This window comes from Myxine glutinosa, chromosome 11 (assembly GCF_964187855.1).
Source record: "Myxine glutinosa chromosome 11, kmMyxGlut1.1, whole genome shotgun sequence".
Classification (NCBI taxonomy): domain Eukaryota; kingdom Metazoa; phylum Chordata; class Myxini; order Myxiniformes; family Myxinidae; genus Myxine; species Myxine glutinosa.
In genome coordinates, this window is record NC_136271.1 from 93,788,915 (window position 1) to 93,861,003 (window position 72,089).

At 43.6% G+C, this 72,089-nt stretch overlaps 1 protein-coding gene across 1 annotated transcript; it reads left to right on the top strand.

The window, feature by feature from the left end:
- The first annotated feature begins 1,937 nt into the window (after positions 1-1,937).
- Positions 1,938-49,071, top strand: GPR37 (G protein-coupled receptor 37). Its single transcript, XM_068129911.2, has 3 exons — positions 1,938-2,354; positions 47,000-47,394; positions 48,351-49,071. The coding sequence occupies exons 1-3, from the start codon at positions 1,938-1,940 to the stop codon at positions 48,856-48,858; spliced, it is 1,320 nt and encodes a 439-aa protein (XP_067986012.2). The 3' UTR covers positions 48,859-49,071.
- The last annotated feature ends 23,018 nt before the right edge of the window (positions 49,072-72,089 follow it).

A 72,089-nucleotide genomic window follows, 5' to 3' on the forward strand; every position in this document is an offset into this window, starting at 1 on the left:
ATGTTCTTGATTTGTAGTTTGAGTTAAACCTCCGTACAGAATGATACACAGGTACTTACCTTTGAGGTGTCCGGTCTGGATGCGATTCCCGACCCAATTATAAATTCCCGATCCGGTTAAGCCGGGTGTCCGGTCTGCTGGCATAAGATGGTGGATGTAAATGATCCCACGGTGCCTCTTGCGAAGAGTAAGCAAGTTATCCTCGTCATCCTGAACAAATAACAAACTCCTGTACAAATCAGTCGAACCTGTAACTACAATTCCCACCTTTCAAAGCACTACTCCCTCTGACCAACGAAATTCCCAAGAATTTCGATTCAATAAAAGTTTCTTTGTGAATGAGGCGCGAAAACTCGATGTTGCCGCGACCGTTTTAATACGTAACCGAGCGTGCTTCGCACGTGCTTCTTCGTGCTGCCGGTATGCTTCCAGCGTGCTTCCACTGGCTGTATAAACGTTGCCTTTGTTCTGATATCGAGCGTTATTACCGGGAGCGGGGAGGTTCGGGGAGGGGGTGTTGGGGGCGCAAAGCAAATTAGTTTCACATCTGGACCCCTTCGGACGCTGCGGGTGCGATGTCGGCGGAGCGCACGTGACGTTTGAGTTATGCCATGGAGCACGAGGGTCCCGCCTACGTCACAGCTGCCACTACTAGCTCCGCCTCCATCTCGAAACCCCCCAGGGGGAACCCCATGTCTGCAGAGCCGGGGCACGCTTTGATGCTCATGCACCTGTTTAATGATCATTGCGTGTGTGGGATGGTCACCAGCCTATACCTGTCCACGTTTGTTTTAGCATATTTGAAGGTTCATCTTATGTTCATAAAATAACTAATCAGCAGGTAATCGGTATATTGAGCGATCGGGGAGCTTGCAGTGCCTTCCAGGTGTCGTGAACTCGCAGCCGATGGTGACGCAATCCTGGGTGCACCGGCAAGTGGTGACGCAATCCTGGGTGCACCGGGACGTGGTGACGCAATCCTGGGTGCATCGGGACGTGGTGACGCAATCCTGGGTGCACCGGGACGTGGTGACGCAATCCTGGCTGCACCGGGACGTGGTGACGCAATCCTGGCTGCACCGGGACGTGGTGACGCAATCCTGGGTGCACCGGGACGTGGTGCCGCAATCCTGGGTGCACCGGGACGTGGTGACGCAATCCTGGGTGCACCGGGACGTGGTGCCGCAATCCTGGGTGCACTGGGTGTAAATGGGGTTGAGATGGGCCAGGTCGGTGGGTTGAGATGGGTGCACCGCGCAATCCTGGGTGCACCGGAACGTGGTGATGCAATCCTGGGTGCACCGGGACGTGGTTCCGCACTCCTACGTGCACCGGGACGTGGTGCCGCAATCCTGGGTGCACCGGGACGTGGTGACGCAATCCTGGCTGCACCGGGACGTGGTGACGCAATCCTGGGTGCACCGGGACGTGGTGACGCAATCCTGGGTGCACCGGCACGTGGTGACGCAATCGTGCGTGCAGCGGGACGTGGTGACGCAATCTTGGGTTCACCGGGACGCGGTGATGCGATCCTGTGTGCACCGGGACGCGGTAGCGCAATCCTGGGTGCACCGGGACACTGTGCCGCAATACTGGGTGCCCCGGCACGTGGTGACGCAATCGTGGGTGCAGCGGGACGTGGTGACGCAATCTTGGGTTCACCGGGACGCGGTGCCGCCGCCTATCGGCTGCTCAGGCCGCTCTCCTCCAAACGATGTTCCCACGGAACAAAGCGCCCGCCATGTCCCTGCGATGCGTCCGCGATCCACTTCCTCGGGATGACCCGGACCTTCGGAAACGTCTCCGTGGACATTTACACCGGAGGTTTTAAGCGTACGGACGGCCAGGTAGTCCCTCCTACGTCACGGTCGTGTGTATAGACGTCACATCGAGTGGAGCGCGGGTCCAGAACACGCGAATCGAGCAGTGAGGACGACATGGCCGGTCACGGGGCTCGAGTGTCGGGCTCGACCGTGGGCGCCGAAGACCTCCTCGTGAATGAAGACCCGGTCCAAGGTTTGGCGTTTTTACTGCGCGTGAACAACGTCTCGGTGGGACCACCTGACCGCCTGAGGAACCCTTTCTCTCCGGTAACGCGGGAAACGTACGGAGCGTCGGCTCTTCTTTCCCTCACGCTCATCCTCTTCCTGGTGGGAATGGCGGCCAATCTGACGCTCATTTGCATCGTGTGTAACAACCGCTACCTTCAGAACGTGTCCAACTCGCTACTGGCGAGCATGGCCTTCTGGGACTTCGTCATCATATTCGTGTGTTTGCCGTTAACGGCCATTCACGAGCTCACGGGCACCTGGCTCATGGGCGACTTCACCTGCAAGCTCGTCCCGTACCTGGAGGTGCGCTGCTGGTATCACGTGTTTTGTTTTGTCTCCATCGGCGAAGTCTGCGCGATTAACGTATTCCCGCGCATTCGGGGCTTCCCCTCCACACGTGTGGTTTTGATGGATTACGTTTATCAGTCAATTACGAAATGACGTCATGATGCCTTGGCTGTTGTGTTGAAACATTCACGATCGAAAGTGTAAAACTACCACCGAGAGTGTAAAACTACGACGAAAGTGTAAAACTACCACCGAGAGTGTAAAACTACCACCGAGAGTGTAAAACTACCACCGAGCGTGTAAAACTACCACCGTGAGTGTAAAACTACCACCGTGAGTGTAAAACTACCACCGTGAGTGTAAAACTACCACCGATAGTGTAAAACTACCACCGTGAGTGTAAAACTACCACCGAGAGTGTAAAACTACCACCGTGAGTGTAAAACTACCACCGAGAGTGTAAAACTACCACCGTGAGTGTAAAACGACCACCGTGAGTGTAAAACGACCACCGTGAGTGTAAAACTACCACCGAGAGTGTAAAACTACCACCGAGAGTGTAAAACTACCACCGTGAGTGTAAAACTACCACCGTGAGTGTAAAACTACCACCGAGAGTGTAAAACTACCACCGAGAGTGTAAAACTACCACCGAGAGTGTAAAACTACCACCGTGAGTGTAAAACTACCACCGTGAGTGTAAAACTACCACCGTGAGTGTAAAACTACCACCGAGAGTGTAAAACTACCACCGTAAGTGTAAAACTACCACCAAGAGTGTAAAACTACCACGAAAGTGTAAAACTACCACCAAGAGTTGTAAAACTACCACGAAAGTGTAAAACTACCACCGTAAGTGTAAAACTACCACCATGAGTATAAAACTGCCACCGTAAGTGTAAAACTACCACCATGAGTGTAAAACTACCACAAAAGTGTAAAACTACCACCGTAAGTGTAAAACTGCCACCGTGAGTATAAAACTACCACCGTAAGTGTAAAACTACCACAACGTGTAAAACTACCACCGTAAGTATAAAACTACCACGAAAGTGTAAAACTACCACCATAAGTGTAAGACTACCACCGTGAGTATAAAACTACCACCGTAAGTGTAAAACTCCCACCGTAAGTGTAAAACTACCACTGTGAGTATAAAACTTCCACGAAAGTGTAAAACTACCACCGTGAGTATAAAACTACCACCGTGAGTATAAAACTGCCACCGAGAGTGTAAAACAACCACCGTAAGTGTAAAACTACCATCGTGAGTATAAAACTACCACCGAGAGTATCAAACTACCATGAAAGTGTAAAACTACCACCGAGACTGTAAAACTACCACCGAGAGTGTAAAACTACCACCGAGCGTGTAAAACTACCACAACAGTGTAAAACTACCACCGTGAGTGTAAAACTACCACAACAGTGTAAAACTACTACCGTGAGTGTAAAACTACCACCGTAAGTGTAAAACTACCACCGTGAGTATAAAACTACCACCGTAAGTGTAAAACTACCACCGAGAGTGTAAAACTACCACCGAGAGTGTAAAACTACCACCGTGAGTGTAAAACTACCACCGATAGTGCAAAACTACCACCGTGAGTGTAAAACTACCACCGTGAGTATAAAACTACCACCGTGAGTATAAAACTGCCACCGAGAGTGTAAAACAACCACCGTAAGTGTAAAACTACCATCGTGAGTATAAAACTACCACCGAGAGTATAAAACTGCCACCGAGAGTGTAAAACAACCACCGTAAGTGTAAAACTACCATCGTGAGTATAAAACTACCACCGAGAGTATCAAACTACCATGAAAGTGTAAAACTACCACCGAGACTGTAAAACTACCACCGAGAGTGTAAAACTACCACCGAGAGTGTAAAACTACCACCGATAGTGTAAAACTACCACCGTGAGTGTAAAACTACCACCGTGAGTATAAAACTGCCACCGAGAGTGTAAAACAACCACCGTAAGTGTAAAACTTCCACGAAAGTGTAAAACTACCACCGTGAGTATAAAACTACCACCGTGAGTATAAAACTGCCACCGAGAGTGTAAAACAACCACCGTAAGTGTAAAACTACCATCGTGAGTATAAAACTACCACCGAGAGTGTAAAACTACCACCGAGAGTGTAAAACTACCACCGTGAGTGTAAAACTACCACCGATAGTGTAAAACTACCACCGTGAGTGTAAAACTACCACCGTGAGTATAAAACTACCACCGAGAGTGTAAAACTACCACCGTGAGTGTAAAACTACCACCGAGAGTGTAAAACTACCACCGAGAGTGTAAAACTACCACCGTGAGTATAAAACTTCCACGAAAGTGTAAAACTACCACCGTGAGTATAAAACTACCACCGTGAGTATAAAACTGCCACCGAGAGTGTAAAACAACCACCGTAAGTGTAAAACTACCATCGTGAGTATAAAACTACCACCGAGAGTATCAAACTACCATGAAAGTGTAAAACCAGCACCGAGAGTGTAAAACTACCACCGAGAGTGTAAAACTACCACCGAGAGTGTAAAACTACCACCGAGCGTGTAAAACTACCACAACAGTGTAAAACTACCACCGTGAGTGTAAAACTACCACAACAGTGTAAAACTACTACCGAGAGTGTAAAACTACCACCGAGAGTGTAAAACTACCACCGTGAGTGTAAAACTACCACCGAGTGTAAAACTAACACCGAGTGTAAAACTAACACCGTGAGTGTAAAACTACCACCGTGAGTGTAAAACTACCACCGATAGTGTAAAACTACCACCGTGAGTGTAAAACTACCACCGAGTGTAAAACTAACACCGAGTGTAAAACTAACACCGTGAGTGTAAAACTACCACAAAAGTGTAAAACTACTACCGAGAGTGTAAAACTACCACCGAGAGTGTAAAACTACCACCGTGAGTGTAAAACTACCACCGAGTGTAAAACTAACACCGAGTGTAAAACTAACACCGTGAGTGTAAAACTACCACCGTGAGTGTAAAACTACCACCGATAGTGTAAAACTACCACCGTGAGTGTAAAACTACCACCGAGTGTAAAACTAACACCGAGTGTAAAACTAACACCGTGAGTGTAAAACTACCACAAAAGTGTAAAACTTCCACTGAGAGGCCGTTTGTTTGCATCTTGGAAGCCCAACATTACTCAAACGTGGTGGCAAGTTGGTGTGGGCTGTTTCATGTTGTTCTTCCTTGGGAATTGTTGTTCTTTTTTTTCCAACAAATGTTATCACTCCTATTTCTTGGAGATGCTGCAATGTTTGATGAACTTGAAACTTCAGTCCAAGATTATTTTTTTCCAAGTCATCGGATCACAAGTGCGAATCATCTGATGAACCTGAAACTTCAGTCCAGGAATAATACAAATAATCAGATCATGTTCTTTTCCTTGAGTGGACTTGAAACTTCACTCCAAGATTTTTCCGAATCATCAGATCAATCAAACAAACCTGCTGGATCCAAAGGCCCGGTGGTGGCCATCTTGGATTTATGATTTTTTTCCAAAATTCATTTACAAGTTATTTTTCTCGTATAACCGCTTAACCGAGAGATAGGAGACATCATGTGCGTTGTCCATGGAGCAAAGAAAAGTGTGCACTTAAAATTTGCAAAAGAGAAATGTCATCATGTGACCGTCTACGACGTGGTATGGCCAGTACAGCCCGGCAGGGGCCATAAAATGGTCATCACGGGCCAAAAGTGACCTTTTTCAACATGTGGTTGTTGGTGGGTTTTGGTGGACATAACTGGTGTATATAAATTATAGGGTATAGCGATTGTGATTTGAACACCATATCCCATGAATTTTCCCTTAGCAACCAAGATTGCATCCATAGCAACTGATACACTAATGTCTATTTTAACAAGAACACAGCTTTTTATAGGTTTTGTAGTTCTGTACGTTTAAAAAATGCCATATTTGAAGGAGTCTCAAGGTTTCTTCTTTCAACTCTTGGTGTTACTGATGGGAAGACTTTATAGTTGATCATAACTGGAGTTTTACTTGTCATTAGCGTAAAACTATATTGAAGGAGGCGAAACCCACCCTCTCTTCTCTAAGAGAGTTCTCTCCATTGAGGGCACTTCCCTTCTCAAAAAGGCTTCAAAGATGAAAACTGGTTGTAACAGACCAGAGCGACTCTGCCCTTGGGGGAGGGAGGGGGTTCCAAAGGTGGGGCTGACCCACATTCTCTATGTAAATGCGTACAGTGTAGCGCTGCAGCCGGTGGTGGTGGGAGATGGTATTACGAGTGATGCTTCGGAGGCTTTAATTGGATCATGAGTAATAGGCCTTTGCCTCATTTCCGCACTCACTTAACATTATGTTGCTTTCGACTTGACTCCAAAAAAATCGAGAAAAACTCCCATGTTTCAATGCCTTTTCCCCATGTTTTGGGGCGTTTTTCCAAGGCCTCTTCCAATAACAAAAGGAACAAAAAAGAGCAATTAGAGATTGCAAACCCTCGCCCGTACATGTTTTTAGTGGTTTTAATGCTTTTGTGTTAAAACAAATATGGCGGCCGAACCACGTGACCGATGACGTCATCGTTTTTTTCCCCCCACCAATTCATGCAGAGATGATGCTCAAGAAATTTCATCTTGATCGGATGAAGTTTTGTACTTTTCAAATTATGACGTCATAATGGAAGCACCTATGACGTCATCATTAACATATTACTCCCCATGGAGAGTTCTTTACAATGAGCCATGTCTCAGTTTTTTCTATGCAGCGCTTTCGGAGATATAGAGGTGCAAATTTTTTCGGTTTTTCCAAGATGGCGCCCGTACCACGTGACGTATGACGTCATAATTATTATTTAAAAATTATACAGGTGGAGATGCACCTTTGGTGAAAATTTATTGCCAATCGGACCAACGGTTGCGGAGAAAATCATATTTATTCTGTGCGGACAAACAGCAGACAGACAAACAAACGGACTCAAATGCAATACCCTCTCCTCTGGCGAGGGTAACGAGAGAGTTCATAGAACATGATACCCGCAGTGTTCAGGTTTATACAGAGTGGTCCATTTATCTATCCACAATTTTGAACCCCAATAATTATATTGCTAAGGAACAAAATCAAACAAAAGTTTTACAGAATATTGATACAATTTCAAGTTTTTAAAAAGCAAATCACCAGGTTTATGCGACTCAACCAACGAACATTCAGGACATGAAAGAGCGGATTCAAGCAGCTTTTGGAGAAATGACGGAATGCAACAGAATATTGCTTTAAAATGATGGAAATCATGTTGAAATTCACAACTAATTTTCTATACATCTGATGTCAATATATATAATTTGTATCATAAAACCTTGAAATATCTATTAATATCATGTAAAGATGTTGTTTGATTTTGTTTTTAGCAATAGAATTATCGGGATTCAAAATTATACAAAATTATATTATATTATATTATAGGGATTCAAAACTATATATAATTATATTATATTATATTATAGGGATTCAAAATTATATAAAATTATATTATATTATATTATAGGGATTCAAAATTACATTATATTATTGGCGTTCAAAATTCTATGATATTATAGGGTTCAAAATTATATAAAATTGTATTATGTGGGTTTAAAATTAAATTATATTATATTATAGGCATTCATAATTATATAAAATTATATTATATTATATTATAGGGATTCAAAATTATATAAAATTATATTATATTATATTATAGGGGTTCAAAATTATATAAAATTGTATTATATTGTTGCGGATCTCGAGCCCGTCGACGTACTGAGCGGGGATTAAGCCCTTCTCCTCCTCGAGCTTCGCGTCCACGAGGCCGCCTCCACGCTATACTCATGGAGGACGGATTGCTGAGCAATTCCAGCCGCCAAACCCGCAGCGAGCGCGTGGAAGGGTTTCCGGTCACGACCGAGTACCTTCGATACACACGCCGCCGCGAGGACGGGGGCTGAACCTCATACGAGTCACGCTGGTCTGATACGCCTGAGCGGTTTGCGTGTCACGTAACACATGCCGTTAATTACTATGAACCCGATCGAGCGGTTTTATCTCGTGCAATGCGAGGCCAATGGCGAAGAGACGAAAACGGCCAAGTTGGAAACAAGCACAGGTTTATTAACAAATGTACAACGATGAGAGAAAAAGGGACACAGAAGAGAAACTTAACAATCCTTACTTACGTTTCCCCAGACAAGGGCCCTCTGACTCGCTCGGGGAAGGGGAGGAAGAAGAAGACGCGCACCAAGCGTGGCCGCTTAGTACAGCTCGCCCCGGACAGCTCGTTGGGCGTTCCCCTCGAGGATGTTCGTAGCAGGGACGTCGGCCTCAGTCGTGCACGAAGGGGAATCCACGCAGCGCGTCCCGAAGCCCGCGAGGCGAAGCGCACGTGCAGGGAGTCCAGGCAGGGAGATCGTCAGAGTACAGGGCCAATGACGGAGATCGTCCTGCGAGAGCCTGAATCCCAAGAGAGCGAGGGCAAAAGAGAGACCAGAGCCAGGGAGAACGGGGGCAGCAGCGAGCGGGGGCAGAGCGCTAACTCGGGGGTCCGGGGCGAGTCTTATATCCCCCCGGAGCCCCACTAGAATGTTCCACGGGCCTCCACTGGCCGCCTGGGGTCACGTGTCGTGATAGCCCCTCATCAGTTACTCCCCTTAGTCCTCATTGGCCGCCGTTTCTGGCCACTCCCCTTTAGCTCCCATTGGCCACCGCTGTTGGCCACTCCACTTTAGCTCCCATTGGCTGTTTGCTGCTTACCAGCCACACCCCCCGACTCCTCCCTCGGGCCTCTTCGACTTGTCCTAGGCCCATCACATGGCATTCCAGGCCCAATGAGGCCTACCCTTACTTACCTGCCTCAACGCATACTAACACTGGGAAGGAGACTATACTTCACATTTAATAAGAAATAACTGGCTAATCGAGGCTACATGTTGTGGTGCAACTAACTAAAAGGGGGGTTGCCTTTATTTCGAAAACCACAATAATATTATATTATATTATTGTGGTTCAAAATTATATAAAATTATATAAAATTGTATTATATTATATTATGGGTTCAAAATGATATTTTACTAGCAATAGGCTTCAAACCCTATGCCTACGGGCGGGGCTTCAATTGGGAGGCCCAAATGAAAAGGTAAAATATCAGTAAGAATAATCCGTAAGAATAAGAATATATGATAGCGTAAGAATAATGTTTAATGATCATTAAATGAATGAATGAATGTTATGAATAATGCCATGGCGTCGCGTTGGCAGCAGTGACAATGTAAAAATGTTTGCCAAGAACTTCAAAGAGAGAAAAGAAACTTTTATCAGCAATGTCGTCTATCCTGAAGTTCTAAGCTGAAGAAGAGGTACAAAATCATTCCATTTTTTTTCCTAAAGCAACGCGTACAGTTGATATCATGATTAGAATGACGATGGAATAATATTTACCGATATGAACAGTGATGTGTTTTTTTTTTATTGACATTCTAAAAATACTGTTTAGATTTTTATAATTTGGGTGTGATATTTAACGGATGTTTATATAAATTGCGCCTCCAAATTGGAGCCCCGCCCATAGGGCGGGTACCGTTGCTCGTCATATATAATGGCGATACAACAATTTTTACCGCTTTGCTTTGAAGAACGGGAATGAAGAGGGAGGAGCGTGTTAATATGTCTGGTTGAGGGCTTTGGATGGTGAGGGGGCTTGAAGCCAGATTTTAATCTTACAGCCGCCATATTGGTGCTCACCGTCACTGCGATGCGAAGCGAAAGACACCTCAGAGCTGTCACATTCACAATCGCTATGTCGTATGTACTCCCGATACGTGTTTCCTTCATTGTAAAAACTACCAAATCAACAGTTGAAAGGATTTTGAGCCGATAGGTGTTACGGCCTTAGCAAGATCGATGGAGACAGCGATCTGCTAGTGTATACACCGCCCAAATAGCTATGTGGAATTCTCTCATCTAGGTATTAAACGTCGTTTGAACTTTGGCCGAGGTCAATATTTACTTTTAATGATGTTTATATACGAATGATGTTTAATGATGTTTATATTCGTTTTGGGTCGTCTTTTCCGTATATCTCGTGGGATTGTGAGTTGGAGAGACGGCCGTGATGGCGGGGAGAGGGGTTGGAATTCTCTCAAGCAGGGATTCAACCCGTGTCCTTACAAAAGGTCTTTGTCCGAGATCACCGGGTCCGATCGGTGCAGCCGTGCAGCGATCGGTGCAGTCGTTTGTGCGGCACCTGGGAAAACAACATCGTCACAATGAAAACATCGTCACAATGAACGTTATGCGAACGCAAATGTTATGCGGGAGTCCAAACCTGAAAATGCTGGAGACCAAAGCTGAAATTGGAAAAACTAAATAGCCTATTTTACTACTGGGGATCCCAGGATTACCCACCAAAATATCGTTGCGATCGGTTCAGCAGTTTTTATGGTACCTTCGAACGGACAGACAGACGGACGGACATTTGGTGAATTATAGTAAGATTATACGGGTTCGAAATTATATAAAATTGTATTATATTGTTACGGACCGCGGATAGGATGTTGTTTTGCCGAGCGGATGGCGCCGCGGCCCTAACAGTTACCCCGACTAACCCGATTCCTGGACGTTGGCCAAAATCGCGCCACAGATATTCAATATGGAAACCTCTAAAGCGACCGAATGTAAAGAGGAAGAAGAAGACGTACAGAAGAATAATAGGATTTATTATTTACACACACTAAAGCAAAAGGAGCAGTCAAGGTTATATACAGGGAAAATGGAAAAAGCAGGTGACACAGTGAAAATACTAGCTTAACTATACAAGCTTAACTTATTCCAGGGACAAGACAAACAAAACAAACTCACGTACACAAGAAGGATGGAATGGCAGGAATGAATGCTGGAAGGAGGAATGGGAAGGTTCAGCTGGGGCAGATGGTTCGGGCTTGATCCCGCACGGGACGTCGGGCTGGACCTCGACGGCCACCGATGCCACCGCAATCTGGTTCCCGCGGGGTAATGGGTCGAAGCTGCCTGGTGGAGTCAACGCTGCTTGTGGAGCCAAAGCTGCTGGTGGAGCCAAAACTGCTGGTGGAGCCAAAGCTGCTTCTCTGGCTCACCTCAAGACACATCTCCCTTCTTTCTCCGAGGGCTCGTCCCGACTCGTCTGCCGTCTCTGGCGCAACTCTTTCTTGGAACTTCTCTGGCGCAACTCTTTCTTGGAACGTTTGGCGCAACTCTTGTAATTCACCTCTCCCTCTCTTGCTTAGTCCAACAACAACTTCTCGGCTTTCGCGCGCGTGCTTTATAGCGCCTCAGGCGATAAAGCCGCTTGTGTCCAGGACACGCCCATCGGTCAGCTCGCCTCGGCCCTGATTGGTCGGCATGGCCCTCTGGCTCCGCCCTTGATGACGATGAGCGGGCACGCCCTTCTTCCCCGAGTTGACCACGCCGTAATGGCGGCAAATGCAGTTGGCAGTAGAGGTTTTGGGAATGGGAATGAAAGGGGATCTATCTATTTGAATTCGGTGCAATGGAGTATTAATTAATGGAAGACAAAGCCTTAACCTAATACACAGAATAAGGAAATAAACTACTGAACAGGGATATATGGTGTCCTTCGTGTATGCTTTATGGAATTAACTACGGGAACGCCCTTTGACCTTTATACAACACTGGAGTAAGGAGGGCGATATTTTACAACAATTTACACAACAACAACAACAAAAAAAAAAATTCTCATATCCACAACAATATTATATTATATTATATTATAGGGGTTCAAAATTATATTATATTATAGGGGTTCAAAATTATATTATACTAGCAGAAGTACCCGGAATTGCCGGGCGGGGGAGGGGAGGGGAGGGGGAAGAGGAGGGGAGGGGAATGGGGGGGAGGGGAGGAGAGGGGAGGAGAGGGGGGGAGGGGAGGAGAGGGGGGGGGAGGGGAGAAGGGGGGGGAGGGGAGAAGAGGGGGGGGAAGTACCCGGCATTCAGTGTATAAACGTGAGGGAGAAGAGGGGGGAGGGGGAGGGGGAGGGGGCAAGGGGAGGAGGGGGGAGGGGAGGAGAGGGGGGGAGGGGAGGAGAGGGGGGGGAGGGGGAGGGATGGGAGAGGAGAGGGGTGGGGAGGGGGGAGGGGGAGGGGCAGGGGGAGGGGGGGAGGGGAGGGGGAGAGGGGTGGGGGAGGGGAGGGGAGGGGAGGGGGAGGGGAAGGGGTAGGAGGGGGAAAAGGGAGGGGTAGGGGGGAGGGGGAGGGGAGGACGGAGGGGGAAGGGGTAGGGAAGGGGAGGGCCAGTCAACAATGACGTTGCAGTTCTCATGGTCGGAGAGCAGCACAACAATCGCGACATCGTCCTGAATCTTCGCAACAGCACGAAGCGGCTTTTGGAGACTCACCGATCCTGTGTCGCCCTCCAGTACCGGCGTTGCCGGGTGGGGGAAGGGAGACCCGTACATTCCCAACCCGTACATTCGCCCTCTCGACTCAAGCTCACTCGGACAAAAGCCTCGCACAAATTACACCGTGAAGGCCCAATGGCCATGTCTATGCCACAAATCAAGTACGTGAGCGAGTCGGGCGCACTGAATTGAAAATATATAGAACGCTCATACTCCGTGAAAAGTGAAGCCAACTGGCGGCGGAGATGGAACATCACGTGATCGCTCTGAGCGAATCAGCGCACTGCTCTGCCACTGGTCAGAATCCATGTATAATATTCCTCGCTGAAAAAAAATCTATGTGAAACATGCTACTATCTATGCTAAATCATACTAAATCATGCTAAATGCTAATCATGATAAAATCTATGCTACTTGCTGTGAGTTTATGGCGGCAAGGAACATCACGTGATCGCGTCACGAACATCATTCGTGATCACGTCATCACGTGATCGTGATCATCATCAATGAGCGCGATGAGCGAATCAGCACGCTGGAATTTTCCTTCCTTACTCATGGCGTAAATAAATATACTGCCGTAAATATGGTACATTATTTAAAAAATTAATGTACTACAATATTTTTGAAAAATTTCATTGGTTGCGAGGAGACGGCAGCATGTAAAAACCGTTTGAATATTTGAAAAACAGTTTGATCCAGAGGTAAGTGGTATGGTCTTGCTGGTTGGTGGACACGATATGTGTAAGGGAAATTATTTTCTGTCATTCTTCTGAGTGGTTGCTTCTCCTTCCCGTATTTTTGTTCATTTATTGTTTTTGTCCACTCTCTTGAGTTGTGGGCCTTCCTTGGAGTGGTATTACATTTATCATCATCATCATTGGAATGTCTGTTGTAAAGATACGGACATCAAGTCCGTATCTTGACGCAGAGAGCATCAAGCACCATCTTTTTATACCAGGCAACGGCAACGGCAACGCACGAACGCAGACCTCGCTCGGCCCCGCCCACAGCGACCTCTCTCGGCCCCGCCCATAGCTGCCTCGCTCGGTCCCGCCCACAGCGACCTCGGCCGGCCCCAGCCCCGCCCACAGCGACCTCGCTCGGTCCCGCCCACAGCGACCTTGCTCGGTCCCTCCCACAGCGGCATCACTCCGCCCTACACGGCACTATCTATATATTATTCGTACAATGCCGGGTACTTTTGCTCGCTGAAAAAACATATATGTGAAACATGCCACTATCTATGCTAAATCATGCTAAATCATGCTAAATGCTAATCATGCAGAAGTACCCGGCAAAAACGCAATTGCTTTTCGCTCTGAAATACGTGCGAACATGTAACTGAGTTAATGGCGGCATCGAACATCACGTGATCGCTCTGAGCGAATCAGCCTGCTGCTCTGCTACCGGTCAGATTTCGGTCATAATATTTCGCACTGAGGTAAAAATATGGTAAAAAAATATTATGAAATCAATTTTTAGGTCGGCCATGTTCGTCCCAGGCTCAATGGCCATGTCTGTGCAAAATATCAAGTACGTGAGCCTCTCCGTTTAGGAGTCTACCGGTAACATTACACACACACACACACACACACACAAACTGTGTTTTATATACTAGGGCATGCCCGTACTATATATATATCTAAAATTATATCCCCCCCCTCTATTTACATGAAATGGTTTGGTCCAAAGCGAACGGCTTGCGAGTACGGTGACAATCCCCCCCCCTCTATTTACATGAAATGGTTTGGTCCAAAGCGAACGGCTTGCGAGTACGGTGACAATCCCCCCCCTCTATTTACATGAAATGGTTTGGTCCAAAGCGAACGGCTTGCGAGTACGGTGACAACCCCCCCCCCCCTCTATTTACATGAAATGGTTTGGTCCAAAGCGAACGGCTTGCGGAGTTTGGTAAAGAAATCGCCATAGCGTGCACAAACGCGCAGGAAAGCGAAAGAATCGCAAATTAGTTTTAATTAGTTTTAAAACATAGTTTAACGGCAACATAGTTTGCCAACGTGAAATAAATGAATACGCTCTCAAATGTGCCGTCCGAGGCAGAGTCTGTTCGCCACGTTCGGCACACGTGATAGCTCGCTGCTCTCTGATTGGTTGAATCGTTTTTTGGACATAGCTCGGTAACTACTTCTCCGATTAATATGAAACCTTGAAAAGGCACATCCTCGGGTCCCCAGCAATATACCTGGCAAGTTTAAAGTATATCGGACCCGTGGTTGTCGAGAAACAGCGGTCACAGACATACAGAGATTACTGGAATTATAGATAGACTAGAACGGGCACTCGGTAGAGCGCATACCTTCGCCGCAGCTACTGTTCTGTACTTGGCATGGGAGTGTAGGGAACAGAACAGTGAACAGTTTGGTGCTGATTTCATGCAAATCGGATAAGAATTGACCGAGTTATGACAAATAAAAATACGATTTTGACCTTTTCGTGACCTTGACCTTGACCTTTGACCCGATTGCTCCCAAAATCTAATCAAATGTGTCCCGTATAATAACCAATCATCCCACCAAATTTCATGCAATTCGGTTGAATACTTTTTGAGTTATGCGAATAACATACACACACACACACACACAGACATACAAATAAATACACAGCGATCAAAACATAACCTTCCGCTTTTGCGAAGGTAACTAGGACGTGCCCGTACGTGGGTGCCCGTTCCTTGCCAAAAAAAAAAAAAAAAAAAAATTTGTGTAGGGGTGTGTGTGTGTAAACATCCTAGGGCGTGCCCGTACGTGGGTGCAAAAAAACATGCGTGCAAACAACAACAACAAAAAAAAACTTTGAAACCACGTGGCAGTAACGACCACAGAACCCCCCCCCCCCCCTCTATTTACATGAATGGTTTGGTCCATTCGCAACGACCACAGAACCCCCCCCCCTCTATTTACATGAAATGGTTTGGTCCAAAGCGAACGGCTTGCGGAGTTTGGTAAAGAAATCGCCATAGCTCGGTAAGTACTTGTCCGATTAATATGAAACCTTGAAAAGGCACATCCTCAGGTCCCCAGCAATATACCTGGCAAGTTTCAAGTATATCGGACCCGTGGTCGTCGAGAAACAGCGGTCACAGACAAACACACAGACATACACACATACACACACACACACACACACACACACACACACACACACACACACACACCACACACACACACACACACATTACTGGAATTATAGATAGATATAGATTATGGGGGTTCAAAATTATATTATATTATAGGGGTTCAAAATTATATTATATTTTAGAGGTTCAAAATTATATAAAATTGTATTATATTATAGGGGTTCAAAATTACACGGGATAGATAAATGGGCCACCCTGTACTTCAATTTTAATAAAATAATGATTTCAAACATCGTTTATAGAAATCCGGAAATTTAACGCTGTTGAAGCAGTCTTATGCACCATCCTATAGAACATGTCGAAGTACTGCCAATTTAGAGGTTATTGGAAGTATCAAGAGAGTGACTTGCTTGAGCTCTACAGTGTTCAAGTATTTAACTCAATTTAAATAAAATAAAGATTTTAAAGGTAATATAAATGAATTAATTCCAGAATTTACGGCCATTACCCCCGTGTCTATTACATCACTCTAAAAAAAATGAATGAATGAATAATCGTTTTAAGGCCATTTTCCCCGCTAGAGCGGGGGTTAGCCTTGCGGGCCCCATGACAATCATGGTTCCCTGTTTGAGGCAATGTTTTATGGCCGGATGCCCTTCCTGACGCCAACCCTTGGTCGCCTCTTACGATGCGCAGGGATACGGTGTACCTATTCTAAACCGGGGTACACACCGGGACTATTATTATATTATTACTATTACATCACTCTATCAACACGTATTACATCACTCTATCAAACACATTCCATTAGTTCTTCGTGCATGTTGTTTGTGTCCATTATAACGTCCTTAAAAGCAGGAAGTTTCCTGTTTAGAATGATTTACAACTTTGTTTAACTGCCAGACAGAGTAAAAAAAATAGGACCACTGGACTTATTTAAATAGGGCCACATCTTATCTGTCGCTGATTGTGAGACATTTTCCAGGTTCAGTAATGTGCAAAGAGGCTTTCTTTGTAGGACACGTCATTGCATTGCACTTCATTAAAAATGCAGGAAGATTGTTCCCCCAAGACAGGACTGACTGCCTGGGGTCAGGATCAGCCCAACTATGGGAATATGAATAAAAACAATTGATAGGAAGTGGCTTATTAATCTGACCTCCCACCATTACATATGCATACTGTACGTTAAACTTTACATTCCATCGACCCCAAATAACCCATCCGTTTACTATTTCAAAGATGGCAGCTTTAAACATTCGGGAATGTTCTGGGTCACCAAAAACGAACTTTTCCTGCCACACCACAGAAAAGTTATTGTTCTTCATGGCAACTCTCTTCAATGAGCTTTTTTATGAAAACAAAATCAAAACGAGAGAAGAGAGAAAGAGAAAGAGAGGGGGAGAGACAGAGAGAGACAGAGAGAGACAGTGAGAGACAGAGAGAGAAAGACAGACAGACAGAAAGAGAGAGACAGAAAAGAGAGGGAGAGACAGAGAGAGAGAGAGAGAGAGAGAGAGAGAGAGAGAGCGAGAGAATTTTGAATTTGCAACACCATTTATTTCACAAAAAAAATACACCAGGTCAAGTTCCATTTTTACAGGAGAGAAAATAAAAATAAAAACAACAGTTCTTAATGTTAAAAAGAAAAAAAAAAAAGAAAAAAGTACAAATCCGATTCATTTACAACACATAATGCTTCATTATTACACCATTTGCACTCAATGAGTTTGACATTTTCATTCGGAGAGAGAGAGAGAGAGAGAGAGAATGAGAATGGATACCATTTATTTCCACAAAAATGCACTAGGATGTCAACCTATACCGCAAGGGTATTTACAAGCAGGGGCAGAGAAAAAAAAGGTACAACAACACCAAAGCATCACACTCTTGATGCAATTCTTAAAACATCATGACGAGTTTCGAGTCCTGAACCACACACAAGGCCTCGTGAGTGCACCATTTCCATTCAAAAAATTCAATATTCCCGTTACTCATGTGGTGATCAAATTCCAGCCTTAATCTTGCTGACACCAGCCCTTTAAATATTGGAATGACGTCATCACCATAACATTTATCAATTTTAATTTTCCTTGACTTATAAATTGCATATTTTGCAATGGCAATCAGGAAATTCATCAAGGCACCAGCATTTTTACAAGAGGAGGTAAAGGGTACACCAAAAATAAACATATGCAAGGTAAAAGTGAAGGATAATTTATAAGAAAGGTGTGCAATCACAGAAAGTAGAGGTGCTAACCTCCTGCACTGGACATATGCATGAAAAAGATCCTCCTCCTGTTCGCAGAAGGGACAATTTACAGGCACCGAGGCATTAAGATGGTGGATAAAAGTGTTTGAGGGGAGAGCCCAATGTGTTAGCCTCCATTGGATATCCGCTAAGAACCCATAGATGGGTGGAACAAACATATTATGCCACAGTGGAGTAGAGGGAAACCCCGGCCCTAACCGTTCTGACCACAAGGCCACACGCATCGCTCCAGACAGGGATGAGACTTCTTTCCCCCTCACGAGTTTAAGGACACCAGCCTTAGTTACTAAGTGAAAGGGGGAGGGAAACCCATCATCATTGGACTGGACAGAGGGCAGCACCTTGATTTCGGGGAAAGATAGTCGAAGATCTTCGACAATTCCGGCACCTTCCCAGCCAATGTTTAGCTGCCTGAATTTTTTTACGACTACCTGTTTGATTTGTTGAACAACTCGAACAGATGCTACACAAACACCTGTCGCCACCACCCCAGCAGACCTCCACTTGGTTCCAGATGCATCCCTTAGATCACTCACTTTGCTTACGCCTCCTTTAATGAATTTTTGAATTAAAGCATGGCTACGAGGAATACATGGGAAAAAGCTGTTATAGAACAGAGGCTCTTGGAGGAAATTACGACAATTATATGCCTCAAGACAACGTTTAACCTCAAGGCCTTTCCATGCATCCAGCAAACTCCGATAAAAAGCGGGAAGTGAAGCACTGCTGACACAATCAAGGTCCACCAAGAGAAGGTGCCGATCATAGTTCATTCCACCAGCCTGTTGTAATAGAAAATGTGCAAATGGGCGCCAGGGCAGCTCCTCCGCATACAGTAGTCTCTGCACAGACTGCAGGCGAAAAGCCATAAGCCGCCCAGAGACGTCAATGACTCCTTGGCCCCCCTCCTTCCGAGGGTGGTACAGTATACTGGGCCGCAGCCAGTGGTAGCCGCTCCAAAAAAAGTCTATCAACTTCCTCTGGATGGCAGGGATCAGCTCCTTGGGTGGCTGCAGGGTAATGACTTTATGCCACAATCTCGCTGCAATCAGGTTATTGATAACAAGAGCGCGGCCTCTGTATGAAAGAGACCGCAGTAGTCCTTTCCATGATTTTAAACGATATGTGATTTGTTCCACACCTCCTTCCCAATTCCTCATTTCCATTTCATGGTTTCCAAGATAAACTCCAAGATATTTGACCCCGTCTGTTTTCCATACCAGATTTTGTGGGAGTGATGGTGGTGATATGACTGAGGGGTTACCTGAACTACACCACAAGGCTACACTTTTACTCCAGTTTACTTCACCAGAAGAGGCTGCAGAGACGTCTTTTAAGCACTGCTGTACTGCAGCTACACTGCCCGGGCCTTTAAGTAAAACACAAACATCATCAGCATAAGCTGTTACGACAAATTTTAACCCCTCTACCCCCATATCCTGAGGCAATCGTTTCCTGAAGGATGCCAAAAGTGGTTCAAGGGCAATTGTGTACAACAGTCCCGAGAGAGGACAGCCTTGGCGGATACCCCGTCGAAAGGAAAAGGGGGAGCATAAGTTATTATTTACTTTCAACATACAGAAAGTGTTTGTATATAACAGTTTAACATATGCTGTGAAGGTTTCACCAAAGCCCATCCCCTTAAGAACCGAAAACAAGTATGCATGATCAACACGATCAAAAGCCTTTGTTTGATCCAGAAACAATAACCCAAAACTGGCAGGCACATACTTTTTACAGGAAATAATATCTCTTACCAGAAACAGGTTATCATGCATGGACCGTCCAGGAACACAGTAGGTTTGATCCGGCTGTATGACAGAGCTGATCACCTCTTTCAGCCGATTCGCTAATACTTTAGACAAGATTTTGTAGTCAGTACACAGTAAGGAAACAGGTCGCCAGTTCTCAATGAGTTGAATGTTCCCAGGCTTCGGCAAAAGGCATACGACCGCCCTTCTACAGGACAGAGGAAGTTCTCCAGCACGAAGGCTTTCGTCAAGGACTTCAAGCAGATCCGGTCCCACAAGATTCCAAAATGTCTTATAAAACTCTCCAGGCAGCCCGTCAATCCCCGAGGCTTTACCATCTTTCAAGCCTCGCATGGCTGCTTCAAGTTCATCAGGTGAAATTGACGATTCCAGTGTGTGCTGCTTGTCCTCCTCGACTTCTGGGAGCCCAGCAATCAGCTCCTGTATCGCCTCACTGTTGATACTCTGGGCAGAATACAGGTCAGAGTAAAATGCTTTCAAGGCCGCTTTAATCTCCAGTTGGGAGGTAACCGTTGACCCATTAGCAGTACAGAGCTTATGAATTTGCTGCGAGTTTTTCACCGAATTCTCCAAGCTAAAGAAGTCCTTATTTGGCATATCCAAAGTCAAGTAACTCATCCTCATACGCACCAAGGTACCCATTGCCCGCTGCCTCACCATTTCGGTCAGTAATGACCTTTTTGTCCATAGCAACTGATCATATCCAAAATCTTTCCCAGCCCCATTACGATTCTGTTCCAATTCTGCAATTTCGGCCTTTAATGAGTCAATTGAGAGACTTTGCATTTTAGTAGTAAACAGACTATACTGTTGACAAAACGTTTTAACTTGACACTTTGCAAGGTCCCACCATATGCGAAGGTTGGCATGCTCAAGCTTAGATGACCGGATTTTCCCCCACACGGTTCGGAAGGCATCTTTAAATTTCTTATCACTTAACAACCGAGTATTGAGTGACCAGTATGCGCTACCTCCTGATGTCAGGGGTAATTTAAAGGACATTGCCACTAAATTATGATCTGAAAACCCTGTTGGGAGTATTTGGGTAGTGGACACCACATTCAGCATTGGCTTATTGATATAGATCCTGTCCAGCCTTGCCCATGATATGACGCCATCATGACATCTGCACCATGTGTAGGCCTGTGAAGTTGGATGCTGCAACCTCCACACATCCTCAAAGCAATAGTTCTTGATGAGGCTCGCTAACACCTTTGCAGAAGCGCCGTGGGGTTCATGTCCATTCCTGTCAACTGAAGGATCAATTGTACAGTTAAAGTCCCCTGCGATACAGGTGAGAGCAGCTGGATCCAGTCCCTCTACAAAGTCCCGCAGTGTGGAAAAGAATGTTCTTCTTTCTATAGGTTCACTTGGTGCATACACATTTACTATAATAAGCTTTTGTGTATTGCAGTAGAACTCCACCGCTATCAAATGTGCCTTATAGACCTCCCTATAAATAACACTCTGAGTGGGAAGCCTGGGACTTAAGGCGATGGCAACACCAGCCTTGGGTGTGGAAACCCCACTCAGCCACCATTGCCCTTTAAAAAGTTTACACCATTCAGCTGCCAAATTGTTTGTGGCATGGGTCTCTTGCAATAGAATGACATCTGCTTTTACCCTCTCCATTGCCTGGATTGCTTGAATTTTCCGTAAGGGGGCACATCCCCCATTGATGTTCAGGGAGGCAATATGTATTTCTCGCGTTGTCATTCTAAGGTGGTAGCTCACCGTCTGCCTGCAATTCTTTGTTCGCCTTTGTTACTGCTTTACGAAGACGTTGAAATTGAGGCTCTGAGAGCATGGGGTCATTTTTCTGTAAAAGAGGTTTCAAAACCTTAATGAAAGCTTGGACATCAGGGAAGTGATCTCTAATTACAACGTGACGTTGTCTAAACGTTACGTTTAAGAAATCAATGACCTTCCCTTTTGTCACCTCTGCTTGCCTCACCTGCTCCTTCTGAGACTCACTCAGGGCAGCAAGACTGCATCCTTCCTCATCAGCCTCGACCCCACTCTCACCCAGTGGTGTGTCAGGTACTGGCACCTCATCTGTGTCATTGTCACCATGGTATTTTTGTTGCGTCTGCATGGCACCAACTACCCCATCGTTGTTGTCTGCCACCGACTTATCGATCTCTTTCTCATCATCTTCCGTTGAGATGGGGGTCCTTGACTGCTCGTCGCATGGTGCAGGGTGTCCACCATCACACACGGTGACACGCTCGGTAATGCTTAGATTCTCTTCATCCTGTGAAATGGGCAGATTCGCATCTCTACCTATTGCATTACCATTTTGCTCATGGTCATCAGGTTGGTCTGTATTACCATCTTCCTGCACGAGAACCATTTTGTTTCCTTTTCCTCCATTCTCATCGCTCGCAAGAGAGCGTTTCAAGTTTCTCCTCGACTCGGTCTCCATCAGCTTCACCTCCTCGAAGTCCCTTTGTTCTTGAGGTTGCAGCCTCTCCTCCACATATGGTTGCTCCACTACCATATGGGCTTCTCCACCAGCACCACTGTCACCCGCACCCTCGTATTCCGGTGTTGACCTTTTTTCGACACCTGGCTCATCTACAGGGTCGTTCAAGTCATTTACAGGTGGGGGGGGGGGGGGGGGCTGCCCCAGCTGCTGTGGCATAACTCTTCCTCACATCAGGACAATACTGCCGAGTGTGTCCGTATGCCCCACATGTATAGCAAATCAAGGTCTCAGTAGCTGCAAAGATCCGGTAGTCATGATCTCCTATTTTAAAATTTATAGATATGTTCAGCTGTTTTGCCTCATCCTTTAGTACGACGAAACAAAAACGTCTAAACGACTCTACATGCTTCAGCCTTCCGTTCCTGGTTCGCAGGGGGACCGTGATAATTCGTGAGACGACAGTCCCATGCTCCCCTAATTTTCGTAGGATTTCTTCATTCCTCAGAAAGGGCGGAACGTTACTTAAAATAACTTTAACCGCCGGCGTGTCCATGGACGATACCGGAACAAATTGGTCGTTCCCCAACGTTAACCCGTTTTGCACCACGATGTCTGCAAGGCTAACTTGTGACACGAAAACCACCACTTTGTGGTTCATTCGAGACGCAGCACGAATGTTATTTACCCCGATCAAATCCCCGATTGCAAGTAGAACATCGTCCATTTGCACGTCTTCCGGCGGAACAAGGCACAGCCCGTGCTTACGCGATAACACCTCATCACTAACACGATCAGCAGTCCTTTGACTATTCCTATTAGCCATTTATCGGCAATCAACTAAACAAACTGAACAGTAACAATGCAATAAACTAACCAAACAAATCAAAATTAGTTAAATAAGTAAATAAATAAATAAATAATCGGCACGATATAACCAACCCACGTTATAAATTAATACAGGTGGCTAACCGTTACCGTGCTGTCTCTCTCTCCCTCTCTTGTCTCAAGAGCAGAAGGGAAACACGGAGAAACTTCACAAACTCGTACAAGGACACAAATGGAGTGAAAGGAGGATAGGAAAGACCACCAACACAGCACCGTACTCACAGCTCAACACCCACAGCCGCCATGATTACCACACCCACGCACGACTCACAACCATCCAGAAGGGGGCGTGCGAGAGAGCGAGAGAAAGAGAGAGAGAGACTTTGACTTTTGAAGCTCTTTTATTATAAAGGTAAGAAACCCATACAAGTCATGCAAATAATAAAGTCACCACAATTCAAAACATGTGCAGCCAAACAACAACAATAAAAACACCAAACACTAAAATAAAAAACTTAACAAACCATGATCAAGTTTACAAAACCCACCCTTTGCACACCATTTTTCCACAAAGGTTTGTAAATCATCTTTCATTTGGAAAAAAGAAAATTCCATGCGTAACCTTGCCATGACTAGAGCCTTAAACACAATTACCACATCACATAAAATATCAGCATTTGCCAGGAGCTTTGCTTTTCTTGTTTTGTAGATTGCTAATTTTCCAATAGAAATTAAGAAATTAGCAAGAGCAGTCTCAGAGCGTTTTTTATAACTAAGTGGTGTTCCAAAGATAAAAACACGTGTAGAAAAAGAAAAGTTCATACGATTAAAAAAAGTTGATAAAAAACCAAAGAAGGGAAAGAGTCTTGCACAATCTACGTAAGCATGGAAAAGGTCTTCAGAAATCATACAAAAGGGGCATTCCACTGAATTATCCTCATTAAAACGATGTAATAAAACATTGGAGGGCAACACCATATGGGCGAGTCTCCAAGCAATATCACCAGTCCTTTTAACAATCGGTGAAACATACATTGCAGACCATTGCGGATGGGAGGGAGACCCAGAAGGCAGTTTCTCTTTCCATCGAGCCCCAAAAGAAAGAGGCTGTAACGAGGGAAACCGAACTGAGATACACAAACGATACAGTCTCTTTTTATCCTTGCTGGAAAGTGGCGATGAGGATAGCAAGATAGATGTTGTGGTGCTATCAGCTGGCAGGCTAGAGCTAGCACAGATCTGTGGTGGTGTACGGTGGTCACCATTGTTGGCGGTTGAGCTCAGGCCCAGGTGCCTAAAAACACACAGGATTTCCTGTAGGACCTTGGCTACGCTCCTCAAAGATCTGATGCCAGTTCTTACTTGAAGATGTCCTGCGGAGAACCAACTGTTCCTGTTACAGTCACGAAGGTCCCGAGTCGTTTTCATGCCAGCACTCACAAAACGTTGCACAAAGGCACGTGAGCGAGGAATAGCAGGAAAGAGGGCATTGTAGAAAAGGGGTTCCCGGAGGAACCTTTCACTGTTGTATGTCTCCATTTGGCGAGTTATTGAAATGGACCGCCAGACGTTCAAGACATCTTGGTAAAAGTCAGGGAGCAGCGAAGCATCGACATGTTGCAGCTCCATGAAGAAGAGTTCACAATTGTACCCAAGCATGCCGGCTTGTTTTAGTATACAGTTTGCAGTCGATTTCCAGGGCAAGGCCTCCAGAAATATAAACGACGAGCTGTGGAGACTCGGAAGGCCATCACCCGACAAAGAATGTCCACAAGCCCATGACCACCTTCTGCCAGTGGGAGGCAAATAGTCTCTGGCTTTAGCCAGTGTTTGCCATCCCAAAAGAAGTCAAGTAAACATTTTTGGATTGACGACACCAACGTTGCAGGTGGCTGCAAGGCAATCATTTTATGCCATAAGAGAGGGGCCACCAGGTTGTTAATGACCAGTGCACGACCTCGGAAAGACAAGGTCGACAAAATTCCTCTCCATCTGTTTAATTTGTTGCTGATTTTGTGGAGCAAACCATCCCAATTCCTTTTGACAAAGCCTGGGGTTCCAAGGTAAACACCGAGGTATTTCACACCTTCTTTTTCCCATGTCAAATTCATAGGGAGAATTGGAAGGGCAGAAGGTGGCGTACCGCCGACCCAAACTGCTTTGCATTTCGACCAATTAATTTGCGTTGTACATGCTTGAGAGTAAACCCGTAGGCACTCAAATAGCAGAGCAATGTCATTACTGCTGCGAACAGCAACACATACATCATCAGCATAGGCCGAAATGATAACGGGATTTTCTGAGGGAGTCACTGAAAATCCCATAAGAGAAGATCGTAAACGAATCAAAAGGGGCTCAATGCAAAGAGAGTACAATATTCCAGATAAGGGACAGCCTTGCCGAATTCCCCTCCCAATCCGCAAAGGTGAACAGAGACCATCATTGATTTTGATCAAGCTAAAAATGTGATTATACAATAAGGATACATATGAAATAAAGGATGCCCCAAAACCAAATTGCTTTAAAATGTGAAACAAATACTCATGATTAACAGAGTCAAAAGCCTTTTCTTGGTCAATAAAAAAGAGACCGGTATGTTGTTGTTGAAATGCACACACATCCCACAGGTCTCGTACCAAAAAAATGTTATCGTGCATAGATCTGTGCATAACACAGTACGATTGATCCTGATGTATAACTGTGCTTAGAACAGTCTTTACACGGTTAGCTAGCGTTTTGGCAAAAATCTTGTAATCTGTGCAGAGAAGAGAGATTGGACGCCAGTTCTGTATCAATTGCAGGTCGTTTTTCTTAGGGATAAGGCAAACAACTGCACGCCGACAACTAAGGGGTAACAATCCCTCACGCAGACTGTATAAAAACACTGAGTGCAAAGCAGGACCAAGCATGTCCCAAAAGGTTTTATAAAATTCAGCTGGTAGCCCATCAAAACCAGGAGCCTTATGATCAGCAAGGCCATCGAGCGCAGTTTTAAGTTCACCGAGAGTAATGTTCTCATCCAAGACATGCCGTTGATGCTCATCTATCTGCGGTAAATTGGTCGTAATATTCTGCATTGCAGGCACATCATTGGGCTTAAAGGAAAACACATTCTCAAAATAAGACCGAACAAAGTGAACAATCTCCGTATTATCACTAAGAATATGCCCATCACTAGCCCGAAGACTAAGCATTTGCTGGCTCGCCTTCATCGTCTTCTCAAACTTAAAGAAATCTTTACAACATGTGTCTGACGACAGTAAACTATTAACTCTCAGCCTGACTAAGGCACCAATACCATTTTCTTGAATTAATTCCTTAAGCAGAGTTTGTTTTTCAAAGAGGAGTTGACACCGTCTTTCATCACTGAGGACCTCAGCACCTTCCTGCAATCGTAGAATTTCTTGTTTCAAGGCATCAATACATAATTGTTTACTTTGAGAGCAATTGGTTTTGTATTGCTGACAGAAAACACGGATCTGCGCTTTAGCATAGTCCCACCACTGACAGAGATTTAGGAAACGATGTTGGAAATCCACAACCTTGTCCCAAAAAACCACAAAGGATGATTTAAAGAAAGGATCGCTCAGAAGTGAGGTGTTAAGAGACCAATACAGAGTGCGGCGTTTGAAGCGAGGAAAGGAAAAGCACAGTTTTACCAAAGAATGATCAGAGAAGCCTGAAGGGACAATAGCCGTATATGTCACAAGGTTGACAGCAGAGTTAGGAATATAAAATTTATCAAGACGAGCAAGTGAAAGATGATTTAGTAAAACCCGACACCAGCTAAATTGCTGCAGGTTTGGGTGTTGTTGCCGCCATACATCGTTGAGGTCATGCCGCGAAGTTATACTGGAAAGAGGCCTACTTGAAGCTGGATGTGGCTCTGCACTGTTCCTATCTAAAGTTGGGTTTAAAGTACAGTTAAAATCACCCCCTAAGCACAACAACGTATCAGAAGAGAGGTGTCTCAGGAAATTAAAGGACTGATTAAAAAAAGTTCCTCTATCTGTGCTATCACTTGGAGCATAGACGTTAACAAACATAAATCGTTGCTGATTGTATTCAAGCTCTACAGAGGCTAGATAGCCTGGTACGATTTCCTTAAAGATGGGGGGGGAGACAGACAAACGTGAACTGACAAAAAAAGCAATACCCGCACTCACAGAATCTGTATTACTAAAAAACCAAGTGCCAATCAGCTGTTGCTGCCAATCAGCCATGCAGTCTGCAGTGGCACGGGTTTCTTGCAATAAAAGTACATCAATCTTTTCCCTCCTGGCTAATTGCACAGTTTGGGACCGACGCAGCTGACTGCGCCCACCATTAATGTTCAAGCTTGCTATGTTCATAGAAACATAGGCAGCAACACAGCCATTACAGGTTTAATTCTTTCCTTGCTGTGACAAGGTACCTCTTCAGTCTTTTCAGTGATTGATCAGAAATATGAAGGGCCGCAGATTGTTGTACAACTTCCTGAGCCCCACTAATGAAGGCGTGAGTATCAACGAAGAAATCGCAGATTTTCACGCGCTTTTTACGGTAAGTTTTTTGTAGGAAATCCACGATTTCAGCAGGAGGGACGGAGCCTCCAGAGACATGCTCCGATGAGAAGTCGGCCTCACCATCACTCAGTGAGGCAACGGAAGAACCCCCATCAGAGTCACAATCATTGCATTGAGAGTCCATTGCTGAGGCAACAGGCTCATCGACGTGAAAATCTGAGACTTCAGCACTATCGCCCTGCTGACCATGAGCTTGACAAGGCTCAGCTGCCTCAATGGAGGATTCCACAGACAGATCACTAGTTCCAACACACTCACCACTCCCCACAGAGGGAGGGGTGGCACAATCAACACAAGCTTCATCAGGGGACACACATGGAGGCTCAACCTCACATGGAGGTTTACCCTCAGAACACTGGAGAGACTCAGGTGCTGTCTGGCCAACACATACATTTTCAGCATTTATCACATTACCCTCAGAGTATTCTGAAGGCGGGGGAGGTTGAGCAATTTCCTCAACTGGAGGAAACTGCTGAGGAGGAGGTCGCGCTCCACCATAACCTTCACTAACCACTTGAGCGAAGGTTGGAGGACAGGCCAAGACCTTAGTATCAGGCTCGTTGAGGTCGCTAGAAGGTGGGAGGGTTCTTTTCCTGGTTCTCTGTTTGTCTACAATGGGGTTTGCATCAGCACCACCCATACTGTTTACCTCATCGACAACGATCTCAGTAGAGCCCTGCTGTTCATCACCATTCAGGCTAGTGGCTCTATCTGCGGACTTTTTCGGGCACGAGTCTTTTAAATGACCATATTGACCACACTCAAAACAAACTAGAGACTCTGTGGAGACAAAGACCCGATAAGTGTGACCTTCGACCTTGAAGGGAAATACCGCATTTAAAGAGGTTACACCACGCGGTAAAATCATATAAACAAAACGACGAAAGGACATGACGTGTTTTAAACGGTTATTTTTCCCTCGTACAGGAACCAAAGTAACTGAAGAGACAACAGAACCAAGTTTGTTTAGTTCAGTAACCAGGTCTTTGTTCTTAAGGAACGGAGGAGCGTTAGAGAGAGAAATCCGAACTGGCGGTGGGTCGAGTGGACATACCTGAACAAACACGTCGGGAGCAAAGAATAGCCCGTGCTCGACTATTTGAGCAACCATGGGCACTGTGGAAACAAAGATTACCACGCGTTTATTCATGCGAGAAGCCGCTTTTACATTATCCAAACCGATTATCTCTCCGACGGCAAGGATAATGGCCTCCACATCGATTCCCGATGGAGGTGAGCAAACTAACCCATGCTTCCGGGTTAGCGCTTCAAGAGACGTGTAACGAGAGCTATCCGCCATCGTTTACACGTTTAAACAAAGGATAAATGTATAAAGGGTTAATGAAGCCAAAAAGCTCCAGTAAACAAACGAAAAATAAAAATATTTACGAAAAAAGAAACGGAAAAAGGATTATGATTTGTAACACGAGGCGAAAAAACCCCGAAGAGGGAACCGCCCTAAGGGGGAACCTTTACCGGTCTCACCACGTGTGCTCTCTCACTTTCTCACTCTCAAGAGGGGGGGGGGGGGGGGGGGTATGATAACGTGGAAGGGTGACACACAAAAGACGGAACAAAGGTGAGAAAAGGTAAGGGGAGGGTAAAGATACAAACCACGAGCACGGAGCTACAATGCCAAGACACGAACAGACGCCATGACACCGCACCCAACACACGAACGGCCAGCAGGGGGCGCGAGAGAGAGAGAGAGAGAGAGAGAGAGAGAGAGAGAGAGAGAGAGAGAGAGAGAGAGAGACAGAAAAAGAGAGAGAGACAGAAAAAGAGAGAGAGACAGAAAAAGGGAGAGAGACAGAAAAAGAGAGAGAGAGACAGAAAAAGGGAGAGAGACAGAAAAAGAGAGAGACAAAAAAAGAGAGAGACAAAAAGAGAGAGAGGGAGAGAGAGAAAAAAAGAGAGAGAGAGAAAGAGACAGAAAAGGAGAGAGAGATGTCTGTAAAAGTCTCCTGGTGGAAATTGCTGTCCCAAAGCAAGTGGTTGTTCAGGGTAACGAGTTCCGGCGCTCACAATGAGAAGAGCTGCTCTACTAGATGATCCTGGTATATCTATGAGGATTGGAGTTCGTTGACTTGTCGATGTTAGATATTCCAATTACCTGCACTCAGTTTTACAGTCATCATTGCAAGGTGTATTACACCAAATTATTCATGAAATTCAATTGCCTTCCCAAGATGTCCAAAATAATCCCTGAACTAAGCATCACCTTTGATATTGTTGCGGTTCTGAGAATGTACAAATATGATCATTAAAGGTTAAAGGTTTGCCCCCATAGTTAGTCCACATGCAACACGCAGGCCACCTTAGAACAATAGTTATGTCATAGTATGTGTGTAGGATAAGGTCATTCCCATTCGTGATACCTGCGTTGTGTAAAGAAATAAATAAGCGTAGGTCCCATTCATTTTGCGGCCCACCCTCCAAATCGACCTCGTTGGGCAGCATCCATCCCGCGCCCTGATTCGGCTAATCCACCTCCTTTGCCAGCAGCGTTCGCTGCTCTTGGGTTTTCGCTCAAAACCAGCCAAATGCCACGAGGTAGGCCTGGAAAGGGGGAGGAGTGCGAGGTCGGGGTGTGGCCACGTCAAGCAGCCCGTCAAGGGCGGAGCCGATAAGAGTCAACAACCAACCAGGGCTCGGGTGGAATGGCTTAAGGGGCGTGGTAAGAGCGCGGCTGGCAAATTCCAGAGGGTTCGCTGGGCAGCGCTATATAAACGCGCACACAAAGCCCTTCGAGAGGACTCATGAGGGAAACCAAGCATTGGCATGATAGAGGACTTGAGGACTGGCCAGAAGGAATATATGAGGACTCGTTGGAAGGTTGGATTATTGAGGACTGTGCGGAGAGGACTCGCATGTTTGGCTTGCGCAATGTGAAGAGGACTGAAGGAATCGCGCTTGGTAAAGAGGACTGGATTGTGCAAAGAGGCCTCATGAGGAAAACGCATTAAGAAGCGCGTTCGAGCTGCCGATTATTACGTACGCAGTTGAGCCGCGAGTGTAACCGCCAAGCCAGCCTACCTTTCGCCCGTATTCTGCCCTGTAATTGTCCTCTCCCCGCAAACGACACGAGGAGAGTTCCTGGCCGCTGCCGCCTGACCATCGCCTTCACGGTACAAGTCGGGGACCGGAGTGAGCTGCCTGGACGCCATCATCCCCGGACCATCTACCCCAACCTTCTACATCCCCATGTGAGTGTGTCTGTGTGTGACGGGCACGTTTGTCCAGGGATAAGTTAAGACTGTATAAGCTTCACTGTGTGCACTTCTCCTCCTTCCTGTACAAATTATTAATAAACCAATTGTTCTTCCTGTCTCTTCCTAATTCGACCGTATCAGTCTTTTCCTCCATTCGGTAAGCGTGGCACGATTCGGAACTGCTCAAATCGGGTTTAGTTCTGTTAACAGCTCGGATCACAGCTCGCTATCGCTCGGCGTTTCCACTACAACCGTGGTTCGGGCGGGGTTATTTCCTTGCTTCCTGGGAGGCGTTGGTAATTAGGTAATAGGAATAATTCGGCCTACCACCCTATTCAGCGCTGACCGGAAGGAAAGTAATAGCCCCGGATCCCGTCGGCTAGTAAAAGGCAAGGGGATTAATCCCCCCTTGGTAAGGGGAAAGGCCGACGTTGAGATCAGCAACATTTGGTGTCAGGGAAGTGGGATTGGACCCGAAGTGCACCTAACGCACTCAAAATTACGAGCGGCCGAAATTGTATTAACATCCAAATTAACATCGTGCCATGGCTAGTCAAGACGGTCGGATGCCGGTGGGGGTAAATGAGGAGATAGAGGAGGAATTAGAAATAACCCAGGACCCCCGGGAAGAATTGGGAGAAATGGAGCACGTGATCGATGAGCGTGCGATGGCAGAGGTAGCAGGGGAAGAAAATGGCGGCGCCTCGCACATGGCGATGAGGGCTGCGCCCGCTGCGCAAGTGGGGGTGGTAGACATGCAAGCCTTCATGGCGCAATTCATGGCAGAAATGAAAAAAATGATGGGCGCCCAACAGAATGAAATAAATAAAGTAAATGGTAAGTTGGACGCCCAAAGCGATAAATCCACCCGGGAGAAAAAAGAAGTGGGGGGCCAATTGAAGGAAATGGGTGGCCATATGAAAGATGGGTTAAATAATTTGGAAAACAAAATGGGGGGTCAAATGAAGGACGTGGGTGGCCAAATTAAAGAAATGAAAGAGGGGTTAGTGGGGTTGGAAAACAGGATGGCCACCCAAGAGAATCAAATGGAAGGAATGAAAGACGGGTTAAAAGGGTGTGGTAACAGAATAGGAGGCCAAATAAAAGAGATGGGGAAAGAAATAGAGCGCAGGTCAAGCGGGAAGGTCGCACTGTTACGCAATGGGGAAGCGCGACTTGAGGAATGCGGGGAAAGCGAGGTTGAGCCAAGCACAGCCGGGTGGACTGGGGTAGAAATCGCGACACGGGGTATAGAAAAGCGGACGGCCGCCGAATTGGAAAATTTTATTTTATGTGCGCCAGCGGTCGTCGAGCTTAATAAGGAAAAAGAAATTATAGTTGAAATTGTGGTTGAGGAGACGGCAGATTTAGTACATGAATTGAAGAAAGAAATGGAATGTACTCAAAGTCTGCATTCGCATTGTGATGTCGTGCTGCCTAACCCCAATGAGAATTTGCAGGCGCTGCTGCGGAAAAGAATCCCAAAGGTGAGTAGGGCTGTATATGGCGTGAAAAGGTTTGGCGCGAAAGTGTTGGGCGCGAAAAAAAAAATCGCGCGCTTGGGATCCCGACGTCACCCGGGCGCTTGTGGAAGGCCCGTGGTGAGGTGTACGAAAGCGAATGGTGCGCGTGTGAGAAAAAAGTGTGCACCGAAGCACGGGTGTGTAACAGGAGAGTGTGAAAGTGAGAGTGAGTGCACAATGGAGCGTGTGTGGGAAGAGTGTGTTGAAACGGAGTGTGGAACAGAGTGCGACACAGAGTGTGAGTTGGCTGGAGAGGGTGTGCGAGAAAGCACACCAGAGCAGGTGGGCGTGCGGTGATGATTGGGTGTGTGCAGGAATGCACACCCGTGGGTATTACAGACTGTGTGCGAGAAGAGTGCACAGCAGAGTATGTGGAAAGCGCGTGTGCGCCAGGAAGTGCGCGATAGAAGTGTGTAATGGAGTGTGCGAGTGGCGTGAGTGCGCCTGAGTGGTGTGCACCTGAGTGTGGAATGGAAGAGTGTGCACGAGAGCATGCGGTAATAGAGTGCAGGGAGTGTATGGGATGTGCGAGTATGGGAAGGGTCGCGTGTGGATGTGAGAATGCGTCTCGGGCATCGACGCAGACCGGGGCAGCGTTTAGTGCAACGGATAGCCGACGCGAGCTCTCGGGGTGTGGTGTTCTTTGTGTGCTGCGGGGGCCAGCGGGGATCGTTGCCGCGGCAGCGTGCACGATTCGTGCCGGGCCCCGCCCTGTATGGTCGGTGCCGTGCCGTGGCGCAAGGGGCAAACGGCACGGTTTGAGGGGTAGGAGAGGTTGGACCTTCGCCCCCTGGCGTGCGCAGTGCTCCAGCCGGGGGAGGTTGGGCCACCGTGCATGGGGCCGCAAAGCCTCATGCCGGGATGGCGCCTGGAACCTCGGCTCAAGTATGCCTCCTCCCCAGAATCGAAAATGCCGGACGGACCCAACCTACAGGAGACAGACCACCAGTATGCATTGCTCGGCTTTGCGAAGCCGAGCTGAAATGACAATGTATTTCCGCACCGAGGCTCATAGTTCAGAGGACTGGACAGATAGTGATAGTGATGGCGAATGGTATATGGTGTAGAGGAATGGCAGATCTACCATCCCTCACATTGTATTATTTTTGGGGGCAAAGGAGCAGTAGATTTATGGGGTTGGCAGTGAAAGCTCGCCGAGGGCGGGCTAGGGTTACTGTTAGGGATTTAGAAAAATGACAGTGGGGACAAGATTTAAGTAGAGACATTGATACCGGTAGAGGGGACGTAGTCAGATTAGAAGGACTAGGGCATGCCCGTACATGGGTGCCCGTTCCTTGCCAAAAAAAAAAAAAACGCTACCCGTACGCTCTACCCCGCCCGTACGCCCGTACGCCCGTAAACAAAAAAAACAACGCTCTTCGCTTCCGCCCTTCGCTCTGACTGAATTGGGAGAAATAATGCGCATAAGAAATCGAGAAATTATTATTTTCTCCGGAAGAAATCGAATTACGAACCGTAATGGCGCACGCGCTCGGCTCGGCTCGCTCTCACATCGGCCACGCCTACGCAACAACGCGTTCTGTGATTGGCTGCCGGAAGTGCAGTCTTCACTGTCCGGAAGGTCGCAAATCGCAGTTACGATGAATCGCAAATTAGTTTTAATTAGTTTTAAAACATAGTTTAACGGCAACATAGTTTTCCAACGTGAAATAAATGAATACGCTCTCAAATGTGCCGTCCGAGGCAGAGTCTGTTCGCCACGTTCGGCACACGTGATAGCTCGCTGCTCTCTGATTGGTTGAATCGTTTTTTGGACATAGCTCGGTAACTACTTCTCCGATTAATATGAAACCTTGAAAAGGCACATCCTCGGGTCCCCAGCAATATACCTGGCAAGTTTCAAGTATATCGGACCCGTGGTTGTCGAGAAACAGCGGTCACAGACATACAGACATACAAACATACAAACATACAAACATACAAACATACAAACATACAAACATACACACAGAGATTACTGGAATTATAGATAGATGATAATGACGAGGGAAGTGCTTAGTGTAAGGGAAGACAGGGAAGCACAAGTATTAGAGGGAAGTAGTTAGTTAGATGATGCTGTGTGTGTGAGTATGAGAATCTTTGTGATGAGCTTCAAATGAGGAATTGAATGGGAACCACTGTGTGCATGAACTTGGTGAAATGAGGCATTGGTCGTGAATGGTTGTGTGTGTGAGAATCTGGTTATTGGTGAACTTGGTGAAATGAGGCAATGGTCGGGGATGACCGGAGAAAGTGTATGAGTGGTTTATTGAGGATGTGTGTAAGTGTGGTGAGTGATTGATTTGCATGGCGTGCAAGTGAGAATACTGAGTTGTGTGGAATAAATGGTGTGGAGTAAATGGTGTGGAATGAGTGGTGTGGAATGAGTGGTGTGGAGTGCATGGTGCAAAGGAGTGGATGGGGGAAGATGGACCCCTTCATGAATACCCGGGGAGGGTAGTTTAAAGTTAGGTAGAGGGAGTAGGTAAATTGTTTGGATATTGACATCTGTGGTGCAGGGAGTAGCAAGTTGTTGCTTTGAGGGGTGCATGAGTGAGTGGAATGGCTGGGCGTGTGAGCCTGTTGGTGAGTATGGTTAAATGGGCACTCCGCCACTGGTAGTCTGTCGGCCAGGTGAGGCCGCAGGTAGGCTCTGGGAGCCAGTGGTGTAGTGTTCAGTGGGGCCCGAGGATCCAAAGGAGGACCCGGGTAGCCCAATTCCAGAGAGGGCATTAGCGGGGTGAGAGAGCCAGGAGGGCCTTCCCCAGTTTAGGGTAGTTGTGAGGAGCTAGGCAAGCTCGGGTGGCGACTTCAAAGGCAGAGGTGCGCAGGTAGGTAGACCTGCTGGTAGAACCACACGACCCAGCCCCGAAATTGTGCGAAGGCACAGTATTGAAAAATTGGGGGAGTGAGACCCCAAATTGGAAGAGAACCACAGGATGGTCAATGGGAATTGGTTTTTAGAACCACATAGTGTAAAGTGGCCAATTGGATTGGCAGGGCAAGACCCAGGGTAGTGTAAAGTGAGTTAATGTCAATTAGAGGATAGCTAGCATCAGAATCTCTTCGCACCATACACATCCACTCACCAAGGTGACAGGACTCCACACCAAGTTTTTGCAAATGTTTGGAATGAAAGACGCATCATGACGTGGGTGTAATTCATCATGACGTGATTGATTTGCAGGATGGTTTAGCAGTAGATTGACGTGGGTGGGTCATCATGACGTGGGAATTGTGTGTAATTCCATCCCTTCCTTCTTGGGAGGGATTGGCAACGAATTTGGAATTAGAGGATATGGGAGACAAAACGGTAGAGACGGAATTTGTAAAGTGTAAATACGGGAAGGGGCAAGGGTAGTGTAGGTTGACATGGGGGGTTACGTATGGCTAGGGACGAGCTTTCTCCGCTCGCTCTCCCGCGCCCCTCATGTTGCATTGCCTTGCATTATGTGTACCCTTGCGCCCTTTCCTCGCTGACTCTCTCTGCTTTGTCTTTCCCCCCCACCCATGGACCCATATCTTTTGTTGAGGGGAGTGTGCAGGAACGCTGAGCTGTGCGGCTCCACCTGTGCAGCTGCACTCTGCTACCTGTTGCCTGCACCCGTACACCAATGGACCACACGTTCTGTGGCCTGGCAACTTTGCTTGAGCAGACAATTGCTGCAAGCATTATCTTGTGCCCTGCGGACCACTGTTTTAGGTGGCATCAATGCCATGCAGTCGGACCACCTAAGTTGGCCCTGCTGGCCAAAATAGAAAAAAGCGGACACGGTTTGTGCACTTTTTATTATTCCGGTGTGCCACGAAAAGCAGATCTCCAAGTTTATTATGGCACACCGAAGAAGAATACGCAGCCAAGATACAACAGCCCAGCAGCCAAGCAAGCACAAGACATCACTGATTATTTTGAAATGTGATGATTGTGCATTTTGGTGCCTTTTTGTGCATTTTGTTTTTAATTTTTGTGCATTTTGGTGATGGTGCATTTTTGTGCATTTCTGATTTATTATGGTGTATGGTGTATTGGTGCAGTGCATTCTGTGTTTCCCCTTCTCAAAATTTCTTTTCTTTCCCACAAAAGAACTGGTCCTGGGTTGTAGAATTGTAAATAAATAGTAGTCTTGTAAATAACATGCTCCCCACCGGCTTTATGTATAGTTTGAGGATTCTTTCCGTAATTCGGTTAATTGTGGGCATGAGTCTGTTAGTTAGTACACAACACAGTAGGTGGGACATATCTAGTGTTTAAAACTGTCGCACACAGGGTGTTAGGTTAAATGTAGAGGGAAACCACACCTAAGTGTCACACTAAGTTAAAAAGTAGTTCTGACCCTTGCATCAGAACCAGTTGTGCTTACGTGTGTGGATTCGGCTCGGGGACGAGCCTGGCGAAGGAGGGGTGCAGTGTTGTGGTTCTGAGAATGTACATATATGATCATTAAAGGTTAAAGGTTTGCCCCCATAGTTAATCCACATGCGACACGCAGGCCACCTTAGAACATTAGTTATGTCATAGTATGTGTGTAGGATAAGGTCATTCCCATTAGTGATACCTGCGTTGTGTAAAGAAATAAATAAGCGCAGGTCCCATTCATTTTGCGGCCCACCCTCCAAATCAACCTCGTTGGGCAGCATCCATCCCGCACCCTGATTCGGCTAATCCACCTCCTTTGCCAGCAGCGTTCGCTGCTCTTGGGTTTTTGCTCAAAACCAGCCAAATGCCACGAGGTAGGCCTGGAAAGGGGGAGGAGCACGAGGTCGGGGTGTGGCCACGTCAAGCAGCCCATTAAGGGCGGAGCCGGTAAGAGCCAACAACCAACCAGGGCTCGGGTGGAATGGCTTAAGGGGCGTGGTAAGAGCGCGGCTGGCAAATTCCAGAGGGTTTGCTGGGCGGCGCTATATAAACTCGCACACAAAGCCCTTCGAGAGGACACGTGAGGGAAGCCAAGCATTGGCATGATTGAGGACTTGAGGACTGGCCAGAAGGAATATATGAGGACTCGTTGGAAGGTTGGATTATTGAGGACTGTGCGGAGAGGACTCGCATGTTTTGCTTGCGCATTGTGAAGAGGACTGAAGGAATCGCGCTTGGTAAAGAGGACTGAATTGTGCAAAGAGGCCTCGTGAGGAAAACGCATTAAGAAGCGCATTCGAGCTGCCGATTATTACATACGCAGTTGAGCCGCGAGTGTAACCGCCAAGCCAGCCTACCTTTCGCCCGCAATCCGCCCTTTAATTGTCCGCTCCGCGCAAACGACACGAGGAGAGTTCCTGGCCGCTGCCACCTGACCATCGCCTTCACGGTACGAGTCGGGGACCGGAGTGAGCTGCCTGGACGCCATCATCCCCGGACCATCTACCCCAACCTTCTACATCCCCGTGTGAGTGTGTCTGTGTGTGACAGGCCCGTTTGTCCAGGGATAAGTTAAGACTGTATAAGCTTCACTGTGTGTACTTCTCCTCCTTCCTGTACAAATTATTAATAAACCAATTGTTCTTCCTGTGTCTTCCTAATTCAACCGTATCAGTCTTTTCCTCCATTGGGTAAGCATGGCACGATTCGGAACCGCTCAACTCGGGTTTAGTTCTGTTAACAGCTCGGATCACAGCTCGCTATTGCTCGGTGTTTCCACTACAACCGTGGTTCGGGCGGGGTTATTTCCTTGCTTCCTGGGAGGCGTTGGTAATTAGGTAATAGGAATAATTCGGCCTACCACCCTATTCAGCGGTGACCGGAAGGAACATAATAGCCCCGGATCCCGTCGGCTAGTAAAAGACAAGGGGATTAATCCCCCCTTGGTAAGGGGAAAGGCCGACGTTGAGATCAGCAACAATATGTTAAAATTGATAATGATTGGTCCTTCGTTCATGTAGAAAATGCACATCAGTCGGTGCAATTAGTTTGATCATACCTGTGAAAATGTAAAGCTGTGGGAGTAGCACAGTTTCAAGGCAATATTTTGTTGGATATAAGGAAGAGTAAACATCTTACAGCGCAACATGGTGGATGCATGAGTGAAGAGTAAACATCTTACAGCACAACATGGTGAATGCATGAGTCAAGAGTAAACATCTTACAGCACAACATGGTATATGCATGAGTGAAGAGTAAACATCTTACAGCACAACATGGTATATGAATGAGTGAAGAGTAAACATCTTATAGCACAACATGGTATATGCATGAGTGAAGAGTAAACATCTTACAGCACAACATGGTATATGCATGAGTGAAGAGTAAACATCTTACAGCACAACATGGTATATGAATGAGTGAAGAGTAAACATCTTACAGCACAACATGGTATATGCATGAGTGAAGAGTAAACATCTTACAGTGCAACATGGTATATGAATGAGTGAAGAGTAAACATCTTACAGCACAACATGGTATATGAATGAGTGAAGAGTAAACGTCTTACAGCACAACATGGTACTGTATATGCATGAGTGAAGAGTAAACATCTTACAGCACAACATGGTATATGAATGAGTGAAGAGTAAACATCTTACAGCACAACATAGTAGATGCATAAGTCAAGAGTAAACATCTTACAGCACAACATGGTATATGAATGAGTAAAGAGTAAACATCTTGCAGCACAACAAGGTATATGCACGAGTGAAGAGTAAACATCTTACAGCACAACATTGTATATGCATGAGTGAAGAGTAAACATCTTACAGCACAACAAGGTATATGCACGAGTGAAGAGTAAACATCTTACAGCACAACATGGTATATGCATGAGTGAAGAGTAAACATCTTGCAGCACACCATGGTATAATTGGTATATGCATGAGTCAAAGATGGCCGACTAAGGACAGCTTGTCAAGTATAACCGACCGCTGTCAAAACAATCGTTCATGTGTTGGAAATGCTCAGTGCAGTGAATATTAGACTGACTTCACCAACTACATGCCATAAATAAGCTTTCTGTCCCTCATATCCCCGTCGGAGACGTTTGTCGGAGACGGGACATTAAAATGAGCTCCGTCTGACCGACCGATCATCCGTCCATGTACTTTTGTGTACGCGATATTTCAAAAACCGTTCAACATTTAACTTTCATATTGCATATATCTATTCCTCATGACATTATGTCAACCTGATTAGATCATTGAATTATGTTGCCATGGCAACCATCTCGATAGCTTGGCTTGTGTACGCGATATTTCTAAAACCGTTGAAGATTTAGCTTTCATAATACACAGATCTATTCCTCATATAAAAATTCCTCATATATAAATAAATTCCTCATATATAAAATTCATATATAAATTCCTTTCCTATTCCTCAAAGGAGGGAGTGGGGGGTGGGTTGGGTTTCTAGTGTCAGCTCCTTGTTAACATTGATCTTAGACATAGAGGAGCTCATACATTAACTAGAACGGCACTCAGTAGACAGCATACCTCCGCCTGGTTTGCCATATCGCTCAATGGTGAAGAATCACTTAAAAATTATACTAGCTGGATCCGGATCTTCACAAAAATTGAATCAACTTGTCCTTGTCATGCACACAACCTGTCTACCAAATTTTGTCTGAATCCGTCCATAACCTTTTGAGATATCCTGCTACATATTGGTTTAGCCCTATCACTTAATGGTGAAGAATGAATCACTTAAATAATTCTTTGATCCAGATCTGAATTCGAATATTCACCAAAATCGAATGGATTCGTCCTTGTGACACACACAACCTGTCCACCAAACTTCCTCCGAATCCGTGCACAACTTTTTGAGATATCATGATATCTATCATTTTTGGCCATATCACTCAAAAATTCTGGATCTTCACCAAGATATAATCATTTCTTCCTTGTCACACATCTAACCTCTCCACCAAATTTCGTCCAAATCCGTCCACAACTTTTTGAGATATGCTGTTCACAAACAAACAGCCAAATTGACAAACAGACAGGCAAGACATCATGATGACAGACAGACAGAAAACATCATGATTGGTTAGAGCATCCTCTTTGAGTTGAGGAGGTCGATTGGTCAAACTACAGCAGAGTCATTCCAAAGACTTTAAAAATGGGACGTGCTGCTTCCTTTCTTGACGTTCAGCATTTTAAAAAGATAGAGCACAGACAAACAACCAAAGGTTGGCAAAGCAACTAGACTTGATGGGCCTAAGAGCCTCCTCCTGCGTTAGTTATAGTCCCCGTTGGAATTCGTCCAAAACGGAGGCTTATGGATTTGGTCTTGTCCGTCCGTCCCTGTGTCTGTGCATCAGCAAGCACATCTCGGAGATGTATGGGCCCTTTTTGGTTCATACTTGGTGCAAAGACAATACATGTCGGGATACATATGCACGTCGCCATTTTGTTTCACGATTGTTACGTGCTCCTCCCCAAACCCCGGTCACGTTGTACCTCTGAGCCCCGAGAGGAGTCATGGCAGAAAGATGTGTTATTCTGTGTGTCAAAGATCAATGGTGAAACCACACCAATTGTTACCAACAAACAAGTTTTGTATTAAGGTCACACAAGAATAACAGTACAATAACAATATTAATCAATTGTACAACCAATATATCATTCCTATGATGGTACCATCAGTTTCGTACAATATAACTCACTGTGCTCCAAGTGAGCGAAAATAACATTCCCAATGTCTCTGTCCCGGCTTCAAGCCAAAGTCGATCCACGCTCCAGTGATCATCAGAACGATGTTGTATCGAGATCAGAATCCCGCTCGGTTGACAGTCACACTGCCAAAGATGGGCAAAGGCGTCCTCAAGAGGCGACTGGGAAATCACACCTTCGGGTATGGATGTTCAACGGCTCCCCACACGGCTAACCGCAAATTCCCACTCGAAATCCACGTTACACATGCAAACCAAGCTAACGACTGGATGCGTTGAAATGGTTGGAGCGAGGTGAAAAACCTGGAGCGATGCGAAATCAGGCACGAGGCAAAATGGCCAACAGTCCGTTCTCGAGACGTAACGGCACTCCAATGATTCTCTTCGGAATCAACCGCAAAACCTGTCATGCATGTTTATCTGTCACAGCGATAACAACTCTGTCGCAGGAATCCCTTTCCCAAGAAACCCAAAGCTCACTCGTGACCCCCATTCGCCTTCGTTTGCTCAAAACCTCAATGCAGCTCGGCTCCTTCTCCGACCTCACTCGCTCCGCCTCCTTTTTCTCTTCTTCCTCCTCTTCGTCCGGTTCCCGATCCGGTTTCCGGTTTCTTTTTAAAACATTAATTTTTTTTTTCCTTTTGAAAACAGTTATCTCCAATTCACTTAAACGATAACAATAATAGTACATGGAACCAAAAATGTTTACAGTGGATGAGAACCACAACAACGGAAGTGACGAATTCGTAACACGATGAAATCAAAGATGGCCGACTGGCGGCAATTTTAGTTGTAAAAACAACCCGATGTTGAGCACGTCCTCAACCATTTATCGGACATGCATTTGCCAATGTTGTTTAAACTTGGCACACTGCATACATGTGCAATGTGCATCCATGTGCCTACATTAGTCAGGTTCACTATGTTAACAAATATAATTTCGTTCAAAATTTTGGTAGATTAGCAAAACTATACATTTTTGGAATATTCAGGGCATGAGGAATCCAAAAATTAATGTTTACATTTGCGTAGACACCTTTGCGAAAATGACACTCAGGACAGTGATGAAGATAGTCAGGTTCACTATGTTAACAAATATAATTTCTTTCAAAATTTTGGGATTAGCAAACCTGTACATTTTTGGAATCTTCAGAGCATGGAGAATCTGAAAATCAATGTTGGCATTTGCACAGACACCTGCATGGCCGCCATTTTGGATTTTGAAAATGGCCGCCATAAAATACATATTTTGCGCGATCTCGGCTTCGAGTCAACCTAGAGACTTAATTAAATATGCTAATCCTATGTTTTCTGGGTCAAGGAATCCAATAAAGGCCTCAAAATAGTGGTCAGGATTATAGAAAAGCAACAAACAAAGGTGATTGAAAACCATTGTCTTTATATTTGTGATATAACTGTATTACATAATAGTCCTTTGAAGTTATAGGTTGTTATAGGAAGTTATAGGTAGTATCAGATTGAACTATAAGTCCTATACACAGGATCTACGAGGTCTATACCGTTCAGGAATATGCTTTTACAGATCTTCATCACTGTCCTGAGTGTCATTTTCGCAAAGGTGTCTACGCGAATGTAAACATTAATTTTTGGATTCCTCATGCCCTGAATATTCCAAAAATGCATAGTTTTGCTAATCTACCAAAATTTTGAACGAAAAAACATAGTAAACCTGACTACATGTGCCCGTCATTTTTCTTTGAGATCAGATTCAAGATGGTCGACGGGTGGCCATTTTGTTACTTAAACGTGTCTCCAACAATTTCTCGGACATGCATGGAGCAGTTTTGTTCAAACTTGGCAGAAGTGAACATGACGACATACACGGGCACCTCACGTTATTTTGCGATCTGATCAAATATGGCCGACTGGTATTCTGGCGGACATTTTAGTTGTAAAAAGCCGATGTTGAACACGTCCTCAACCATTTCCTGGGACATTAATTTGCCGATCTTGTTCACATTTGGCATGCAAATAAGGAATGATGGCTGCCAGATGCACCTCATTTTTTTTCGAGATCAGATCCAAGATGGCCGACCGTCAGCCATTTTGTTACTTAAACGTGTCTCTATCCATTTATTGGACATGCATGGACGGATTTTCTTAAAACTTGGCACAAAGCCAATGCATGAGTATTGAGTATACAGAACATATGCAGAAGATTTTGTTTTGTCATCCGACCAAAGATGGCCGACTGAAGGCCTTTAACTCCGTACAGAAAAATTAATAAAAATGCTGCGGGGGTTGACATTTTCCGTCTTTTTCTTCTTGTTAATTTATTAATTATTAATAGCAATACTGTTTAATTAATAATTATTAATACAATTAAAATTATTAATTAAATTAATTATAATTAATTATTAATAGCTCATTATTAATAGCAATAGGCATCCACAACCATCCTTTGATCATGTTGAGGAATGTCGGCAGAGGCCCTCACCTTTTTTCCACCCTCACTTTCTCACCTTTATTCGCTGTTCGATTCGTTTTCTCCGCAACCGCTTGAAAGATCGACACGAAACGTTCACCATCGGAGTGCCTACTCATGGATAATTTCTCAACAAAGTTACATGATGATTGGATGGAAAATGCGGCTGGCGTTCCAAAAAAAAAAAAAAAAATTTTGTTGGCATGGGTTGCAGGGTGTTTCACGTACCAGGAATAAACGGCCTCGACCTCGCCTCGCTCGGCCTCGGACATTCGTAGATGATGAACAAATACAAATATGTCGGATTTTGGGATTTCAACCTGAATTCTGAGCATCATGTAGCTGTTTCAGATGAGAAAACTAAACGGTTCGATTAATTTCATTCAAATCTTCCAATAAGCTCCTGAACCCTCACCTATATTGTTGTTGTGAACATGCTCTTACCAACCTTGATTTGTTAAGATCCACTGTTTATCTTGTCTGCCAATTCAGACCGACACTCGCTTTTACTGAGACTAGTATTGCATTGTATGCACACTCACCTGCACACTCCTTTGTTCCTATTGTCTCCTGCATCTCCTTATATCTATCCAGTCGAGCTCTTACATCACCAGATCACAAGCTGGTTATTCCAAGATCTCACTCGCACGACATTCGATTATATCTCAAAGATCAGACGGCTCGATGTCGCAGGGCCTGCCATGGTTATTACTCCCGCCAGGGAGTAATGCATTCGCTCGTGTCCGTGTGTGTATGTGTGTGTGTGTGTGTGTGTGTGTGTGTTCGTGTGTTTGTGTGTGTGTGTGTGTGTGTGTGTGTTCGTGTGTTTGTGAACAAGATATCTGGAAAAGTTCTGAACGGATTTGGATGAAAGTTGGTGGGATGATTGCCCTTGGGATAAGGAAGAATTAATTAGTTATTGGTGAAGCTCAGGATATTATTCCGGATCCAGGAATGTTTTTGGGGAATTTTTTTTTCTGTTTTACTTTAAAAACCATTTTCTCTGCAATAATTGGACCAATTGAGAGAAAATTTTCACCATAGAAGGGACTCTGTCTGTAGAATATTTTAATAATAATTATGACGTCACAGGTCACGTGGTTCGGCCGCTATATTGTTTTGAGTGAAAAACACTAAAATCCAATTTTCTCCAAAACGCCTGAACAGATCGAGGCCAAACTTTGCAGGCAGAATCGCATACCCATGGCGAACAAAAAAAGTCAGCGAGCATGACGTCATGCATCACATGGTTTCAGAGTTATGACGTTTTTAAGCACAAACCTTTAAAACCTAGCTCCTCCCTCATTTGTGATCCAATCGAGGGGAAACTTCACAAATCTGTTCATCATATCAGTCTACTAAAACCTCCTTTTGGAATTTGCGATAGGTCACGTAGTTTGGCAGATGTCGTTAATTAAACGCAAATAATAAAAACATTTATATCTCTTGAACCACTTCATTGATCGACGTGAAACTTCATACTGTAGTAGAGGTCATGAAGAGTAGCAAGTGTGCAAAATTTGAAGATGATTGGATGTACGGTCTGGAAGCTGGAAGTTGTTATTGCGTGAAGAAGAAGAGTCTTCTAATGTGGACGATTAATTTTATTTATCACATGTACAGACTTGCAGGCATCGTTTGACACAATCTCCAGGGTTAATTAGAACCTCAAATAAAATTACAATTCCAGATTTGTCAATGGCTGAGGTATATTAACAAACGAATAAACAGATTTGGCAAAATTCTGACATTTTATTTTTTATAGATCGCATATTCACCCAGGGTTGTGAGAGGCTGAAGAAGAAGAAACCTCGCAAGGGATTCCCAGACCAAATAAATAATTCTGGCTCTGCGATTTTCAGGTTTATTACTCCCACCAGGGAGTAATGCATTCGATCGTGTCCGTCCGTGTGTGTGTGTGTTCGTATGTTCGTGTGTTTGTGAACAAGATATCTGGAAAAGTTCTGAATGGATTTAGGGATGAAAGTTGGTGGGATGATTGCCCTTGGGATAAGGAAGAATTGATTAGTTTTTGGTGAAGCTCAGGATATTATTCCGGATCCAGGAATTTTTTTGGGAAAATTTTCTGGGAAAGACTTTTTCTGTTTTACTGCATTAAAGCTTTTATTCTTATCCTTAAATGATGTTTTTCTCCTCTAATTCCGAGATATATCGAAATACATTCTCTGACAGTTAGGGCTTACTTTCTTTTTCATTTATTGTTTTGGGGAGAGGGGATGTTAAACAAAACGTAGTATTCCAACTAAACCCACGGCGGGAGTATGCGCTCTACTGAGTGGCGTTCTAGTTTTGTTTGCGAAGGAGCCAAATAAGAAGCAAAACATATGTGCATCGCACATTCTGCGATACATTCGAGATTTTATATCACTGGAGAAGCTAAAAGATGTCAAGCTCCTTCTATTCCAAGCAAACAAAAAGATTATTCCATCTTTCTGAAATGATTTTGCCTTAAATGTTTACCTCCGCCACCGAAGGTGGATGGAGGTTATGTTTTCACCCCTGTCCGTCCGTTTGTGAACACAATATCTCAAAACGTTGTGGACGGATTCGGACAAAATTTGGCAGAGATGTAGCGTATATGACACGGACCAAATGATGAGATTTTGGTGAAGATCCGGATTCGGATCCGGCTACTACAACTTTTTAAGTGATTCTTCACCATTGGGAGAAAGGGCCAAAAACTATACATAGCAGGATATCTCAAAAAGTTGTGGACGGATTACGACTAAATTTGATGGACCAGTTTGGTGTCTGACAAGGACGATTCGATTCGATTTTGGTGAAGATCTGAATATGGATTCGGATATGAGAATTATTTAATTTTTGAAGTGATTCTTCACCATTGATAGATCGGGCCAAAAACGATTAATAGTAGGATATCTCAAAAAGTTGTGGACGGATTATGACTAAACTTGATGGACCAGTTTGGTGTCTGACAAGGACGATTCGATTTTGGTGAAGATCTGAATATGGATTCGGATATGAGAATTATTTAATTTTTTAAGTGATTCTTCACCATTGATAGATCGGGCCGAAAACGATTAATATTAGGATATCTCAAAAAGTTGTAGACGGATTATGACTAAACTTGATGGACCAGTTTGGTGTCTGACAAGGACGATTCGATTTTGGTGAAGATCTGAATATGGATTCGGATATGAGAATTATTTAATTTTTTCAGTGATTCTTCACCATTGATAGATCGGGCCAAAAAACGATAAATAGTAGGATATCTCAAAAAGTTGTGGACGGATTTGGACGAAACTTGTTGGATGAGTTGCTTAGATGATAAGAACAAGCCGATGCCATTTTGGTTCAGGTCCGAATCCAGATCTGACCTATCAGTGGGATACAAAACATAAACTGTTGAGCCTGGTGGTGGTATGCGCTCTACCGAGTGCTATTGTAGTTGTTTCTTTTTTTTAATGTTGTTTTTTTTTGCACAAGCCATGTCGACAGATAGCGAACTGTCTTTGTGCGCAGGTGTGCAGTCTCGGGATCACGACGTTTACCATTGCAGCACTGTGCTTGGATCGTTTTCATGCGGCCACCAACGTCCGTCTTCATTATGAGCAAATGGAGGGCTGCGGCTCTCGTGGAGGGAAGTTGGCCGTCGTTTGGCTCGGAGCACTATTGCTGTCTCTGCCGGAACTTTTGGTCCATCGGCTGAGCGGCTGGGGACCCGGGGGTGCAGTGACCGGCCTAGTTCAACGTTGCCTCGTCGAAGCCTCTCGGGACCTTCCGGAGCCCGCCTTTCTATTGGCTGCGACGTACCAGGTGGCACGGCCCTGGTGGTGCTTCGGATGCTACTTCTGCCTCCCCATAGTGTTCACCGTCATCTGCTCGACACTAACTGCGCAGCGGATGAAACATTCTGGGTGAGTGGGCAGTCGAGCAGGATGGCTTGAGCCATCAACAAAGCACAGCTGCAAGACAATCGGTTTCATGTGTGTGTGTGTTATGTGCACACGCATCTAGCAAAATGTTTATTATGTGTTTCTCGCATTACAATCTGAGTCATATGACTGCAGCTCATAATGGAAACCAATAATTACATGGGACCGATGAACCATTCCATTTGGTTTTTGGATAAAACATCTGGACTTTCCCCCAGCTCTCTCTGTGCTCTGTCCCCCAAATATTCGCACAGGTCGCACAAGATCTGCCAGCAACCCTCTTGTGGTTAAACTGCCAAAATCTCGGCTCTCTGCTCACCTTCACTCCCTCATTCCTCTTTTCTCCCACCTCGGGAACAAACTCCCCCACTCTCTTCAATCCCACTCCTCCCTCCAGGTCTTTAAAACAGCTGTTCACCACCATCTATTATCTTCCCCCATCCAAAACCTTGATCTTTTCTACCCCCGCTAATTCACCCCAGATACACTTTTCTAAAATTCCGACCTCTTTCCTGGAAGTCTTAGCAGTGTCTATTTGTTTTATACGTCTCCCATTCTCCCCCCTTTCACATGCCTCCTTGCCCCAAGCCCTCTCCCTCCCACAGATCTCCCAATGCCCCTGCTCTCAAATGTTGTACTTGTGTGCTTCCCCCTCTCTCCCCATCTCGTCTCCCCCTCCGTTTACTTCGTCTTATGTCCGTTTGTTTTTTTGTCATTAATGTCAGTTCTTACACGAGCCTCAATCTTGTATACAAAAAAAACAAAACAAAACAACACATTCCTTGGGATCAGGTGGTGACATTAGAAGCTTTCACCCCTCCGTACACATTAAAATTGCACCTGGCTGTGTACAAGTAGTCTGTGATTGCTTTATAGCAAGTAAATTCTATTTCAAAGGACAAACTTGTACTGTACCTGTTTTGTTTTTACTACTGCAGGATTCCAGCAGTGGGAAAGGCCGAAGAAGGCCAGGTGAAGCGTGGCACGGCATGTCGTCAAATGAGACTGGAGCGACAACTCAATTGTGCCGTTGTTGCTCTCGCCACGGCATACGGTTGCTGCGTCGTACCCGAAAACGTGTGCAACATCGTGGCGACATATGCAGGACCTAACAGCTCACCCACCACTCTTGCCGTCCTGCATGCCGTCGCACAATACCTGCTGTTCTGCAAGTCGTGCGTCAGCCCAGCTCTGCTTTTTGGCATGTGTCGACAGTTCAGCCGAGCCGTCGCAGTTTGCTGCTGCTGTTGTTGCGCCGATTGCGACCATCTTGGCGTGTCGTCTTCTTCGACGGCTTCGTCCCTGACCTCGTCTCCCTGTTCCCCCGTGGTGGTGCCGATCACCGCGGCATCGGATGAAAATCGCAATGAACGAGCACCAAGAAACGTCGAAATGCTCACTTTCAGCACAGTGCAGCAGCAGATGGCTTCCTACTCCAAGGCTTGACTTTGATATGCAAAAAGCTAGTAACTTAAACACATATGCAAGTACGTACATCTGGACTACACCTTTGTTGCACACGGAAAAGCAGCGCCAACCTTTAGATGGCACTTACGCAAGAAGCAGACGATGGATGTTTGTGCGTGTAAAACTTTTTATAACCTTTTACCGGCATCAAAACATCCACAAGACCGTTTGCAATCCTTGTATTTCAGAGAATCCAGAAAAACTCACAGATCCCTCCTGTTAACCCGGAGCTCTGCTCGGCGTTTACCTTGAACCGCCACGATGTGGATGACAAGTTCTGGTAGTGCTCCATTCCGGTATGCATAGAGGCAGCAAAATAACGTTGAAACAAACACAATAGATGCTTATTAGCATCACTTTGCACAGACACTTTGTGAGCAAAATGCAACAGATGACCAAACAGAATATGCAGTACGAGCTGAAACTTGGGAAATTTAAAATCTTGATTAATACTCCCATATCGCTCCCTTATCCAGAATATTTCTATTGAGGTATGGATATATATCAATGGATCATCCACGTATTATATCAAGCAGTTATTGTGAGATTGGCTAATAGACATTTCATATATTTTTTTTGGTTTAAAAAAAAACTTTCTGGTTGGGAGTTCCTTCTTTCTTTAAATATACAGACTTGGCATTTAATATGGAATTTTTTTTTTCTTGACTTGGGTTTACTTTCTGAACTCAGTATATCAATCTGGCGAGTTTCTTTTACCCTTCGGTGATGTCTTTGTTGAAAGAACCATGTCACTGATTATCTTTCGCAGCAAGAAGTCAATAACAGGATTATATCACAGGTGGCGTGACAAAATGTAAGGACAGGTACATTTGACGATTGGCTTCACAATCGGGTATATAAGGGTTGTTGCATTCTGTATTAGTGGAAAACAACTGCTGCACGTCCACAAAAGTTATTGCCGCTTCCTCTGGAGATGGTCCGTCAACTTGACAATGCTGTTTATCATGGAGTGGTGGCTTTACGAAATTCTGGCATGAAACAGCGTGCTATTGCTCAGCAGTATGGCATCACTCAAGGTCAGGTGTCAAAGATCCTGAAACGAAATGCTCAGAGGGGTGTCCCTCCTCCAATACCGAGGCCAGGACATCCACGCAGAACCACAAGGAGAGATGATCGCCAGATGCACTGGTTAGTCTGCAATGGCCGTACCAAGTCAGCTAATCGGCTTAGGGCTGAGTGGCAGCAACTGACAAATGTGCCTGTATCCAGAAGGCTAGTCAACCAACGACTGGTTCAAGCAGGCTAGCGTGCCAGGCATCCCCTGAGAAAGCCACGCCTGACCAGACAACACAGCCAGTGCCGATTGCAGTGGGCCAGAGAGCACCATCAATGGCAGCCAGGACACTGGAATCACGTGACCTTCAGTGACGAGTCTATATTTCTGGTCTATCGTCAAGATGGCCGAGTCCGAGTGTGCAGACAAGTGCATGAAGCCCACAACGAAGATTGTATAGTGCCAAGAGTCCACGCTGGAGGTGGTGGGGTGACTGCTTGGGCTGCTTTTCATGCAGGGGACAAAACTGACCTGGTTGTTCTGAATGGAAACCTGAACCAGTTCAAGTACAGGGTCATTCTGGAAGAAACATTACTTCCATTTGCTCGTGCAGCCTTTCGAAGAAACTTTGTCTTCCAAGATGACAATGCACGGCCTCATTGTGCTCGCATGATCCAACACTTTCTTGCTGACCATGGTGTCGAGCATATGGAGTGGCCTGCCATGTCCCCGGATATGAATCCGATCGAGAACTTGTGGGCAGAATTAATGCGTCAAATCGACAACTTGGACCAGCAGCCTACCTCTGTGCGTGAATTGCAGCAGACTATTGTCACTGCATGGCAAGCGATTCCTGTCCAAACCTTGGCAAATCTCGTGAACAGCATGCCTCGACATGTACGTGCTCTCCTGAATGTTTGTGGGGGTTACACGAAGTACTGAACTGTAATTTTACTGTCTGTAATCCCAGTCATAGTTTAGCTTTTGTTTTTGTTGAAAATTTTTTTGGCTAATGTGCAAAATAAAGAGATATTTCTGGAAAACGTACAGAAGTTTAACACAGTACTGTCCATGAATTGAGTTCCATATCAGTTTACATCACTTTCAAGGATCAATTTATTTGCTTCGAAATGTCAAATGTGGTTTTTGTTTCTTTTAAAGGTCACATTAACAAAATCTAGAATAATTTCAACATAATTCCAATGAACTTTTGGTTCTAAGTCATCTTGAAAAGTAAGTTCACCCCCACAAAAAAATATTCCATATTAAATGCCAAGTCTGTGTTTGTGTGTATATATATATATACATATCAAGATATATCTGTACCTTATGGAATCCAAAACTGTTTGTCTGACCTCCAGCAAATTTTGCATTCAGCTTAGGGTAGCCAGTGTCAGTTCCTGGCCATGAAATAACCCCTACCTCCTCCTCCCCGTGAGTGTAGGGAGCCAATTTGTGATTTTCCCCTGCACAGTGCAAGTGGTACAACCACTAACCCGAAGGGAGAACGGATTGTGTGTGGGGAAGCGATGTACTCTCGCAAGAAAACAAATTGACTAGTATAGTATATGTATATATATATATTGTTTTTTAAAGAAAGAAGGTGCATCCAACCAGAAAGTTAAATAAAGCATAAAAAATAAATATCTATTTTGTAAATTTGAACAGATGAGCATTCAGCCGCTTCACAGCAGGTTTCGTCAGGCCAATAGACCATGAGCCACAGCTTGTACCAGTTTTTATTCACCATGAGGCCACTTCCTGTCTGTCCTGTGCTGATGCTCGAGGTCAGGTGGAGGAGACATACATGTATATATATATATATATATATATATATAGCCATACAAACCAATGCAATAGATAATTACAGTCAAGAAGCAATACTGTATTTACTTTCACTGCAATTTGGCAATAGTTTTTTTGTCGAAATATTTCACTACGTGCATCTCATTGCAGTGTTGATGAGTTTTTTTCTTTGTTTTTTTTTTGAATGGCGGACATGAATGGCGGTTTACCTGTGGCATAAACATGGCTGAACTGTCGAGGCCGAGGGGTAAACATCATTTTCACTTGGAGTAGCCACTGGAGCGCAGGTGTGTGTGATTCTGGGCGTTTCCTCTCCGGTGTTCTATTTTTCAATGAACGTGCTTGAATCATTTTTTCATATTGAGCTTGAATAAGTAAATCTACGACTTACACAGCAGAACAATTTAAGCTGCATGGCCCAGAGTCTTTCCTAGATAATGAACCAATTTGTTTTTGATAAACAATATCAGTTGATTATTATCGGTCCCACTTCGTGAAGTCGCTTTTCTTCATTTTAATTCCTCATCCTTGTGTTGTTCCCTTTGCTAAAATCCTTTTGTTCTGGGGTGAGAAGATGGCGTCATAGTTCTGCTGGCTTTGTAGCCTGCAGCTCGAATCCGGTTCCAGACAGTTCTCGTGGATAACTTCCGAAGGAGATTCCATTGGTGCTGCAACACCGTTTTGTGGCAAAGGGATAAATAGTCTGATAAATCGAGAACGGAGCTGCAATTTCTCTGCTAGAAGTCATCCGGATCGAGGCCTATCTATAACACCATTGGTTTGTTGTTGGTTGTGGACCAATCAGCTGACAACAGTCACTGTAGGACATCCCAGTATTGTGCATCTTACTAGAATTCACCAAATGTCCGTCTGTCTGTCTGTCTGTCTGTCCATCCGTTCCCAGGTACCGCAAAAACGGCTGAACCGATCACAACGATATTTTGGGTGGGTATTCCTGGGACCCCTGGAGTAAAATAGGCTATATTGTTTTTCAAGTTTTCCAATTTTCCAGTTTTTCCAAACATGATGGAATAATATTTACCGATATGAACAGTGATGTGGCTTTTGTTGAAATTATACGTACCAGGAGAGAGTAGATCGACTCCTGACGAACTCTTGCTCTGTAAACGTGCGGCTCCGAAGAAACACGGCAGCGTGTGCAAAGCAACTGAGAAACAGGTGTAGCGGCCGCTTCCGTGTTACAGATTTGGCGCGCCGCATCGATCGACCTTCAATTTCCAATCTTTTGCCTTTTCATTTGGGCCTCCCAATTGAAGCCCCACCCATAGGGCTGGTACCGTTGCTAGTCTCAATAATTTGCCATCTTTCGGCCTCACTCATTTTTCTGGGCCTCCTCACTCAAGTAACGCAATTTTGTGAATGGAAGTAGGAGACGATATTGTTACTTTCTTCAAATGTTGACCAGTTGAAAGTGTTTTTTTTTTCAAGCCAAACTGCCTTGGCCTAGTGATGAATGTAAAACACAGTCTGTGCATGGGGGGTTCTTTCGTCTATATTGGAAAGAAAATTAGAATTTGATTCAATATTCTTACATACCAATTCTGGAGAAGTTTGTCGACGAGTTGTGAGCACAATGAACACCGTTTTTTGACTTGTTCATCACTTAATAAGATGTTATTTATAACTAGGTTGCATAACATGTAGATTTTAAGAACTACTTCCTGTCCCTGTCGTCAAACCTGCACCTTTCCCTACATGCTTTAACCTCCTTCATCCACATATTACGTTTTCACATTGTGGTGAAACGATGCATGTTGACGGTTGTGAATGTTGCACAGACTTTGAGCATGTCGGGGCATGCACTGATAACTTTTCTTCATTGTTTTATGTGCTTTGTGCCAACTTCCTGTTAGGTTTGAACGATTAGTGGGTTCAAAACGAAAATAGATAAATAATTTAGAAGTTTTCTTCGAATTAGTGCTGTTTTCGGAATGCCGTAAGTCATTTCAGATGAAGTCAAAATTTATGGATAATGTCTTCACAGACTCAAAGGGAATTCTTTTTCTTTCTCGTATGTGGCACAAGGCTGCGGGGTAGCATCATTGGCCGTGGGTGCGGATGTGCTGCTGATGCAGTGCCCTCTGCTGGTTAGGGCAGGAATTTGTAATTTGTTCATGGTGCCAGCGATAGTTCGCGTACTCTTCAGGAAGGACACCATGGAATCTTTAATGTCCACCAACTTATGCTGGCAGATGGGACGCTCAAATGGGACTCCATCTTATGCAGTGTGGGTACCTTGAGGCCATCGTGCCAGCCCAAAGGGAAAACTAATAGATAAAGTGTAACGACGTCACAGTAGATTTGAGGTCTAACAGAACACCTGTCAGATTGCTCAGGAAACAATCTTTGGTTTCTTCCATCACCAGCTGGAAGATTTGAAACATTATCTTCAAATCTTTTTTTTTGTCCTCAATGAAGTGATAAAAACTTATTGTTAATGCTGCTTCAAATGATCCTGAATATATTTCATTTAATCCACAACTTGCTTTTCTTATAATGTGGTGCTAAAGCTTCCCTCGGTTTCACAAATCACCACCCCGTTGTGCTCCCAGATAAATCAGGAATTTTTGGAATGATTTTACTGTAAGCACCTGTAAGTTTGGCAACGGTTCGTTGATTTTGCTTCATATTTTAAAGTTTTGAAGGCCATTCAAAAAAAAGTTATCAAAACGATATACAACCTTTCAATAACTCCAATTGTTTTTTTTTTTAATTATCCAACATATAAGTGAATGTAATTAGAAACTATTATTTTATTAATTAATTACCTAGATATCCAAAAAAAAAAAAAAAACTCGAGATTCTATGACGACTTTGTCTCGTGAGAACATTTTGAACGGCCCTCGTAATTGATCAGTATCACAGAGCTTTGACAAATAATTTCGAATGGTAATCATAACAATGATTAATAATCCTAATGTGACGGGGTTGTCATGAAAGTTAAATTCCTTACTATTGAGTAATATAATGTTTTGTTTCTCTAAATAATGCCTGCCTACATATTCCTTGGACTAGAACGAGTGTTTGTTTTTGTGAAGTATTCTTGTTTGTGGGTAGTTTAAGCTTTTAGCAGAAAAATGAATGAATAAAGTCAATAAACAATTTGTTATTGAGAAATGTTATGCTTGCTTTTTGCAACTTTTTGATGGAAATTTGCAACATTTAATAAATTGATACTTTCATCCATTGTAGCATCTGCTTTATATTATAATACAAGTCGGGTCACCTCATCAAGACCGGGTTGTTTATGGTTCAGTAAATCATCAAGAAGATTGATGTAACCTGGAAGTGCACCATGACAATGATGGGCCATATGGCCTTAGTTCCTTGCTTGAGGTCAATTTCTCCTCAGTCTCATGTTGTCAGTTTTTTTTTTCTATTGCAATCACACACAAGACACAAAATGGCAGTGACATGGTGGCAAGGAAGGCGGCTTGACTTGCCAGTTGTGCTGCCTCCCTCTCGTCTGGGATGGAGAGAACCAGGAGCTGTGTCCAATAAATCAGTTTTGAAGACAGGAAAGACTGACCTGAGAATGGTAACTTTGTTGGAACGAGATGGTAGTCGGTGTCATGCCGTTTGACATGCGTTTGAGCAGCCTGGCTCTGAAGCTTGGTGGGACTTGTCACTGGAGCTTGTCACTGGAGCTTGTCCCATGCTACCTGGTGGGAAGGCCCGAACTTTGATGGACCTCCTCCTGAAGAGCTCTGTCTGTTGAGTATGTGAGAGAACGAGGTGAGATAGATTATTTGTGCCATATGAGGCGTCTTTGGAGGGCACGGTGACTTTGGTGGGGCGGAGGGCTATGCACGTGGCGCCCGAAAATGTGGGGACCATCTGGGAAGCGCCTGGCCTGGCAGCTTACAGGGTTTCTCTGACCTCATCATGCTGAGAGCAAAAATCGGGGATTTGGTAACTCCCTTTATGCCATGTTATGCCTGCAGGGAACTGAGCTCCGCAAAATCCAGTGACGTGCCAAATACAACAGCTTCGTGTGCGGCTTCGGTGGGGGTAGGGAGAAGCACCCGTAGCTTGTTGAGTTTTGCTGACTCTAACACGTCGAGGAGGACGCACAAAGGGAGGGAGCCTGAGATTTGGTGGACCCGAGTGGAAGGGGGGCCTGAGATTTGGCAGACCCAAGTTGGAGGGAGGCCTGAGATTTGGCAGATCAGAGTGCAACGGGGGCCTGAGATTTGGCAGACCCGATTGGGAGGGCTGCCTGAGATTTGGTGGACCCAAGTGGAAGGGGGTCCTGAAATTTCACGGACCTCAGTGGAAGTGGGGCCTGAGATTTGGCGGATCAGAGTGAAACGGGGGCCTGAGATTTGCCAGACCTGAGTGGGAGAGGGAGGCCTGAGATTTGGCGGACCTGAGTGGGAGAGGGGGTTGAGATATGGTGGACCTGAGTGGGAGGGGGGCCTGGGATTTGGCGGACCCGGGTGGAAGGGGGGCCTGAGAAAGATTAAGACCAGTGGTGGTGATGCACACATGCATGCATACACACGTGCGCACATGCACGCACACACACATTTGCTTGGGTGGTGATTTGCGCTTTGCATTCTGGGATAATAGCCATCACCACTGAATATAGATTACGATTCAAACACAACATCGTATGATACAATAACTACATTATAAGTGAAAATTGGAAACGGTGTGGGATCAAAATGAGGAGCAGCCATCACAATCAGTCCCTGTTCCCTACTGTTGTTGTGCTTCCCTCTCTCTCCCCTCCCCCTCTTGTCTCCTGCTACCTTTATGATATGTTATATGTGTTAGGTCTTATACGAGCCTCGACTTAGAATACAAAAAAAGATTGTACATATGGGAAGTTAATTAATAAATACTTTTCGTGAGTAAATCTGGCTAACCATCTGTAATGTCTTTGTTATAAAGATGCGGACACACAGATGTGCGAAATGTGGTTTTCAAACACTAACACAAGTGTGAAAAGTGGTTTTTCAACACTAACACAAGTGCGAAAAGTGTTTTTTCCACACTAATACAAGTGCAAAAGTGGTTTCCTGCACCAACACAAGTGCGAAAAGTGGTTTTTCAACACTAACACAAGTGCGAAAAGTGGTTTTTCAACACTATCTCAAGTGCAAAAAGTGTTTTTTCCACACTAATACAAGTGCAAAAGTGGATTCCTGCACCAACACAAGTGCAAAAAGTGGTTTTTCAACACTAACACAAGTGCGAAAAGTGGTTTTTCAACACTAACACAAGTGCGAAAAGTGGTTTTTCCACACTAATACAAGTGCAAACGTGGTTTCCTGCACCAACACAAGTGCGAAAAGTGGTTTTTCAACACTAACACAAGTGCGAAAAGTGGTTTTTCAAAACTATCACAAGTGCGAAAAGTGGTTTTTCAACACTAACACAAGTGCGAAAAGTGGTTTTTCAACACTAACACAAGTGCGAAAAGTGGTTTTTCCACACTAATACAAGTGCAAAAGTGGTTTCCTGCACCAACACAAGTGCGAAAAGTGGTTTTTCAACACTAACACAAGTGCAAAAAGTGGTTTTTCAACACTATCACTAGTGCAAAAAGTGTTTTTTCCACACTAATACAAGTGCAAAAGTGGTTTCCTGCACCAACACAAGTGCAAAAAGTGGTTTTTCAACACTAACACAAGTGCGAAAAGTGGTTTTTCAACACTAACACAAGTGCGAAAAGTGGTTTTTCAACACTATCACAAGTGCAAAAAGTGTTTTTTCCACACTAATACAAGTGCAAAAGTGGTTTCCTGCACCAACACAAGTGCGAAAAGTGGTTTTTCAACACTAACACAAGTGCGAAAAGTGGTTTTTCAACACTAACACAAGCGCGAAAAGTAGTTTTTCCACACTAATACAAGTGCAAAAGTGGTTTCCTGCACGAACACAAATGCGAAAAGTGGTTTTTCAACACTAACACAAGTGCGAAAAGTGGTTTTTCAACACTAACACAAGTTCGAAAAGTGTTTTTTCCACACTAATACAAGTGCAAAAGTGGTTTCCTGCACCAACACAAGTGCGAAAAGTGGTTTTTCAACACTAACACAAGGGCAAAAAGTGGTTTTTCAACACTAACACAAGTGCGAAAAGTGGTTTTTCAACACTAACACAAGTGCGAAAAGTGGTTTTTCAACACTATCACAAGTGCAAAAAGTGTTTTTTCCATACTAATACAAGTGCAAAAGTGGTTTCCAGCACCAACACAAGTGCGAAAAGTGGTTTTTCAACACTAACACAAGTGCGAAAAGTGGTTTTTCAGCACTAACACAAGTGCGAAAAGTAGTTTTTCAACACTAACACAAGTGCGAAAAGTGGTTTTTCAACACTAACACAAGTGCGAAAAGTGGTTTTTCAACACTATCACAAGTGCAAAAAGTGTTTTTTCCACACTAATACAAGTGCAAAAGTGGTTTCCTGCACCAACACAAGTGCGAAAAGTGGTTTTTCAACACTAACACAAGTGCAAAAAGTGGTTTTTCAGCACTAACACAAGTGCGAAAAGTGGTTTTTCAACACTAACACAAGTGCGAAAAGTGGTTTTTCAAAACTAACACAAGTGCGAAAAGTGGTTTTTCAAAATTAACACAAGTGCGAAAAGTGGTTTTTCAACACTAACACAAGTGCGAAAAGTGGTTTTTCAACACTAACACAAGTGCGAAAAGTGGTTTTTCCACACTAATACAAGTGCAAAAGTGGTTTCCTGCACCAACACAAGTGCGAAAAGTGGTTTTTCAACACTAACACAAGTGCAAAAAGTGGTTTTTCAACACTATCACTAGTGCAAAAAGTGTTTTTTCCACACTAATACAAGTGCAAAAGTGGTTTCCTGCACCAACACAAGTGCGAAAAGTGGTTTTTCAACACTAACACAAGTGCGAAAAGTGGTTTTTCAACACTAACACAAGTGTGAAAAGTGGTTTTTCAACACTATCACAAGTGCAAAAAGTGTTTTTTCCACACTAATACAAGTGCAAAAGTGGTTTCCTGCACCAACACAAGTGCGAAAAGTGGTTTTTCAACACTATCACAAGTGCGAAAAGTGGTTTTTCAACACTAACACAAGTGCGAAAAGTGGTTTTTCCACACTAATACAAGTGCAAAAGTGGTTTCCTGCACGAACACAAGTGCGAAAAGTGGTTTTTCAACACTAACACAAGTGCGAAAAGTGGTTTTTCAACACTAACACAAGTGCGAAAAGATTTTTTTCCACAATAATACAAGTGCAAAAGTGGTTTCCTGCACCAACACAAGTGCGAAAAGTGGTTTTTCAACACTAACACAAGTGCTAAAAGTGGTTTTTCAACACTATCACAAGTGCAAAAAGTGTTTTTTCCACACTAATACAAGTGCAAAAGTGGTTTCCTGCACCAACACAAGTGCGAAAAGTGGTTTTTCAACACTAACACAAGTGCGAAAAGTGGTTTTTCAACACTAACACAAGTGCGAAAAGTGTTTTTTCCACACTAATACAAGTGCAAAAGTGGTTTCCTGCACCATCACAAGTGCGAAAAGTGGTTTTTCAACACTAACACAAGTGCGAAAAGTGGTTTTTCAACACTATCACAAGTGCAAAAAGTGTTTTTTCCACACTAACACAAGTGCGAAAAGTGGTTTCCTGCACCAACACAAGTGCGAAAAGTGGTTTTTCAACACTAACACAAGTGCGAAAAGTGTTTTTTCCACACTAATACAAGTGCAAAAGTGGTTTGCTGCACCATCACAAGTGCGAAAAGTGGTTTTTCAACACTAACACAAGTGCGAAAAGTGGTTTTTCAACACTAACACAAGTGCGAAAAGTGGTTTTTCAACACTAACACAAGTGCGAAAAGTGGTTTTTCAACACTAACACAAGTGTGAAAAGTGTTTTTTCCACACTAATACAAGTGCAAAAGTGGTTTCCTGCACCAACACAAGTGCGAAAAGTGGTTTTTCAACACTAACACAAGTGCAAAAAGTGGTTTTTCAACACTATCACAAGTGCAAAAAGTGTTTTTTCCACACTAATACAAGTGCAAAAGTGGTTTCCTGCACCAACACAAGTGCGAAAAGTGGTTTTTCAACACTAACACAAGTGCAGAAAGTGGTTTCCTGCACCAACACAAGTGTGAAAAGTGGTTTTTCAACACTAACACAAGTGCGAAAAGTGGTTTTTCAACACTAACACAAGTGCGAAAAGTGTTTTTTCAACACTATCACAAGTGCAAAAAGTGTTTTTTCCACACTAATACAAGTGCAAAAGTGGTTTCCTGCACCAACACAAGTGCGAAAAGTTGTTTTTCAACACTAACACAAGTGCGAAAAGTGGTTTTTCAACACTAACACAAGTGTGAAAAGTGGTTTTTCAACAGTAACACAAGTGCGAAAAGTGGTTTTTCAACACTATCACAAGTGCAAGAAGTGTTTTTTCCACACTAATACAAGTGCAAAAGTGGTTTCCTGCACCAACACAAGTGCGAAAAGTGGTTTTTCAACACTAACACAAGTGCGAAAAGTGGTCTTTCAACACTAACACAAGTGCGAAAAGTGGTTTTTCCACACTAATACAAGTGCAAAAGTGGTTTCCTGCACCAACACAAGTGCGAAAAGTGGTTTTTCAACACTAACACAAGTGCTAAAAGTGGTTTTTCAACACTATCACAAGTGCAAAAAGTGTTTTTTCCACACTAATACAAGTGCAAAAGTGGTTTCCTGCACCAACACAAGTGCGAAAAGTGGTTTTTCAACACTAACACAAGTGCGAAAAGTGGTTTTTCAACACTAACACAAGTGCGAAAAGTGTTTTTTCCACACTAATACAAGTGCAAAAGTGGTTTCCTGCACCATCACAAGTGCGAAAAGTGGTTTTTCAACACTAACACAAGTGCGAAAAGTGGTTTTTCAACACTATCACAAGTGCAAAAAGTGTTTTTTCCACACTAATACAAGTGCAAAAGTGGTTTCCTGCACCATCACAAGTGCGAAAAGTGGTTTTTCAACACTAACACAAGTGCGAAAAGTGGTTTCCTGCACCAACACAAGTGTGAAAAGTGGTTTTTCAACACTAACACAAGTGCGAAAAGTGGTTTTTCAACACTAACACAAGTGCGAAAAGTGGTTTTTCAACACTATCACAAGTGCAAAAAGTGTTTTTTCCACACTAATACAAGTGCAAAAGTGGTTTCCTGCACCAACACAAGTGCGAAAACTGGTTTTTCAACACTAACACAAGTGCGAAAAGTGGTTTTTCAACACTAACACAAGTGTGAAAAGTGGTTTTTCAACACTAACACAAGTGCGAAAAGTGGTTTTTCAACACTATCACAAGTGCAAAAAGTGTTTTTTCCACACTAATACAAGTGCAAAAGTGGTTTCCTGCACCAACACAAGTGCGAAAAGTGGTTTTTCAACACTAACACAAGTGCGAAAAGTGGTCTTTCAACACTAACACAAGTGTGAAAAGTGGTTTTTCCACACTAATACAAGTGCAAAAGTGGTTTCCTGCACCAACACAAGTGCGAAAAGTGGTTTTTCAACACTAACACAAGTGCTAAAAGTGGTTTTTCAACACTATCACAAGTGCAAAAAGTGTTTTTTCCACACTAATACAAGTGCAAAAGTGGTTTACTGCACCAACACAAGTGCGAAAAGTGGTTTTTCAACACTAACACAAGTGCGAAAAGTGGTTTTTCAACACTAACACAAGTGCGAAAAGTGTTTTTTCCACACTAACACAAGTGCGAAAAGTGTTTTTTCAACACTATCACAAGTGCAAAAAGTGTTTTTTCCACACTAATACAAGTGCAAAAGTGGTTTCCTGCACCAACACAAGTGTGAAAAGTGGTTTTTCAACACTAACACAAGTGCGAAAAGTGGTTTTTCAACACTAACACAAGTGCGAAAAGTGGTTTTTCAACACTATCACAAGTGCAAAAAGTGTTTTTTCCACACTAATACAAGTGCAAAAGTGGTTTCCTGCACCAACACAAGTGCGAAAAGTGGTTTTTCAACACTAACACAAGTGCGAAAAGTGGTTTTTCAACACTAACACAAGTGCGAAAAGTGGTTTTTCCACACTAATACAAGTGCAAAAGTGGTTTCCTGCACCAACACAAGTGCGAAATGTGGTTTTTCAAAACTAACGCAAGTGCGAAAAGTGGTTTTTTAACACTAAAACAAGTGCGAAAAGTGTTTTTTCCACACTAATACAAGTGCAAAAGTGGTTTCCTGCACCATCACAAGTGCGAAAAGTGGTTTTTCAACACTAACACAAGTGCGAAAAGTGGTTTCCTGCACCAACACAAGTGTGAAAAGTGGTTTTTCAACACTAACACAAGTGCGAAAAGTGGTTTTTCAACACTAACACAAGTGCGAAAAGTGGTTTTTCAACACTATCACAAGTGCAAAACGTGTTTTTTTCCACACTAATACAAGTGCAAAAGTGGTTTCCTGCACCAACACAAGTGCGAAAAGTGGTTTTTCAACACTAACACAAGTGCGAAAAGTGGTTTTTCAACACTAACACAAGTGTGAAAAGTGGTTTTTCAACACTAACACAAGTGCGAAAAGTGGTTTTTCAACACTATCACAAGTGCAAAAAGTGTTTTTTCCACACTAATACAAGTGCAAAAGTGGTTTCCTGCACCAACACAAGTGCGAAAAGTGGTTTTTCAACACTAACACAAGTGCGAAAAGTGGTCTTTCAACACTTAAACAAGTGCGAAAAGTGGTTTTTCCACACTAATACAAGTGCAAAAGTGGTTTCCTGCACCAACACAAGTGCGAAAAGTGGTTTTTCAACACTAACACAAGTGCTAAAAGTGGTTTTTCAACACTATCACAAGTGCAAAAAGTGTTTTTTCCACACTAATACAAGTGCAAAAGTGGTTTCCTGCACCAACACAAGTGCGAAAAGTGGTTTTTCAACACTAACACAAGTGCGAAAAGTGATTTTTCAACACTAACACAAGTGTGAAAAGTGTTTTTTCCACACTAATACAAGTGCAAAAGTGGTTTCCTGCACCATCACAAGTGCGAAAAGTGGTTTTTCAACACTAACACAAGTGCGAAAAGTGGTTTTTCAACACTATCACATGTGCAAAAAGTGTTTTTTCCACACTAATACAAGTGCAAAAGTGGTTTCCTGCACCATCACAAGTGCGAAAAGTGGTTTTTCAACACTAACACAAGTGCGAAAAGTGGTTTTTCAACACTATCACAAGTGCAAAAAGTGTTTTTTCCACACTAACACAAGTGCGAAAAGTGGTTTCCTGCACCAACACAAGTGCGAAAAGTGGTTTTTCAACACTAACACAAGTGCGAAAAGTGTTTTTTCCACACTAATACAAGTGCAAAAGTGGTTTCCTGCACCATCACAAGTGCAAAAAGTGGTTTTTCAACACTAACACAAGTGCGAAAAGTGGTTTTTCAACACTAACACAAGTGCGAAAAGTGGTTTTTCAACACTAACACAAGTGCGAAAAGTGGTTTTTCAACACTATCACAAGTGCAAAAAGTGTTTTTTCCATACTAATACAAGTGCAAAAGTGGTTTCCTGCACCAACACAAGTGCGAAAAGTGGTTTTTCAACACTAACACAAGTGCGAAAAGTGGTTTTTCAACACTAACACAAGTGCAAAAAGTGTTTTTTCCACACTAATACAAGTGCAAAAGTGGTTTCCTGCACCAACACAAGTGTGAAAAGTGGTTTTTCAACACTAACACAAGTGCGAAAAGTGGTTTCCTGCACCAACACAAGTGTGAAAAGTGGTTTTTCAACACTAACACAAGTGCGAAAAGTGGTTTTTCAACACTAACACAAGTGCGAAAAGTGGTTTTTCAACACTATCACAAGTGCAAAAAGTGTTTTTTCCACACTAATACAAGTGCAAAAGTGGTTTCCTGCACCAACACAAGTGCGAAAAGTGGTTTTTCAACACTAACACAAGTGCGAAAAGTGGTCTTTCAACACTAACACAAGTGCGAAAAGTGGTTTTTCCACACTAATACAAGTGCAAAAGTGGTTTCCTGCACCAACACAAGTGCAAAAAGTGGTTTTTCAACACTAACACAAGTGCTAAAAGTGGTTTTTCAACACTATCACAAGTGCAAAAAGTGTTTTTTCCACACTAATACAAGTGCAAAAGAGGTTTCCTGCACCAACACAAGTGCGAAAAGTGGTTTTTCAACACTAACACAAGCGCGAAAAGTGGTTTTTCAACACTAACACAAGTGCGAAAAGTGTTTTTTCCACACTAATACAAGTGCAAAGTGGTTTCCTGCACCATCACAAGTGCGAAAAGTGGTTTTTCAACACTAACACAAGTGCGAAAAGTGGTTTTTCAACACTATCACAAGTGCAAAAAGTGTTTTTTCCACACTAACACAAGTGCGAAAAGTGGTTTCCTGCACCAACACAAGTGCGAAAAGTTGTTTTTCAACACTAACACAAGTGCGAAAAGTGTTTTTTCCACACTAATACAAGTGCAAATGTGGTTTCCTGCACCATCACAAGTGCGAAAAGTGGTTTTTCAACACTAACACAAGTGCGAAAAGTGGTTTTTCAACACTAACATAAGTGCGAAAAGTGGTTTTTCAACACTAACACAAGTGCGAAAAGTGGTTTTTCAACACTATCACAAGTGCAAAAAGTGTTTTTTCCATACTAATACAAGTGCAAAAGTGGTTTCCTGCACCAACACAAGTGCGAAAAGTGGTTTTTCAACACTAACACAAGTGCGAAAAGTGGTTTTTCAACACTAACACAAGTGTGAAAAGTGTTTTTTCCACACTAATACAAGTGCAAAAGTGGTTTCCTGCACCAACACAAGTGCGAAAAGTGGTTTTTCAACACTAACACAAGTGCGAAAAGTGGTTTTTCAACACTATCACAAGTGCAAAAAGTGTTTTTTCCACACTAATACAAGTGCAAAAGTGGTTTCCTGCACCAACACAAGTGCGAAAAGTGGTTTTTCAACACTAACACAAGTGCGAAAAGTGATTTTTCAACACTAACACAAGTGCAAAAAGTGTTTTTTCCACACTAATACAAGTGCAAAAGTGGTTTACTGCACCAACACAAGTGTGAAAAGTGGTTTTTCAACACTAACACAAGTGCGAAAAGTGGTTTTTCAACACTAACACAAGTGCGAAAAGTGTTTTTTCCACACTAATACAAGCGCAAAAGTTGTTTCCTGCACCATCACAAGTGCGAAAAGTGGTTTTTCAACACTAACACAAGTGCGAAAAGTGGTTTTTCAACACTATCACAAGTGCAAAAAGTGTTTTTTCCACACTAATACAAGTGCAAAAGTGGTTTCCTGCACCAACACAAGTGCGAAAAGTGGTTTTTCAACACTAACACAAGTGCGAAAAGTGGTTTTTCAACACTAACACAAGTGCGAAAAGTGGTTTTTCAATACTATCACAAGTGCAAAAAGTGTTTTTTCCACACTAATACAAGTGCAAAAGTGGTTTCCTGCACCAACACAAGTGTGAAAAGTGGTTTTTCAACACTAACACAAGTGCGAAAAGTGTTTTTTCAACACTATCACAAGTGCAAAAAGTGTTTTTTCCACACTAATACAAGTGCAAAAGTGGTTTCCTGCACCAACACAAGTGCGAAAAGTGGTTTTTCAACACTATCACAAGTGCAAAAAGTGTTTTTTCCACACTAATACAAGTGCAAAAGTGGTTTCCTGCACCAACACAAGTGCGAAAAGTGGTTTTTCAACACTAACACAAGTGCGAAAAGTGGTTTTTCAACACTAACACAAGTGCGAAAAGTGGTTTTTCAACACTATCACAAGTGCAAAAAGTGTTTTTTCCACACTAATACAAGTGCAAAAGTGGTTTCCTGCACCAACACAAGTGCGAAAAGTGGTTTTTCAACACTAACACAAGTGCGAAAAGTGGTTTTTCAACACTAACACAAGTGCGAAAAGTGGTTTTTCAACACTATCACAAGTGCAAAAAGTGTTTTTTCAACACTAACACAAGTGCGAAAAGTGGTTTTTCAACACTAACACAAGTGCTAAAAGTGGTTTTTCAACACTATCACAAGTGCAAAAAGTGTTTTTTCCACACTAATACAAGTGCAAAAGTGGTTTCCTGCACCAACACAAGTGCGAAAAGTGGTTTTTCAACACTAACACAAGTGCGAAAAGTGGTTTTTCAACACTAACACAAGTGCGAAAAGTGTTTTTTCCACACTAATACAAGTGCAAAAGTGGTTTCCTGCACCATCACAAGTGCGAAAAGTGGTTTTTCAACACTAACACAAGTGCGAAAAGTGGTTTTTCAACACTATCACAAGTGCAAAAAGTGTTTTTTCCACACTAATACAAGTGCAAAAGTGGTTTCCTGCACCATCACAAGTGCGAAAAGTGGTTTTTCAACACTAACACAAGTGCGAAAAGTGGTTTTTCAACACTATCACAAGTGCAAAAAGTGTTTTTTCCACACTAACACAAGTGCGAAAAGTGGTTTCCTGCACCAACACAAGTGCGAAAAGTGGTTTTTCAACACTAACACAAGTGCGAAAAGTGTTTTTTCCACACTAATACAAGTACAAAAGTGGTTTCCTGCAGCATCACAAGTGCGAAAAGTGGTTTTTCAACACTAACACAAGTGCGAAAAGTGGTTTTTCAACACTAACACAAGTGCGAAAAGTGGTTTTTCAACACTAACACAAGTGCGAAAAGTGGTTTTTCAACACTATCACAAGTGCAAAAAGTGTTTTTTCCATACTAATACAAGTGCAAAAGTGGTTTCCTGCACCAACACAAGTGCGAAAAGTGGTTTTTCAACACTAACACAAGTGCGAAAAGTGGTTTTTCCACACTAATACAAGTGCAAAAGTGGTTTCCTGCACCAACACAAGTGTGAAAAGTGGTTTTTCAACACTAACACAAGTGCGAAAAGTGGTTTCCTGCACCAACACAAGTGTGAAAAGTGGTTTTTCAACACTAACACAAGTGCGAAAAGTGGTTTTTCAACACTAACACAAGTGCGAAAAGTGGTTTTTCAACACTATCACAAGTGCAAAAAGTGTTTTTTCCACACTAATACAAGTGCAAAAGTGGTTTCCTGCACCAACACAAGTGCGAAAAGTGGTTTTTCAACACTAAGTGCGAAAAGTGGTCTTTCAACACTAACACAAGTGCGAAAAGTGGTTTTTCCACACTAATACAAGTGCAAAAGTGGTTTCCTGCACCAACACAAGTGCAAAAAGTGGTTTTTCAACACTAACACAAGTGCTAAAAGTGGTTTTTCAACACTATCACAAGTGCAAAAAGTGTTTTTTCCACACTAATACAAGTGCAAAAGAGGTTTCCTGCACCAACACTAGTGCGAAAAGTGGTTTTTCAACACTAACACAAGCGCGAAAAGTGGTTTTTCAACACTAACACAAGTGCGAAAAGTGTTTTTTCCACACTAATACAAGTGCAAAAGTGGTTTCCTGCACCATCACAAGTGCGAAAAGTGGTTTTTCAACACTAACACAAGTGCGAAAAGTGGTTTTTCAACACTATCACAAGTGCAAAAAGTGTTTTTTCCACACTAACACAAGTGCTAAAAGTGGTTTTTCAACACTATCACAAGTGCAAAAAGTGTTTTTTCCACACTAATACAAATGCAAAAGAGGTTTCCTGCACCAACACAAGTGCGAAAAGTGGTTTTTCAACACTAACACAAGCGCGAAAAGTGGTTTTTCAACACTAACACAAGTGCGAAAAGTGTTTTTTCCACACTAATACAAGTGCAAAAGTGGTTTCCTGCACCAACACAAGTGCAAAAAGTGGTTTTTCAACACTAACACAAGTGCTAAAAGTGGTTTTTCAACACTATCACAAGTGCAAAAAGTGTTTTTTCCACACTAATACAAGTGCAAAAGAGGTTTCCTGCACCAACACAAGTGCGAAAAGTGGTTTTTCAACACTAACACAAGCGCGAAAAGTGGTTTTTCAACACTAACACAAGTGCGAAAAGTGTTTTTTCCACACTAATACAAGTGCAAAAGTGGTTTCCTGCACCATCACAAGTGCGAAAAGTGCTTTTTCAACACTAACACAAGTGCGAAAAGTGGTTTTTCAACACTATCACAAGTGCAAAAAGTGTTTTTTCCACACTAACACAAGTGCGAAAAGTGGTTTCCTGCACCAACACAAGTGCGAAAAGTTGTTTTTCAACACTAACACAAGTGCGAAAAGTGTTTTTTCCACACTAATACAAGTGCAAATGTGGTTTCCTGCACCATCACAAGTGCGAAAAGTGGTTTTTCAACACTAACACAAGTGCGAAAAGTGGTTTTTCAACACTAACATAAGTGCGAAAAGTGGTTTTTCAACACTAACACAAGTGCGAAAAGTGGTTTTTCAACACTATCACAAGTGCAAAAAGTGTTTTTTCCATACTAATACAAGTGCAAAAGTGGTTTCCTGCACCAACACAAGTGCGAAAAGTGGTTTTTCAACACTAACACAAGTGCGAAAAGTGGTTTTTCAACACTAACACAAGTGTGAAAAGTGTTTTTTCCACACTAATACAAGTGCAAAAGTGGTTTCCTGCACCATCACAAGTGCGAAAAGTGGTTTTTCAACACTAACACAAGTGCGAAAAGTGGTTTTTCAACACTATCACAAGTGCAAAAAGTGTTTTTTCCACACTAATACAAGTGCAAAAGTGGTTTCCTGCACCAACACAAGTGCGAAAAGTGGTTTTTCAACACTAACACAAGTGCGAAAAGTGGTTTTTCAACACTAACACAAGTGCGAAAAGTGGTTTTTCAACACTATCACAAGTGCAAAAAGTGTTTTTTCCACACTAATACAAGTGCAAAAGTGGTTTCCTGCACCAACACAAGTGCGAAAAGTGGTTTTTCAACACTAACACAAGTGCGAAAAGTGGTTTTTCAACACTAACACAAGTGCGAAAAGTGGTTTTTCAACACTATCACAAGTGCAAAAAGTGTTTTTTCAACACTAACACAAGTGCGAAAAGTGGTTTTTCAACACTAACACAAGTGCTAAAAGTGGTTTTTCAACACTATCACAAGTGCAAAAAGTGTTTTTTCCACACTAATACAAGTGCAAAAGTGGTTTCCTGCACCAACACAAGTGCGAAAAGTGGTTTTTCAACACTAACACAAGTGCGAAAAGTGGTTTTTCAACACTAACACAAGTGCGAAAAGTGTTTTTTCCACACTAATACAAGTGCAAAAGTGGTTTCCTGCACCATCACAAGTGCGAAAAGTGGTTTTTCAACACTAACACAAGTGCGAAAAGTGGTTTTTCAACACTATCACAAGTGCAAAAAGTGTTTTTTCCACACTAATACAAGTGCAAAAGTGGTTTCCTGCACCATCACAAGTGCGAAAAGTGGTTTTTCAACACTAACACAAGTGCGAAAAGTGGTTTTTCAACACTATCACAAGTGCAAAAAGTGTTTTTTCCACACTAACACAAGTGCGAAAAGTGGTTTCCTGCACCAACACAAGTGCGAAAAGTGGTTTTTCAACACTAACACAAGTGCAAAAAGTGTTTTTTTCCACACTAATACAAGTGCAAAAGTGGTTTCCTGCACCAACACAAGTGTGAAAAGTGGTTTTTCAACACTAACACAAGTGCGAAAAGTGGTTTCCTGCACCAACACAAGTGTGAAAAGTGGTTTTTCAACACTAACACAAGTGCGAAAAGTGGTTTTTCAACACTAACACAAGTGCGAAAAGTGGTTTTTCAACACTATCACAAGTGCAAAAAGTGTTTTTTCCACACTAATACAAGTGCAAAAGTGGTTTCCTGCACCAACACAAGTGCGAAAAGTGGTTTTTCAACACTAACACAAGTGCGAAAAGTGGTCTTTCAACACTAACACAAGTGCGAAAAGTGGTTTTTCCACACTAATACAAGTGCAAAAGTGGTTTCCTGCACCAACACAAGTGCAAAAAGTGGTTTTTCAACACTAACACAAGTGCTAAAAGTGGTTTTTCAACACTATCACAAGTGCAAAAAGTGTTTTTTCCACACTAATACAAGTGCAAAAGAGGTTTCCTGCACCAACACAAGTGCGAAAAGTGGTTTTTCAACACTAACACAAGCGCGAAAAGTGGTTTTTCAACACTAACACAAGTGCGAAAAGTGTTTTTTCCACACTAATACAAGTGCAAAAGTGGTTTCCTGCACCATCACAAGTGCGAAAAGTGGTTTTTCAACACTAACACAAGTGCGAAAAGTGGTTTTTCAACACTATCACAAGTGCAAAAAGTGTTTTTTCCACACTAACACAAGTGCGAAAAGTGGTTTCCTGCACCAACACAAGTGCGAAAAGTTGTTTTTCAACACTAACACAAGTGCGAAAAGTGTTTTTTCCACACTAATACAAGTGCAAATGTGGTTTCCTGCACCATCACAAGTGCGAAAAGTGGTTTTTCAACACTAACACAAGTGCGAAAAGTGGTTTTTCAACACTAACATAAGTGCGAAAAGTGGTTTTTCAACACTAACACAAGTGCGAAAAGTGGTTTTTCAACACTATCACAAGTGCAAAAAGTGTTTTTTCCATACTAATACAAGTGCAAAAGTGGTTTCCTGCACCAACACAAGTGCGAAAAGTGGTTTTTCAACACTAACACAAGTGCGAAAAGTGGTTTTTCAACACTAACACAAGTGTGAAAAGTGTTTTTTCCACACTAATACAAGTGCAAAAGTGGTTTCCTGCACCAACACAAGTGCGAAAAGTGGTTTTTCAACACTAACACAAGTGCGAAAAGTGGTTTTTCAACACTATCACAAGTGCAAAAAGTGTTTTTTCCACACTAATACAAGTGCAAAAGTGGTTTCCTGCACCAACACAAGTGCGAAAAGTGGTTTTTCAACACTAACACAAGTGCGAAAAGTAGTTTTTCAACACTAACACAAGTGCGAAAAGTGGTTTTTCAACACTAACACAAGTGCAAAAAGTGTTTTTTCCACACTAATACAAGTGCAAAAGTGGTTTACTGCACCAACACAAGTGTGAAAAGTGGTTTTTCAACACTAACACAAGTGCGAAAAGTGGTTTTTCAACACTAACACAAGTGCGAAAAGTGTTTTTTCCACACTAATACAAGCGCAAAAGTTGTTTCCTGCACCATCACAAGTGCGAAAAGTGGTTTTTCAACACTAACACAAGTGCGAAAAGTGGTTTTTCAACACTATCACAAGTGCAAAAAGTGTTTTTTCCACACTAATACAAGTGCAAAAGTGGTTTCCTGCACCAACACAAGTGCGAAAAGTGGTTTTTCAACACTAACACAAGTGCGAAAAGTGGTTTTTCAACACTAACACAAGTGCGAAAAGTGGTTTTTCAACACTATCACAAGTGCAAAAAGTGTTTTTTCCACACTAATACAAGTGCAAAAGTGGTTTCCTGCACCAACACAAGTGTGAAAAGTGGTTTTTCAACACTAACACAAGTGCGAAAAGTGTTTTTTCAACACTATCACAAGTGCAAAAAGTGTTTTTTCCACACTAATACAAGTGCAAAAGTGGTTTCCTGCACCAACACAAGTGCGAAAAGTGGTTTTTCAACACTATCACAAGTGCAAAAAGTGTTTTTTCCACACTAATACAAGTGCAAAAGTGGTTTCCTGCACCAACACAAGTGCGAAAAGTGGTTTTTCAACACTAACACAAGTGCGAAAAGTGGTTTTTCAACACTAACACAAGTGCGAAAAGTGGTTTTTCAACACTATCACAAGTGCAAAAAGTGTTTTTTCCACACTAATACAAGTGCAAAAGTGGTTTCCTGCACCAACACAAGTGCGAAAAGTGGTTTTTCAACACTAACACAAGTGCGAAAAGTGGTTTTTCAACACTAACACAAGTGCGAAAAGTGGTTTTTCAACACTATCACAAGTGCAAAAAGTGTTTTTTCAACACTAACACAAGTGCGAAAAGTGGTTTTTCAACACTAACACAAGTGCTAAAAGTGGTTTTTCAACACTATCACAAGTGCAAAAAGTGTTTTTTCCACACTAATACAAGTGCAAAAGTGGTTTCCTGCACCAACACAAGTGCGAAAAGTGGTTTTTCAACACTAACACAAGTGCGAAAAGTGGTTTTTCAACACTAACACAAGTGCGAAAAGTGTTTTTTCCACACTAATACAAGTGCAAAAGTGGTTTCCTGCACCATCACAAGTGCGAAAAGTGGTTTTTCAACACTAACACAAGTGCGAAAAGTGGTTTTTCAACACTATCACAAGTGCAAAAAGTGTTTTTTCCACACTAATACAAGTGCAAAAGTGGTTTCCTGCACCATCACAAGTGCGAAAAGTGGTTTTTCAACACTAACACAAGTGCGAAAAGTGGTTTTTCAACACTATCACAAGTGCAAAAAGTGTTTTTTCCACA

Coding starts and splice junctions, on each gene's coding strand:
- GPR37 (XM_068129911.2), top strand. CDS start 1,938: ATGGCCGGTCACGGGGCTCGAGTGTCGGGCTCGACCGTGGGCGCCGAA. Junction 2,355..46,999: donor AGCTCGTCCCGTACCTGGAG/GTGCGCTGCTGG, acceptor CTTTGTGCGCAG/GTGTGCAGTCTCGGGATCAC. Junction 47,395..48,350: donor CAGCGGATGAAACATTCTGG/GTGAGTGGGCAG, acceptor TTACTACTGCAG/GATTCCAGCAGTGGGAAAGG.